Raw genomic sequence first — 56,910 nt, 5'->3', positions numbered from 1 at the left:
AAACAAATCCATTATAAAGGCATTTTATAATGTTTCTAGCCATAATATTGCTTTCATCTGAATCAGGAGAGAAATCTGCACAAATCATGCACTGTTTATTAGTCAAAACAGTTCAAAACCATTCTAAACAAATATTTGGGTGGGTTCTGATGTAAGAGGACAACAGGAGATGGACTTTGTCTCTGGAGGAAGCGTTATATAATGGATTATGGACTCATATTTTAGCCAGAAGTGACAAAAGTTTAAACGTCTTTAAGATGGATTTGTTTCTTACAAACACACAGCTTCTGGTTTTACAAGACATAAACTGATGAACTGGAGTGGTTTGGATCACTTGTGGATTAGTTGTGATGTTTTATCAGCTGTTTGGACTCATTCTGACGGCACCCATCCACTACTCTGTAAGCAAGTGACGCAATGCTACATTTCTCCAAATCTTATGAAGAAACAAACTCATTGACATCTTGTTTGGCCTGGTCAAATTTTCAGCTAATTTCCCTTTTTGTGTAAACTATATCTTTAATGTCCAAATAAAGCATGGATTACAACAAACCTTGACAAAATAAATAAATAACAAAATCTTCACCAATATATAGATGATATCTGATTTATAGCGTGGAACTAATTGCTGGTTTCTGATTGCTAGATGCTGCTGTCTTACTGTGGATGGATGTCACACAGTCACAACAGCCTTTTCACACCCACGAAAAGGATATGCACAACACAAACTTTTAAGTGTAGAACTTCTCGCCGTAGTTTGGTGTTCAGACCTGTTACAAATAAAAGAAAGTGTTAAAGAAAAATAGCAAAATAACTTTTAAATCCCAAGTCATTTTTGAAGCATTTTGACACAATGACACTTATCAACACCTGCCATGAGCAAAAAATCACTCAAAGTCTTTGCTTAAGATCTCAGCGTGCGTGTGGAGGAAAAGATTGGAGAGGGTTCACAAGACAAGAAGACAAGCCAAAAAACAAATATGGTGATATTACAGAAAACATGGACAAAAAACACAGTAGATTCCCCTTAGAATTCAGTGAAAGATCAAACGTTCCCTTTTGAACAATGTTAGACTGAAGAGAAGCACTATTAATAATATTCAAGCATATTTTTGTAAACCAAAACAGAAAAATTACAGAATACCCATCCTTATACAAATGTTTAACAGATGTAGGCCGTCACACATCAAAATTTGTCTTTTGTTCTTCTTTAAAGAATTTTCCTCTTCAATTAAACTGCTGTTGATCACAAAGAAAATTAATTGAACTAAAAAAAAAAAATCACATTTACAGTAATGCACTTTTAATGTAGTTTCAATGCACAGATGTTAGGCTTGCATTTTTGTTTATTTTATATTATAATATATTATTATATATATAATATATATATATATATATATATATATATATATAATATATTATTCCTCTACAGAAAAATTCAGCAAAGTGCATAAATCATTATTTTACTAATGGTGCAACTGTAAACTAATTTTATTTTCAGTAAAATGTAACTAATATTTTCCTGAAGATGCTTTGAAACAATCTATTTCTCTCACTCTCTCTCTCTATATATAGCTAACATAAAAATAAAGCAATTCATAAACAGTATTTTGCACAGTTGCATCGATTTCTAGTATGCTTACGCTTATAGTGCAGAAAATATTGTGATGCACTGTACTGTAAATGCAATATTGTAAATGCAACTTTTGATTTCACAAACTGATGTTGAAATTAGTGTCTTTTGAAAAAATAGCATGCTTTATTTTGTGTACATGAAAGGCAGTACGGAATATGGTGTATCAATACTGTAAAAAATACACTATAGTATTTAAATAATATAACATTATGAATGAAAAAGATAATATAATTTAATTTTTTTGTACACCATGAAGAAATATTTTTCAAATTGTAAATATAAAAAAATAACTCCATTCTCCCATGATCACTGAGATTTTATATTATTATTGTTTTATTAACATTTTGTATTAGTATTTATTTGAATCTTATTTTATTTTATTTCAGTTTATTTCCATGGTTTTAGTTTTAGTTAACTATAATAATCTTGTTTTGATATTCATTAAATTATGGCCATTATAAAATGAGACTGGAGACAGTCTCACTGTGTATGTGAGAGAGAGAAAGAGTGCAAGTGTGTGTGTTTGGCACTAGAGCAGGTGCGCTGGGATCTCCTGTGTCTACAGGAACAGCCTGAGGGCTGAGCGTGATGTCTTGATACAGCGATCACACACACACACACACACACACACGCTGTGCTTAAACAGGTGCTTTAACAGCCTTAACACTCCCCAAACGACGGTGTTAGAGCCCTGGGCCGTTAGCCGTTATCACACACATCGTAAAGACTGATTGTTAATCGCAGTAAGCTGAAGCGTGGAAACGTGGGCTATGATGCCACGCTCACACACACTCACAGGAAGTGACCAGTGATGGAGTGTGTGTTGTGTCTTAACAGCAGGGAACATCATTGATAAAAGACTGGAGTTATGCAGATGACTGGACAGGGTCCGACGACACACACACACACACACACACACACAGCGGAATCTGTTTCCAAGACCTGGTGAGCTACCTTCATAGCAGCATCTTAACTAAAGAAATGGTGACTGATTTGGAACAGGCCACAAGACAAACAGTGCTTCAAGCTATAAATGACTCTCTTATGAGCAAGGAAATACACAGCATACACAAATATTGCATGCAATGATTCATTTTAATAAGGTCAAACAAGTTTTTAGGCGATGTTTTTTCAAATTTCTCTTTAGTACTCTATTAAGGATAAATGTGATGCTGCCTTTGATTTTTAAGCCATCTTAGTATATTTAAAGGATAATTTCAGACTGGTTTGGTTTCATGTCTGGAGCGCGGCTACAGCCCAGTATTCAGATGGGACGAGTTTTCCCAGGTTAGAGACATTTGCATTTCACAGATGTACTTTGAGATTTTAATAATCTCACACCAATTTTTAAATCCAGTTTTTCTCTTGTGAAAAATACTCTATCTATATATCTGTCTGTCTGTCTGTCTATCTGTCTATCTGTCTTATCTGTCTATATGTCTATATGTCTATCTTATGGCTTAAAATGCTGCCTATGTCGGCAGCTCACAGGTTTGGAAGAGATCCACAGAAAGAAAGAGAAATGTAGTGATCACACCGCTGTCCTGTCACACGCAGTAATAATCCAACAGCTGTACACTAGACCCTTCCAGCAAGGGCAGAAGCTTCTGCATGTGTTACTACTTATGCCGAAAATGACACCAAACAGAAGAACAAGCTGATCGTGACAGATAGTGAGACGGGAAAAGGGGGCCGAAGAGAGTGAGACAGAGAGATGAATGGGTACGCTGTACTGATGGAGGCCTTCAGGACGGTTCTGCTCATCTGTCACATAGGAAGGATAAAAAGAACAACTGTTCCAGAGAGGAAGTGTCACTTGGCTCTGACTCCCTTCCTGCGACGCACGCTGCAGCAGCTGCTCTGATGTTCCCCGCACACGGATCACATCCCTGCCAGGAATCTTGAGGAAACTCCCCCTCTCACCTCCAGCGGTCACTTTATGTGATCGGTGACCCCATGGAGCATCAGCACACGAAAGATCCCCAACTGAACTCTTAATCACAGAAACACGGGGAGGGAGCTTCAGCACTATCTATTCAATCTATCGATCCATCCGATCATCATTCCATTTTATCCCTCTATTGTTCTATCCATCCATACTTCTTTTCAATCATCTATCTATCTATTCATTCATCCTCAATCCATCCATCCAACTGTTGCCTCTCCAGCATCCATCCATCCATCATCCCATCTATCGACCTTCCATCCATCCATACATCCATCATCCATCCATCATTCTATCCATCCATTCATCTATCTATCCATCCATCCACCATCCTTCCATCACTCTATCCCAGGGATCCTAAAAATTTGTCCTGGGATGACCAATGCACTGCAGAGTTTAGCTCCAGCCCTGATCAAACTCAGCTACTGTGATTTTCTATTGATCCTGAAGACATTGATTAACATACACAGGTCTGTTTGATTAGGGTTAGAGCTAAACTCCTGCAGGAAAATGGATATCGTGGGCCAGATTTGAGGATCCCTGCTTATCCATTCATCCCACAAATCCATCCATCCATCCATCCAACGATTGCCTCCCCACCCATCACTTTATATATCCATCCATCATTTCTATCATCTTTTCATTCCCATCCTTTGTTCTTTTCCTCATTATAATCTGTCTATCCATCCATTCCTCCATTCCTACATCCATCTGTCAATCATTTCTATCTATCAATCCATTCATCCACAATCCATCCATCCATCTATTGCATCTCCATCTATCCATCCCTCTAACATTCTATTCATCCATCCATCCATCCATCAATTCATCCATCTATCCCTCCATCCATCATCTATCTATCCATTCATTCATTCATTCATTCATTCATCCATCCCTCCATCCATTCATTCTTCCATCCATCCGTCCATCCATTCATCCAGTCTATCCTCCATCCATCCACCCACCCATCCATTCATCCACCCATCCAATCCATCCCATCCATTCAACCATCTATCCCTCCATCCATCCATTCATCCATTCATCCATCTATCCATCCACCCATCCATCCATCCATCCATCCATCCACCCATCCATCCATCCATCCATCCATCCATCCACCATCCATCCATCCATCCACCCATCCATCCACCCATCCATCCATCCATCCATCCACCCATCCATCCATCCATCCACCCATCCATCCATCCATCCATCCATCCACCCATCCATCCAGCCACCCATCCATCCATCCATCCATCCATCCACCCACCCATCCATCCCTCCATCCATCAGTGATTGGTGACCCAATGGAGCATCAGCACAAAATCATCCAGAACTGTACTCTATAACTGAGTTATTTCAGCACTGTAACTTTAGTCAAGCAGCAAATGTCATCTAACTAAACATTTTAAACATTTCCTCATTATAGAAAAAGATCAGTCATGAAGAGTAAACTTACAGTGATGCCAGTCATGTTAATGAGAGAGATGTTTGCTGTCTGTCATTAGTGGTGTGAAACAGAGAAAAACCTGTTTCTTCTTGCTCTGCTGAAAGACAAGATGCACCAATTACTTGACTTATCACTGGTGGCCAAACAACATAAAACTGATCATATTACATAATGTGCATGTCTTGAAAATAGTTACTATGGTAACAGCCTCAGTTAGACCCTAACGAGCGACGCCCCACAGTTCATGAGTTTAAGCTCCACCCACAGATGATGTCATAGTGTCTACTGAAATAATAACATTTACAAAATAGGACAACAGGAACAGCTTATTCCATCATAAAATTATTTCAGAATGACCAGTGTAACATAAAATCTTTCTGTTGTCATATATCATTTATCAACATCATAAACAGTTCAGATTTTTAGGTTGGTATAAAGCACAAGCCCCCCCCCATACACACAAATAAGTAAATACAAATTAAATTAAATTAAATTAAAGCTCATTATAAAAAAATAAAATGTCACAAAAAGAGTAAATGTATATCTAGACATTCAACATTATTCATAGCAGTTTAAAATAAAATAAAATATATTTCCAAGATTATGAGGTCATTATAAAAAATAAAATGCCAAAAGAGAGTAAATTTATATCAGTAAAAAAAAACTTTTCTGTGAACACAACTGACATTATAAATTCAAACCAATCCTAAGCTGGTGCTAGAATCAGTGTACGTTACTCCAGGATTCCTGAAGAACACGTGTTTGTACTGTAAGTCAAATGAGTTAACAACACAAACATGCTGTACACATCTTTCTGAAGAAGCGTGTGTGTTGGGGATCTGTGGTTAAAGAAAGTGTGAAATAGTCAGGGTCTGGGGAAAAGGCCACTAATCAATCATACAAGGACAAGCACACATTTATATCTCTCTGAGTAAGCAAAGACCAGCACACGCCAAACACAACCCTAGAGACACAATACTAAACAAATACAAAGACCCTTTAAACAATGCAAACACATGCACATAATTAAACACAACAACACACATTTATGCACGCTCCAACACACACTCACAAACACTGGAGTTTCTGAAAGGCACCTCTAAATGTTCACATCGATCGCTGAAATGCAAGGTCAACATGGCGATTACCCTCAGCCAAATTCAGCCAACTGGAAGAACTAGGTGTTTAAAGCGAGTACTGTTCATGGACTGTACAATGTCCAAGTCATCTTTGAAAAGATGAACAAACATCTATATACTGAATGTTAATTAACGTACTTGGACCAGTAGGCGACGACATGCAAACAAATGCTCAGAACACCTGAGGAACTGAGCAAGACACTACATGCAAAAGGGATTGGGATTTTGGGCTGTTTTACTTTCATAACATGTATTTTTATCAGACTAGTTGAAAGAAAACATCCAAAAATACACATTTAAGTGTTTATTTTATTAAATATTGTCTATTTGCCTCTGTAGATTTCAATTATAATACATATCTTTAAAAGTTTTTTCGTCCACTTCAGCAGCACCTACATTCACCAAACTTTACAGTTTTAGTCTGAAGGTTTTTATAAAGGGGTTTGTTCATATATAATTCACACTGATTTATCTATCATTTTATTCCTAAAAACATGGTGAAAATTATTTTTCTCTCTCTCTCTCTCTTCTGGCTGTTTCTGATTTATATGGTAATAAAAAAAGAGATATCCAAAATCCCTTCTGTATAAACCTTTACCTCTAACACCTCAACAAAATCCATGGTTTTATCAAGTGTTCAGATTAATGTTCTGGAAATGTATGCACATTAATTCATAATTAATTAATAATGCTCTCCTTTGCTTAATTAAATATAAATATTAGGAAACTTGCAATGCAAAACAATTGTCTTAATGAACTGTGATTAATCAAATAGTGAAGTATGGTGGCATCGATTTCAAATGTAAAAATAAACAAATAAATGAAAAAAATGTTCACCCTGTCTGTGATGTCTCTCCTTAAACATGACTTACGTTTTAATATATAAAATAACAATCAGAATTTCTAATCTAATATACAAAGATCTAGTTTATATGTTACAGCCGTTCTTCTCTGCCTCTTATTCTCTAGGCATTTCCCCAATTTTTTGCCTTCATCTCTCTCTTTTGCCCTCGGTCTGCTTTAGAAGAACAATGTATCCGTGGTGAATAAATTAGTTTTACTTTGCAGCCCCTCCCCCGGAGCCCTACATCCCATAATTATAAGTCTGTTTAGCATGGTAACCATGGCGATGCCAATGCTTCCCTGGCTCTCTCTTAAGTGTGACAGCATTGTCCAAGTCTTCTGCTGCCACACAATAATTATGTGTGTAAACAAACCAAAATGTAAGTTATTATTTCTTTAAAATCTTAAAAAGTAACCAAAATTTGTCATGCATAATTAACATTCACCAGATATACATTTACCAGTGCTTTTTAAGTATAATTGAGATAGTATTACATTTTACTATTACTATTTTTAATTAGTCTTTGCACTTTTATTTTAGTTAAAGGTTTAGTAAATTTACGGTCCTTTTTTAAAAAGTTTTTGTTGCTGTTTTTATATCTACATATTTTTCATTTGAGTTTTAGTTTGTTATTTTAGTACATAAAGTAAATGAAAACGAGAAATACAAAATATTTTATTTCAGTTAACATTTATTTCAAGAACAAATATTTTATGGTTTTATTTCAATGGACTGTAATAACTATAATAATATATTTTCTACAAATTTCCTACAAGGTTTTCTTATAGCAGGATGGATACAAAACTGTAGAAATATAAAGATGTCTATGACACGTCCTGAGTTAGACTGTCTAATCCATTCTTCAGCCTCTATGATAACAACCTCAATAAAGACGTCAAATCATAGACAAAACAGCTCATATTTCAGTATTGACTGTCTCTTGAGTTCACACGGGTCAGGAGCAAATCCTGACATCCCATTAAAATGAGACAAAACACTCAGTAAGATTATTAGCAGAGCTCCATCACGCCTCATAAATATTGACGTGAGAATCACACAGTTATTGTGTTTCAGAAAGAGAGGAGATCCGCTGCTCGGTTTGATGGGGTTGTCCTTGTGGATTAAACCATGCTAAAATGAACTGATGTAACAACACTGACTTTAATAGTGGTCCTTAAGGTTTAAACAGAAATAAGCCTCTTTATTACTTATTAATGCCTCTATTTGAAGGGTGCCTGTGTTTCAAATGGTTGAGTAGAAACAAATTTTGGTCAGAATTAAAATAAATAGACTAGGGCTGCATGATCAGGGAAACTAATCTAACTGTGATCTTTTCTGATAAAAATTGCGACTGCGATTTATAAAAAGCTCCAGGTTTGTTGTTTACAGAAGTGTTAGTATCCTTGAGATACCTAATACTATTTGGTAAATATTTTTAATTAGAATAAAATTCATTTGAATATGATTATTATAATAATTATTATCGTCATCATTTGTTTCACTGTAAATTAAAAAAATAGTTTTTGAAAATAAAGTAACATAATAAAACCTAGAAGAAACTAATAATAATTTTACAATAAAAAATAATAATAATAATACAATTTTATAATGCGTTTGTGAAAAAGAGTACAGTGGCACGGTTCACTCTCTTTGATTTTGATTTTAGTTTCATTTTGATTAATCTTGCAGCCCAAATATTGTTTCACTACTATTGTTCAAATGTAGGGTTAATGATTTAGACAAGCCCTTAACCCCAGGAATTAAACTGTTTTTGCTATGGACTTGACCCATCCAGAACATTACAGCAAATGCAACACACTGGCAGCCTGCCACAACATCCCAGCATTGTAGCTAGGAAAAGTCAAATCCCTTTCTTATTCTCTTGCACAAACATGCACTACACACTGCAGTATGAGGCCAGAATGTCAATGATGAGATATTTATATAATGCTGTGTCAATCCTGAGTCAACACTTCATCTGTGAATCTACATCTAGAGTCCTGAAGAAAGGAGCACTGCATGCATCTCAATTCTCTCTCTCTCTCTCTCTACGTGTATGTGTGTGTGTGTGTGTGTGGTGTTTTGTTTGAGTTGGGAATCCCGGAAGTTCAGGAAAGACATTGCAGGTCACGCACTAAAGCCCAAGACTCTTACGTGCATAAAATACTGTACTTTAGTCCTGCTGCATTAGAGTCTGATCTTGTGCTTTTTTGTCAATCTTCTAATGTGTGTGTGTGTGTGTGAGAGAGAGAGATGAACCGAGTCAGGCCACAGTGGGGTGTGTTCGTGAAGGGTATACCTTCATGAAGGTCTGCCAAGCAGGCCACACACACACACACACACACACAGCCAAACTTTTCACATTAATCATCAGCTTTCACTCTCTGCATTTAAGCAAAGCTGAATTAAATTGATTGAGGAAATACGTATTTATCAGGCTGCACAATTAAACACATTTCTAATTGTGCTTACAATTAGCCTAACTTGACAACTTCTGTAAATACTGTACGTGTGTTCGCTTACGAATGACATGATAAATGTATGTCAGTTCTTCAGTTACAGAAACGATGTTATAGACTCAATAAATTCACATAGCTTACACTGACATCTTCAACTGGCGGCCTTATAAAAATATTATGAAAGCTCTTAACTTTAAGACAAGTTTCTGTCTTTTCTCCACTAACTCCTTTTCTAGCTGGACTTTAAATATACTCACTCCACTCTAGGCCTCTCATATATGATTAGGATCTTTATCATGGCAAAAACTGTGAATGTTTGGATCTAAATGAACACAACGGCATGACTAAAGTGCCATTTCCCACTAAACTCATGAATGTATGAATTAGCCTGGCTTTTTTTTTTTTGTTGAGTGGATGAGTGTGTTGTGGGCATGTGAATGACGCCAAACGTATGGCCCCGAATCAGGCGGCTTCAGGCTGAACGGTGCATGTGTAAATGACTTCTGAAGCATCCTACCCTCAGCACACACAGATTTCCTTCTTTTCCTTCTCTTTTTGAGGCATCCAAACTTTTAAAGGCACGGTTCATCCAAAAAACCTGTCATCATTTATTCACCCTGATATCGTTCCAGAAGCACATGGCGTTTATCCTCCTGTGAAGCACAAAGGGGATGCAGAATGTCAAAGCAGTGTTTTCCCAAAATTTTTTAATGAACATTGCTTAATTAGACATTGCATATCCACCCATCTCAAGCCGCTCGTCATCATTGGATCAGTTTCTCGTTTTTAGGTCACAAGCAGTTCATGACCTATAAGTACGTCACGAGTTAGAAGGTTTCATAAGCCCTTGCCTGCCTTCACTGATTACAATCCCTAATCTATGGCTTATTAAGACATGATATGTCAACATTGTGACAGGTGCCAGTGGATTACGCACTTCCTCTGATTCATCCAGCAGACGTGCCAAACAGACGGTCAACCCGAGCAAAGTTCGGCAGACTGTGACGTCATGACAGAGAGGGGATAAGGGAGTTTCCATTTTCTCGTTTAATTGAAGATGGATAATCCTGTTTGCGCACTTCGGGTTGAATTATTCAGATGGGGATTAATTGGAATCATTTATAAATCACATTGCTTTCACTTTTAGAGCCATTAATGGCTTTTAATGTACAGATACACTTTTATAAATAGCTTTTTTAGAGGTTACAGAGAGGCTGGGTGTGTGTCAAGAGGGGGAAAGTCAAGTCAGCTCTGAGAGAGCAAGAGCAAAAGAGAGAGAGAAAGAGAGAGAGAGGGAGAGAGATGTGGAAATCTTTCCGTTGAGACGCAGCAAGGACAAACTATCGATCTGATCCACACTCCTGTCAACGCAAACCGTCCAGAGCACAGGATCACGCCAACTCTCTCTCTCTCTCTGTTCTGCTCTCTTTAACTTCACACATACTTTATAAATTCACATAACTGAAATAAAAGAACCACGTATCAATTTCCATAAAGAATTCTGCTCTGAGAAATCCAAGGGTGAATCTCACAAAACCTGTCCAAGAACATGTCCGGGTCAAATTTCCTCCCAAAAAACAAAACAAAAGTAAGAATATGGAATTATAATTTGCATTAAAAAAAATTGCTTATTTTAAGATCATTAAGATTTTTTACATGACCCATTAAGTACTGCTCTGACACACTTAATTACTTAATGCATATAAACAAAATAATAATAGAATTATTACTAGTATTTATATATTTAATTTAAGCCAATTTAATAAAAAAAATATATAAATCACTCCAATTTAATAAAAAATACATAATAATAATAATAATAAAGCATAATATTTCAGTATTTTTATGATATAATAAGAATCATTGAGAATAATGGGAATAATGAGAAAAACAAACATCCTTGTGCATAAATGAGAATCTTCATGCATTTTTTTGACTGAATATCATAGAAATAAATGAATAAACATCACTGTCTGTGGGTTTGAGTCAGTCTGGCCTTGTGTCTTCTATGAAGGGTTGAAGATGAACTGTCCCATTCTCCTTTAACCATTAATTTAAGTCTTTGCATTAACTCTAGTATACTAGACGACTGACTAATGGAAATTCTGTCATACTATATTCACATATTAGGACACACAGTGGTCCCAAAATATTATTTGGACACTTAAGCCACATAGGGGCAAACATTTTTGGCATAAAAAAACATCAAAGTGTCTGTATGTGTGTCTCAAATGCTGCACTAACTTCAACTATGTCATTGTTTTTGCTTGTTGATTTGGTGGTTTTTAGTCAGTCAACACAGGGAGAAGACCACAGGTGTAGTACATGACATTAACTAACAAACAAACCCAACCTGTCAGTTTTTTCTATGCAACAGAATACATACAGTTTATCATTTAAAAAAATAAAGTTTCAACTTTAATTTAACTTTGAAATTGATTATAATATTTTTTAGGCATCTTTCTAATGTCATTGCATTCAAAAGTGTACTTTTCGTGGAACAGAACTGAAAATGTTAATTCAAACTCTCAGACTGTAAAAGTGATCAGTACTTTTTTTGGTCTGAAGTTATTGCTATTACCTACCAACCCTGAGCACTGAACAGCAAATATTGCTGAGAGTTGCTCTATCAGCATTTCTGAATGAAAGTCCGAGGAAACTGAGAGAACCCATTCAATAAAAGAGGAAGAAAGCCACACGACAGAGGCTTCCCCGATCAGGGAGGTCTGGAGAGCATGAAAATGTGGATTCCCAAGTGCTTCAAGAGTGGGATGCTTCAGTTACATCCCGCCAAGAGCAAGAAGCCGGGCCAGCCTGACTCAAACCTGCAGATAGTGATTGAGAGTGATGGTTAAATGGATTAGAGAGAGAGGGAGGGAGAGGGAGAGAGAGGGGAGGGAGATTTGCCATGAAGCTTTCTGCCCTTGAACACACAGGGCAAATCTGATCCAGTAAAGTAGACAGCACGCGCACTACAAGTCCATATTCTCACTTTTGGATACTTCACACATACACACGCACCCTGCACCCAGCATCTCCTGGAGAAGTAGGGCACCGTCCTCCCCTGACAAACCGACGGAGTGTGCATTAAAAAGAGAGATATAAAGATAAAAAACAAACACGGAAGAACCGCATCCTCGCTGCGGGAGGCGATGTCGTTTCCACACGGACCCAAGTCGAGCGCGCGGTGAGTCCTTCTCAACTACTTCAGCGACCCGGATGAAACGAGCCTGTCAAGGCGTCTCACTTTTGATTCATGTTTGAAACGCCAAAAAGTAGTTTCTGCTCGAGTTCAAAGGCGAAATCAGCCCTCTTACCGTTAAACGCGAGAGCGTTGTTTTATCGCAGTTCCTCATCTTCAGTGGCGGGACGCGCGTGCGACACACCCCGTGCGTTTCCGTTCGCTCTGCAGAGAGAAGACCGATTTCAAACTGTTTTCTGACGCTAAACTACCACAGTTTTCAACTTTATCCACGGTTTTTGTGAGAGTACGGATGTTGGATTACCTTCAGGGTGTGTTTGAGGAGCATCGATGCTTGTTTCAGATGTTTTACAGTACAGTACGGAGGAGTATGATGTTATGTCAGCGAGTGGAACTTGTACGTTTTTACGTCAGGCAGAACGAAAATGTAATATTAAACCATTTTAATTACTTTTATATTCTCTATTAACCTTCGACATTACCAGATTGGTGTTAAACAGTTAATCATATCGGGAATGCTATTTAGACGTTAAGTAAACTAGTAAATTTAGTTAAATTTGACGTTAAAACTGATAGTTGATGTTGCCATGTTGACGATATTAAAATATTATAGTTTGAAACTGCATTACCTCATATAATGTTACATTTACCAACCTGCTAACTACTAAATAATTTAAAGTTCGTCATAACTGGCCTCTCAAAGCCGAAGAAATACAGTAAGATACATCTAAAGCACTAATGTCCACTCAACATTAAATGTTTATGGAAGATAACAAAAACTTTTTAAATGAAACCTAAATGTTATGCATTGTGCAGGGAATTCTTAAAACACCCATTTCCCAATAAATTATAGGCTATTGAAGACAGTTCACACATTTTATTTGCAAAACATTAAACGATCTTACAGTAGAAGTGTATGCAGTAAAGACTTGAAAATATGCTTTGTTTAGGCTACTGTAAAACAGGCATGTACTGGCCATCGGGACTACCGGGAGATTCCCGGTGGGCCGCGGTCTGGTTGGGCCGGTGCGTTATTTATTTTGTTTTTAAATCATTATTAATCGCAAATATATTCGTAAGTAGCCTATATTTTTGTACAGTCCAATTCCGGCCTTACGTGTCTCTCTCATGAAGCCGCAAGATGCTTTTTTGTGACGTTAGTCACAATAATTTATTTAAAACATTACAAAAAGCAGTATAAAGAACAGATAAAACGACGCTTGCGCATGATGCTGATGCGAGCTGCGAGACGTGAAGACGTCCTCAGGGCGGACTTGACAGCTGAGGTGAGACAGAAATGTAATGATACACGGAGGCTACTGCATTGTTTTGTTTCAAAAAGTTAGGATATTCCAGCTGTAATATGCCACCACTCACTGATCTATATAAATTGCATTTAAAATTCTCAGCTCTCAAGTTCTATTTTATTAAGAAATTCAGACAATACCGTTTTGGCGTCAGAAAATGTGACGTGACAGATCGCTTTAGCGCCTCAGTTCAAGTAAACCGATCATCTGTTACTTTCTGTTTTAAAGCAGTGTTGGGCAAGTTACTTTTAAAAAGTAATTAGTTACAGTTACTAGTTACTTCTTCCAAAAAGTAACTAAATTAGTAACTCAGTTACAAATTTTTAAAGTAACTAGTTACTTAAGAAAGTAACTATTGCGTTACTTTCAAGTAAAATTAAATTTTAAATGCTCAAACGTGACCCCACCTCTACCCCTCTTTAAAGGAACTTAAAATACATGTGCATGTTCAATTATTTATGATAAATCTGAATATTATAATGAAATGGACACTTAATACAATACATTATTAACAGAAACATGAAACATTGTACACACATCTAAAAAAAAAAAAGTTGCTGTGGGACAAAGTGAGACTAGCCTCCAATCAAATGGCATGTATGTAGATATTATGTTTATATAGTGGATCAATGCAAATAACACGATAGATTTTTGGGAACTTTTGATATTTCCTTTTATTGTTTCTTTAATTTCTTGAAGGAAAAAGTAATGTATATACTTCCATTTAGAGAAGGCTACTTTTGGATTATTTGGGCTCGTCGCCATACCTGTCTCTCGTTGACTGACTGGCTTGTGTTGTTCGTTGTGTGTCCTGTCCTGTCCGATGATGGGTCGTTCGCGAATGAGCGTTAGTGATGATGGATCGACTCGTTCGCGAATGAGCTTTTGATGAGTCGTTCGCGATTCGCGAATGAGCCGACTCTAAGAGCCGGCTTTTTTAGTTGAACTTCGGGTGCTGGCTCGCATATCTGAAGAGCCAACTCTATTTTTTTCAAATTTAGCCTATAGAAATTAAATAATTATGTAATAAAAATTGAAATATTATAGTCAAAGTCATTTAAAGAGCCGTTTGTGAGCCAAAGAGCCGGCTCTTTTCAGTGAGCTGAGTCAAAAGAGTCGAAATCCCATCACTACTATGCGTGCTTTCGAAAACCCGCCCAACTCTACCTCTGATTGGCTTACAATGAAATTTTACTCTACCTCAGCCAATCGTCAGCATTTATGCGCTTGTCTCGTGCTCTGCCCACTAACCAAGGAAGAACAGTAAAAAAAAGTATTTGCCTCTCGCTCAGAGATCTAGTTGGTCAGATGAAAAAAAAAAAACAGCTTCATCAGTTATAGTAACGCGCCGCATTTTTTGGCAGTAACGGTAACGGCGTTATTAAGATGAGAAGAGTAATCAATTAGATTACTCGTTACTGGAAAAAGTAATGCCGTTAGTAACGCCGTTATTTATAACGCCGTTATTCCCATCACTGGTTTAAAGATACAGTACATCTTACAGAAATGTATATATGCCTCAGAAATAATATCGATCAGTTATCAGTCAAAACAGCAGGAGAACAATTATTTCACAGAATGTTACATTTACCTCAAGAAAGCCATTTAAAGACCATAGCAGGTTAGTTGAGATTGAAAAATAGCCATAAGAAAGGAGTATTTTGCTAAATATGTGCACTACAGTACATATTTATTATATTTTCACCTAAAGTATTTTACATTTGATTATGCAATATCTGTACCTGAAAACGGTGCTATTTATGATAATTTTTTAACATTTTTATTACTGACTGTTCACTTGTCTTCATTAATGTTTGAACTTAATAGTTAGTGTTTATTGTGGTATTGAAATTACAATTGTGAAATGAGATTGCAGCTTATTTACAAAGAAAACAATAGCAATTTTATTTTTATCTTTTTATTTTTGGCAGGGCAAGAAAAGTTCTGAACCCTAGCATTGAGCTCTGCATTTGAATAAAGTGACGTGACATTCAGTCAAGTATGGTGACACATACTCAGAATTTGTGCTCTGCATTTAACCCATCCGAAGTGCACACACACAGAGCAGTGAGCACACACACACACACACACACACTGTGAACACACACCCGGAGAAGTGGGCAGCCATTTATGCTGTGGCTTTTTTAAAGGCCTTTGATTATGTTATTAAAAATGTAAAATAAATCACTACACAACGTTCTTTGTCTTAATTACTCTTTTATTTTATTGTAGATCAGTGGTCTTTATAAATCATGTTTACTGTAGATCAGTGGTCTTAATACTAGCCTACTATAAGCAGCCAACATGTCAGAGGTAATTTGCGTGAATTAATATAAAAAAAGTGTTATGTTGCAGCACATGAAATATAGTTACAGCAGAAAATGTGTACCCTAAGCATTAATATTTCTATTAGAATAATAAGAAGCACATAAATTAAGACCTTTAGATATTTAAAATAAAGCCTGATAAAATAATTTACATTTTCTTTGTTTATTATTTTAATCGTTTTTTCTTGGTTTTGATAGTAATACATTCTAATCAGTAATTTTACATCCAGATTAATGTATGTATAGACATGTAGTGTGCGTGTGTGCGTGTGTGCATGTGTGTGTGTGTGCGCGCATGTTTACATGCATGGTGGGCTGGTCTGGATGAAGTCCAGGGCTGATTTTTTGTCCCAGTCCAGCCCTGCTGTAAAATGACATACAAATATATTTTCTGATCTAAAAATACCTGATCTGATTTAAAAATGTTGTTATGTAGACGGATTGAGTCAGTCTATTTTTGCACATGGTTACTTTTACCTGATTTTTACAGGCATGCATTGCATTTGCAACCTTAGAAATGGATGTACTTTATGCGCGTATCTGCACATGTGAAACCATTCCTCAACCATTTCCCAATGGAAATTAAATGTGGTTCATTCAGGAAACTATACCATGCAATATTTAACATACAATCTCTGCATGGTAATATGTGCATGAGATATGTCGCACATCCCTTTTGCTTCTCTTATTCGAAGTCCTGTCTTATATAATTTCTGTGTGTGTGTGCATGTACCATGCATGTTCCTCACTCCAGACTCCTGTTGTATGCGAGATCAACCATCTGTCCGGACTGGTGGTTGTTCACAGGATGACATCCAACGTCTGTTTAGGGGGGGTTTGGCTAATTAGACCATCAGCAGAAAGCAGCGCTAGAAAAAAACAGGCTGACATCAAGTTAAACACTGAAATGTGTGGTGTTTGCTTTCAGGACCATGGACAGCAGCTGCTAAAGAGTGAAGGATGCAACCAAGCAGACATTTCTGAGCTTGGAAAAGAGTAAACCCACTTCATGTGACCTTCGGGAAATGAATATGCTCTGCAGTGACGCAGTCCAGGAGCTGCTATGGATGTAGGTCCAAGTAGAAGAATCAGTACCTTTGACCCAACAAATCAGGACAGTGTCCAGACACAAAGTAGTAAGACAGAAGTCAATACACAAAAAAATAAACTTGCATTAAAAGAATTGCCGTCAACCTCATAACAACAAAACACTTTCATGCACATTTTCTTTTTATGTATTTATGACCTTTTCCTTTTGGAGTAATGACTGTGGCGAAGTTATGGGACGTTTTAACCTGACCACCGGCGCTGCTGTTCCATGTTAACACTTCCCACCTCTGAACCCACGGTGGTCCCTTTCCCGTTTCTCCGGACCCTCAGAAATCCCCTTTTATTCACACGCCTGCCATGCGTGCACACGTGGGACTCCTCTACCTGCTGGTGCATGTGCTGGCAAGAGCAAGAGGGCAGTATGACTTGTGCAAGTCTCTCGTGAGCACGGACGAAGGCGCTGTGTGGGAGCATTACGCGTGCCAACCCAAAGCCCAGGCCATGAAGGAATACATGCGCATCCTCGTCGAGCCGCCAGGCGTCACCTGCGGGAACCCACCGGAGAGATTCTGCACTCTGGTGAGTCGTGTAGAAGAAATAACTACTTTTTTCAACATTGATGATAATAAAAATGTTTGTTGAGCAGAAAATCAGCATATTAGTATGATTTCTGAATGATCATGTGATGATGAAAACTGGAGTAATGATGTTGAAAATTCAGCTTTGCATCACAGAAAAATAATTAAATTTTAAAATATATTCAAATAGAAAAAAGTTATTTGAAATTGTAATAATATTTCATAATATTACAGCTTTTACTCTATTTTTGATCAAATACATGCAGCCTTGGTGAGCAGAAGAGACTTAAAAACATTAAAAAAAAACACCAACCCAAACATATGAAAGTTGGTGTTCTGAGAAATCAAAACACAGGCTCTGTAAAATATATTAGTCTTAAAATCAATATTAACCCCAAAAACATAAAATCGAAATAGTACATCCATCTTTTATCAACATGCTACTGTATGATCGAGGCCATATTAATTCCAATCTTGAATACTATTCAGGACAGTCAATATGAGAAATAGGGAAGTAGGGTGTGATAAAAATATACAGCATGCTAATTTCTGTTTCCCACAACCCGAAGTTTGAAGATGTGTCACATGGTCAGCAGGCTTGACAGTAATATGTTTCTTCCTGCATCCTTTTTTTCTGCTCATTAGCTAGACAAATACAATTAAGTGATGTAACATTTCCCACTAGCTGTAACTCATTTGCCTATAAGCTGGTAAGTGGGAGCTCATCAAATTAAAGGAATAGTTTCAATCACCAAAAATGAAAATTTGCTGACAGTTTACTCACCCACAGGTCATCCAAGATGTAGATGTGTTTGTTTGTTCACGAGAAGATATTTGGAAAATGTAGCATTTCATTATGGATCCTCTGCAGTGAATGGGTGCCATCAGAATGAGTCAAAACAGATGATAAAAACATCACTATAATCCACAAGTAATCCACACCACTGCAGTTAACATCTTGGAAAAGCCAAAAGCGGCATGTTTGTAAGAAACAAATCTATCATCAAGATGTTTTTAACTCAAAACCGTTGCTTCTAGTTAAAATATGAGTCCATGATCCATAATATTGCTTCGTCCAGTGAACTATTCCTTTAAGATTATTTGTTCATTTCATTAACTTATGCATTGAGTCTGCATCTTGCATCTGTTTTATAAAATAAACTAATACAGTATAATGATTATTGCTCAAAATTGCTTGACTATCGAATTATACTAACTTTATAGAATTTACAAAGTGTCAATTAGTACCTGAATGGGACAGACCTCAGGCAGATGCTTCCAGATTGTTCCTCGATTCATTTTTTGACCACTAGCCATTGGCTGGTGTAAACTAAGCAGGACTTGTTGAACGGTGCCAAATTTAGCCCATAATGGGGGCGGAGGTCTTGAAGCAGCGTTAATTTGAGCAGGATGTGCCGTGCAGGTCACCGACCACTGCAGAAAAATGCAGCTGAGGTCAGCAGGCGTAGAAAGCAGAAGGCCGAGGTGTTGTTTTTACCCATGTGGGTTTGTTGGCAGAGTCAGGCTCACAGGAACAGAGGCCTGGGAGGATGTCGAATTTCACTTCACTTATAGCAAGGGTCAGCAGGTTATTCTCAAGGACAAAGAGGTCACGCAGTGCAATATGGGTTTTATTAAGTGAGATTTGTGAGGATAACATACAGAATCAAAAGGTATTCCACCAGTTCTGTTACTAAAAGAGAGTGTGATTGGTGCTTGCCTGTGCAAATGTTATGCGGCTGTAAATGTGACAGGATGTTGTGGATGGTTGCTAAGGTGTCGCTAGGTGGTTTCTTTGTGTCTGGTGCAGGGTTATCTTAGTTAACTAAAACAAAAAACAACTTGACATAGAATGAATTCCTATTAACATTTAAAGGGGGGGGGGGGGGGGGGTGAAATGCAATCTCCTGTTAATCTTGAGTACCTATAGAGTAGTACTGTATCCTTCATATCTCCAAAAAGTCTTTAGTTTTATTATATTTATAAGAGAAAAATAGTCTGTGTGGATTTTTTTCTGAAAAACACAAGCGTCTGGAGGCGTGACGTGTGGGCGGAGCTAAAGAATCACGAGCGCGAGTAGACTTTTGCGTTGAGAGCGTTTGGTAATTGTGACTTTAAAGGGGGGTGAAATGCTATTTCATGCATACTGAGTTTTTTACACTGTTAAAGAGTTGGATTCCCATGCTAAACATAGACAAAGTTTCAAAAAATTCAGTTGTACGTTTGAAGGAGTATTTCTGTTCCAAAAATACTCCTTCCGGTTTGTCACAAGTTTCGGAAAGTTTTTTTCGAGTATGGCTCTGTGGGACGTTAGATGGAGCGGAATTTCCTTATATGGGTCCTGAGGGCACTTCTCCCGGAAGAGCGCGCGCTCCCGTATAGCAGAGCACTGAGAGCACAACAGACAATCACTGATCAGAGCGAGAGCGTCGCCAAATGTAACAAAAGAAGTGTGTTTTTGGTTGCCAGGGCAAGACAACCCTGCACAGATTACCAAAAAAACAGCATTATGGGACCAGTGGATGGAGTTTATTTTTTACAGTGCATCAACGGAGTTGTGCAAGTGTTTGTGTTTGTTCCCTGCATTTCGAAGATGCTTGTTTTACAAACAAGGCCCAGTTTGATGACGGATTTGCGTATCGTTTATTTCTTAAGGATGATGCAATCCCAACGAAAAAGGGCCACGATCGTGTGTTGGAACCGCATGCGGTGAGTAAAACTGCTTAAAATATCTCTGCCTTCTTGTTAGTGCGTCCGCCTTCCATGCCGGAGACCCGGGTTCGAGCCCCGCTCGGAGCGAGTTGTTGCTGCTGCTGCTCTCGTTCAGTTTCAGCCTCGGGATCTGATTCTGGATCATAAATATACGCTGAATCTGACTGTTAGCCATGGTTTGTTTTCGTTGGTTTTGTCCTCACTGTGTCACAGCTTCCAAACGCTCTCAACGCAAAAGCCTACTGGCGCTCGTGATTCTTTAGCTCCGCCCACACGTCACGCCTCTAGGCGCTCGTGTTTTTCCGGGAAAAATCGGTACAGACTATCTTTCTCTTATGAATATAATACAACTAAAGACTTTTTGGAGTTATGAAGGATGCAGTACTACTCTATAGGTACTCAAGATTAACAGGATATTGAGTGAAAACGAGCATTTCACCCCCCCTTTAATTTAAATTGATGTAACAACTAAAGAATAATAAAGAATTAAATCTACCAGTTCAAATAGTAGACATAAAAAATGCAACAAAATTACAATTAAATTAATAGAATTCTTTTATGTTTTTTTTTTTTATCAATGATTTACATTTAAATTTAGTCATTTAGCAGATGCTTTTATCCAAAGCGACTTACAGATGAGGACAGTGGAAGCAATCAAAAACAACAAAAAGAGCAATGATATATAAGTGCTATAACAAGTCTCAGTTACAGGTTAACAGTACACGTAGCATGGGATTTTAAATAATATAATAAATAAAAAAGAAAACAGATAGAATAAAAAAAATAGAGCAAGCTAGTGTTAGAGATCTTTACACACACACACACACACACACACATACAATTGCATAATAAATTAAAATAAAATAGAATACAAAAAGATTAGAAAGGTAGTTGGATTTTTTTTTAAAGAATAGTTTTTAAGGAGTTATGGTTGATGTGCCTAACTTGATGGTGAAATTGTGATGAAACGTTGAGTTGAAAGTGATGGTCCATACTCCAGGAAGAAATGTCTGTTAGACAAGCTGAGATGCGAAAAGCTCCAATAGGATCATCAGGATGGAATGAGAGGTATAGTTGAGTGTCATCAGCATAGCAGTGGTATGAAAAGCCATGTTTCTGAATGACAGAACCTAATGATGCCATGTAGACAGAGAAGAGAAGTGGTCCAAGAACTGAGCCCTGAGGCACCCCAGTAGTTAGATGTTGTGACTTGGGCACCTCACCTCTCCAAGATACTTTGAAGGACCTATCTGGTAGGTAAGACTCAAACCATTGAAGTGTGGTTCCTGAGATGCTTTTTGCCAGTAGGGTTGATAGGAGGATCTGGTGGTTAACTGTGTCAAAAGCAGCGGACAGATCAAGCAGGATAAGTAATGAAGATTGGGATTTTCTGCTCTTGCCAGTCTTAGAGCTTCAACAACTGAGAGCAAGGCCGTCTCAGTTGAATGTCCACTTTTGAAGCCAGATTAGTTGCTGTCAAGGAGGTTGTTGTGTGTGAGAAATGTAGAGACTTGTTCAAGTGTTTTTGCAATGAAAGGAAGAAGGGAAACTGGTCTGTAGTTCTCTAAAAGAGATGGGTTGAGGTTGAGTTTGAGTTTCTTAAGTAGTGGAGTTAGACAGGACGTGCCTGTCTAAATGATGAGGGAAAAACACCAGTGTGGAGGGATGTATTGATGATGTGAGTGAGTGCAGGTACAACTGCAGGAGACATGGCTTGAAGGAGATGAGATGGAATAGGATCAAACGGGCAAGTAGTAGGGTGATTAGAAAGGATTATTTATTTGTTAAATTAAATTAAACATAAAATAATTAAAGCAGTGTTTTAATGATATTAAAATAATTTTTATGTATAAATATAGATATGGCTTGGCTCCAAAGTAAGTCTGTGTTATTTTGTCACCTGTTTAATACTTGAGCGTAATGCTTCAAATCCAGTAAGAGCAACAGTAACAGTGATGCTTGACTTTGCAGAAGGAAAAAACAAGCAAAAGGTTGTGCAGGCTGAAGAGAACAAGAGCATAAATAAATACTAGTGTCAGGGGAAAAGAGGTAATACAACCCTGATTAAATTATCCAGACACTGCAATGTCGTGCACAAACACACATAAACTTTGTTCACTATGATTGTGCCTTTTCACTATGATGAAGCTGCTGATGGGACTGAAACACATACGGTTATTAGTCTCATAAGGGAGCCGTAAATGGACACAGCTCTCACACACTTAACAGTTAACGATCTGTTTAATGTAAGGCTAAGGGAGACCCATTTTCTCTCACTCGCTCTCACTCTCTCACACACATTTATACAAGCACAACTTAAAGGGATGGTTCACCCGAAAATCACAATTCTTTCATGATTTACTTAGACTTGACATGACAAATGGCATTCGGATTATATGTATGACTTTGGAAAAGAACATTTTGCAAAACATTTTTAGGTAAACTTTTCCTTTAATCATATTTGAGAAAATGTGTGTATTATTTATTTCTGGTTTAAGTAAGAATCTGAATTTTCAGAGTAACTTTGCATGCCACAATTCTGCCATAATTTACTTGCCATAAACACAAAAGCAGATGATTTGCAGAATGTTCACATTGTTCTTTTCCATGTAGTGAAAGTAAATGTGTACAAATTCTGCCAAGCTTAAAAAATAAGCAAGAAACACCAAAAAAGGTAATCATGCATACAATTTGAGTTTCATATTCCAATCATGTGAATTTGCAGTAGCATATGAGCGAGTAAAAGATGTCAGAATTGTGATTTTGGGTGAATTATACCTTTAAATTCTGTTTGTGCAACTGTGGGAATGTATTTGTCTTGGTTTAGGTAAGAATCAAAGTAACTTTAAATGTCATAATATTCTATCTAACTACCCCCCCCCCCTTCAGAAAATAAAAATCTCAATTCTGCCTTTCAGTTTTTTCAATGCACAAACAAAAACAGTGTTAACATTATGCAAATGATCTGCTTTTGTGGTTTATCCTAAGCAAATCATTACCTTTTTGCTGAATTATCTTTTTTTTTTTTTTTGGAACTATCCCTTTAAATCCTCCTAGATGGATTTGTTTGAATATTGTTGCATGCAAAGATACTCTAAAATACTGATTGTTATTTAAACCAAGACTGAAAAATCTAACACACATACACAAAGCCTTGAATTGTTGTGCCAGCTAATGGACTGGCCTCTGGAATGTTCCTCAGGTCATCCCAAGCTCTTTAATATTGATGGGGCCCTTAATGGTCCTGCAAGCAGACATCCACAGCGCGCCCGGACGTTTTCCTTTTCCATTCTAGACATGACGTGTTTGGACAGCCTGGCAAAGTCAGCACTTTTTACAACAGACGGGATCCTCCCTAGTATCTCTCCTTCCAAGAAAACGACTAAGGCAGATGACAGAGAAAAGTGGGGTGGAAACCGAGTACTGTTAACCGACAGCCAGGTTAAAATTACTGAGAGCATTACAAAATTGCAGCATCTTTGAAATACATAAAGTAAGTTTCAGCGCTCAAAACTTCATCGCCAGTCCAAATAGAGCGTCTATAAAAACTAAAATAGAAAATTGTCTTGTTTTTAACTTCCACAAAGTTCTGACTTCAGCTAGATGTCCACATTTACACATTAATGACCCTTATTCTGTGTTCAGAAACCAGGCCCACACACCCACAAGGAGGAAGTCTACAAGAAGAGTATTATTCCTAAACAGCAGTAATCTGTACAAAAATGTAATGTAAATAATATACTTAAAATGTTAAATAATAAATACATGCATACATACATTCAGATATTTATATGTATTTATATATGAAATAACACATACACAGGTTATATATACAAATAATGTATAAATAATTACAAATAATGACCTACTAAACGCCATCAAGTCAATTCCCAATGAATAAGTGTTTTCCACATTATATCCTATTTCACTTGGAAACATGTCACATTACAGAAGCAAAATGAGTTAAACAATGTTATTTCATGATGTGGTATTTAATAATCTCTCGCATCTCACAGCAGCTGCTCTTTTTCTAGTCTGTGTGTGTTACTGTGTGTTTTGTGTCCATTGCTCTGTTTGCCTGTGTGTGTGTGTGTGTGTGTGTGTGTGTGCCTGTCCCAGTTTGTGCATGTTTCTGCCCAGGGTACAAAATTAACTCTCACTGAGCTGCATATGTGAGTAAAAATGACCTACTCCTCAGTTGGCTGGTAACTAAAACTGCAACATAATGCATGTTAACATCTGTCAAGGCTCTAAACACTTACCAAAGTATTACATTTACCAGTGGAAAACATTTTAATGCTATGTGACACATACTGTATGTGCAAATTTTCTCACATTAAGCCACCAGGATTAAAATGTGGAACATGTCTGTTCACGTTTATGTGAGAGGGATGCTCATCCGGCATGTTTTGTAGAGTATATGATGCTGCAAATGAGACAATGACCTGCACCGTTTGTCAATATAATGCAAGGAAAACTCCTCTGTAATACACTCTTGAAAATAAATCTTCTTTATTGATTATATGTTTCCATTAAATGTATAATTGGTAAAAAAAATAAATAAATAAAAAAAAGGTAAAATTTGCTGAAAATGTACTCCCCCTCAGGCCATCCAAGATGTAGATGAGTCTTCTTTTTCATTGCATTTGGAGAAATGTAGCATTCCATCACTTGCTCACTAATGGATGCTCTGTGGTGAATGGGTGCCGTCAGAACGAGAGTCCAAACAGCTGATAAAAACATCACAATAATCCACTCCAGTCCATCAGATAACATCTTGTGAACCAAAACGCTGCATGTTTGTGAGAAACAAACTTTAAACCATTGCTTCTGGCTAAATTATTAATTCATAAGTCATAATAATATTTCCTTTAGTGAAAATGTCCATCTTCTTTTGACCTCTTACGTCAAAGTCCACCCACATATTTGATTAGAACAATTTAGGAAAGTTTGTAAACGGCACTTAATTTATTTATTTCTCTCTAGATTTAGACAACTTTTTCACTGGAGAAAGCGATATTATGGATAGAGTTTTTTTTATTATTATTATTATTTTAGTCGGAAGCAATGGTTTGAAGTTAAAAATTTTTTGATGGATTTGTTTCAAACGCGCAGCTTTTCACTACATAAAACATTAACTGGTGGACTGAAGTGATGTGGATTACTTGTGGATCATTATGTTGTTTTTATCAGCTGTTTGGACTCTCATTCTGACGGCACCCATTCACTGCAGAGGATCCATTACTAAACAAGTGATGTGATGCTAAAGAAATAAACTACATCTTGGATGGCTTAAGGGGGAATACATTTTCAGCAAATGTTCACTGTTCAGTTGTTGTACAAAAGGTTCCTTTATAGTGGTAAACGGTTCTTAAAATTATTAAAATATTCTTCATGCTAAGAAAAAACGAATGGTTCTCGTAAGAAATTCTTGTGAAATCAATGTGAATACACTCTCTTTTGAAAAACATGTTTTTTAAGAGTGTAGGTAAAAATATGTATTTTTAATAACAATAATGCAAAATATAGTAATATTTATCGCTAATTAATTTTCTTAGTTTACCCACCACTGGCAGATTTTTGTGACCCTGTTTCTTACTTGCTCATGTTGTCTGGAAAGAAAAAGCGAGAGAGATAAAGACAGAGTTCCCTAATGATGGGGGAATCACAGCTTAGTTCATCGGAGCAAACTCACACACCCAAAAAGCATGTGTTGTTCATGTGCACACCTCTCTTAAAGCACACAGCCACAGTGCACATGAAACAGTAAGACGTGTCGCTGTGTGAACACGTGTGTATGAAAGTAAAAAACCCTCATGCTACACAACAGTGCTCTCTGATTTAGAGGCACAAATGAGCCAGTGCTAAAAATAGAAATGAGAGTGAAAGAGAAGCGGGGAGTGAAGAAGAAAGAGGGGGAGGAAACAGGAAGAAGGGAGAAGAGATATGACAGAAGATAGAAAACAATGCCAGAATAGAATACTAACATTATTTTACCGAACATCCTGTATACTGCCTACTTTATAAAAATAGAAAGTAAAACAGTAGGAAATATCCCATTTCAAACAGTAACACGCTTTTAGTTGCATTCAATTTGTACTTGTAGTCAATTCATAAATAAAAACTGTACTTGCAGGTAATATTATATTAATTAAGTGTACTTAAAGAGATCTTGTTTATGTTTTACACTTAAAAAAAATGCACTTTGCTATAATGCCTAATACGTTTTTTACAATTAAAAATACATGTTTAAAGTACATTTTAAATACATATTTCTAAAGAATTTTTTGTATTGCTTTAAAGAAGTACATTTACTTAGGTGCTGACTAACATGCAAAGTATTTGATTATAACTATTATCTGATATTACATCTCAAATCTACTAAATTACAAAGGACAATAGAAGTAATTCTGAAATTACATTTAAAGGTGTTCTTCAGTCCTCCATAAGTAAGTAAAAATGCACTCTTAATATGTATATTAATATATTAAAAATATGTATATTGTCATTTAATTGTAAATAACATGCAGTTTAGTGTTTCACATTTAAGCATATATGTTATATCATTTCCATTATAAGTACTTTTTTTTAAAGGGCCCTTTTCTTCGTGATCCCATGTTTTAAACTTTAGTTAGTGTGTAATGTTGTTATTAGAGTATAAATAATATCTGTAAAATTCTAAAGCTCAAATTTCAATGCCAAGCGAGATATTTGCTTTAACAGAATTCGCCTACATCGAACGACCCGTTTGGACTACAGCCCTCTAGTTCCTGCAGTAATGACGTCACTAAAACAGTTTTTTGACTAACCTCCGCCCACATGAATACACAAAAAAGGGGGCGTGGTCTTGTTGCGCTCCGACGGAGAAGAGGAAGAGCTGCGTTTGTGTTTGTCGCCATGTCGTCGAAACGCCGTTATTTTCATCTCTGAGTCCAATCATCTTTGTTTGTGACAGTGAAAACAGCGCTATACAGATAAGTGAATTGTGTGAAAAATACAGTGTTTTTTTTACACGCGAAACATGAACACATGTTATATTATCCAACTGTAAACACAATCAAAGCTTCAAAAAAGCACGGAAAACGGGACCTTTAAAGGCAAGTGTGTTTTTTTCTTCTTTTTTTTAAGATGCAGTTACCAACTATTTTCTCCCGTTTAAATAATGTACTAAATCCCTGGAAATTGAAGGTCAAGTTGAGTGCACTGCATCTACTGTTGTATTGTTCTGTTCAATTTGGTAAAAGTAGTCATTTGGGTATTATATTGCACAGAGAAAATATGCTTACTGTGCACAGTATACATACTGCAGAAAGAGAGCACGCTGATATGAACAGAAACAAAGGGAACGAAGATGAGCTTGAGATGGACAGAGAAAGACAATAGACAGCTGGTGCCTAGAGTACTAGTTTAATAGGATGAATCTGTTGTTCTGCGTGTCTCGGCCTGATCTCACAGATGTCAACGCTCAGCTATAAAGTTTCATGCTACAAACGAAACAAGAAAGCAGAGAAAACACTTTGAAGAGTTCTGGAGATCTAGAATAAAGGAGATCATTATTAAATGCTTTCCTGGAATACTTGATACAGAAAATATGGAAATGTTTTCTATGCGATATATTTTCCATAAACCACTTCTGTATTCATTGTTCTAAATGAACAAAGTTTTAGAAAAAAACAGCTGAAGGGGCCCTATACACTGTAAAAAAAAAAAATTCAACAATTTTTAAACAAGAAAATACCATTTCAATCTTTTACTTCAAAATGTATTTGTGAAATTCAGTAGTTTCTACACCAAATTATTTCCACTGTACAGTGACTCTACCATGTGTAGTTACTGTAGATGCAACACAATGAAGTGTCTAAAACCTCTTAACCATGGTAAAAATCTCTGCCTTAAGTACAACACGGTTCAAAACAACATCTAAAATAAACATTTTCATTCATAGCTAAATGTATGATCCATAGCTTTCTTTGCATAATATTAGAAATACAGCAATATCACTATTCATCCTGTCATCCCTGAATATCATAATTTCTATACATATATGTAAAAAAAAAGACTGATTACATGCTAGGTTGTATGAGATTACCAGTACTGTTCATCTCAATACCCAGAACACTTACCTGAAAAACTTATAAAGAAAGTTTCCAAAGCTTTGACCTCAGTTTTTTCATTTCGAAAAAGACAAATGTGTTTGCAAGCGCTTTCCAGTGTGCCAGAACCTTTATTAAAGAACAGCCTTTTTAGTTTTTTTTTATTTTGTCATGAACTGTGGTTGCAGCTACTTTTTCTTTGGCTATATTTACACTTAATTATGACACACACCTGTACCGAAACACCAGGTGAGCGCCGCTGTTAGCAGTTCTGATTGCTTCTTCATTTCTTCATTTTAAATTAAATACAAAAATCCAAATATTTACTGCTTATACTTTCATACACACACACACAGCATATTGTTTAAACATAAAAAAAATACATACTTCACATTTAAACTTAATTAGAAATCCTAGTTAGCCGCATAACGTGGCAACATCTTAAGAAATCATATTTGTGCTCACAGCTTGTTCTAAATAGTAAGCAATAATAAGACATTCTGAGATTCCTTATTAGCTGCCTTATTAGTTCACATCCTGCACCCCTTTCATATTTGTTTAATAAATATTTTGATTATGCTTTCAGCCATCAATAAGACTGCAGTACAGTCAGCTCCATTTAACACATTTTATCTCCAAAAAGCACTGAAAATGCAAAAAAAAAAAAGGTCTGCAGATTCCATCTGGGGCTGCTATGATCCAATTCAGTCAGGATGCTGTCTTAGAAGGAAGCTGCCTATGTTGACTAAAGTCAGTGAGAACAGACCAAGCTTTGGAACAGACGTACACTTCCTAGTGTATTCCTTAGAGTGTATTCTTAGTGATGTTCTCGTAAACCGAATAGAGCTCACATTGTGTTCTCAGTTTCTTAAAGACCACTATAACTCTCTCACTCACACACACACACACACACACTTACAGGAAGAGGATCTAAAGGTATATACATCCACAGAGATGACAAAGAGAGAGATAGATTAACTCATTTTACGATACTGACAGGGCTCGAGACTCATTCTTCCCACTGGTCGCTCTTTTGTGACTAACTTTCTCAATTGGTAGCATGAGCAAATTTGTATTGTATTTTTTTGCTACAACATTACAGCTCATGGGATTAATCAAAGCATGCTGATGAACTTTTATCATAGTTTACAGTTATATGGAAACAAAATGGTTAACATTCAACCTGGTCTTTTTCCTCCTTTTTTCTCCTCTTTTGCTGTGTTACAAGGCGGACTTCGTAGGCTTTAGCTTTCAATTTTGGACAATGTTGTTATCACGTTTTACAAGAAAAGATAATTGGCTGATTTGCTTACATCTATACATATTTCACTTTTTAAGACTAAAAACAATGGATTTTTTGTTATTTTTAATTAAAAAGAACAATAACAATGAAACAGTCAGATGAAATTGACAAAGTAGCTTACAAAACATTTATTAACAAAAACAAAGAAGATTAGGCACGGCATACACCACATGCTGTATTTTATAACGACTAAGAAATTACAGAACGTTTAGCAAATACTTTAAAAAATAAATAAAAGAGAGCTTCCATAGCATAACGTGAGGTAATTTGGTCACAGTCTGGAGCCTGTGATACTGATGTTGTTCTTTAACTGATTGCATGGGATGCGGATGGCACTAGGTAAAGTTCCTGTTTAACGGTGGTGTAATGTCCCAGTTGGTTGGTTTAACAGGCTGCTATATGGACGCTGTGACAGGGATCTAGCTCCATGCTGATTGTTGTCGCAGAGACGGGATTCCAGCGTGGATAATTGCTCTAGGAGCTTAGTGATGTAGGCCACCTGCCGGAACAGTTGGCCGTGTATGTGTGTGCGTTTATATGGGGCAGGAGGATGGGATTCTTGGGAAAGCATAGGCATGCTAGTTTTGCATCTTTGCCACATGCATTATTGGACCAAGGTCATGGAAAAGACACAGTCAAACACTTGAAAAATTCATTGGTGAGAAGAGCTGATTCTGTGTTATAACATTCTCTTAAAAAAGAGACTCTGTCCCTTAAAAGTGTCTTGACAACAGAAACACAAACATGCATTCATGCATAGATACACGTGCACATGCCAGCACACATCTATGCATGCAATCACACGTATGCATATTTGCTATCAGTCAAATACATGCACACAAGCACCCAAATAACCCAAAACAATAGAGGCATGGGGAAACAAGCATGCAAACATCCAACACCCAATCCAAACAAGCATCCAAACACCCAAACAGACACATATAGATTAAATATACATGCATAAAAGCACACGTATGCACATTATCAAGCATGTTATTACTACATAAAAGTACACAGATACAAATATACACGTAAGCATACTGTACAGACATACTGAGGCATGCAAAACAAAAATGCAAGCAATCAAATTAATGCACACACACACACACATACAAGCATTGGCAATACATGCACAAATGCAAAGACATATAGAAGAAATATACATGCAAGTACAAGTACATATACACACAGATGCCACCACATTGCATGTACACTGGCAGGGTACATGTATCCTCAGACACACATCAACATCCTTGTTGATCCAGGAACAACATTACAATCAACCAATCAGAATTGAGATATAACTTATATCTCATATATAATATCTGTTTTAGGCTTACAACCAGAGTTAGGTGCTTCTACACCCTTATTAATCAGCAATCCTTTCCCACTGATTTTAGGAATAAATCAGGGGTAGGGAATGGGTTAAGTATATTTTTGGACAATAATGTTGATCCAGGATCATCAGAAGATTTTGATCCAGGAACATGTCTTACTTGGCAAAATCACGGCGACCAACACACAAATATAGATAAAATATACATGCACGCATGCAGACAAGCACTCATATGCACATATGCGAGCATGCTAAAACATGCACACAAGCACTCACATACAGTACAAGCATGCAAAAACAACAGCACAAGCATATACATACATACACAAGCATTACCAGTACATCCACGCAAGCATGCAAACACCAAAGCACACTCTAATTAATGAAATAGATATGCAAATACAAGTGCATGCAAGCACACACTTGCAGTGGGAACTCATCATTGACTTTTATTGTTTTTATAAAAATAGTACTACTTATAAATGAGCTAAAGATATTTTATACAGCACTCTAAAGCTAACACTCCCAGAAAACATTCTGTGTTTTTACATTTTACATTATTTAGCATGTTAATTAAGCCATTTTCCTCCTGGGAACTAGCTATTCAGGATGCATGTGATTTCAGGTTTTACTATCATTCTGGGGACATTTGGTCCCTACAATATAAACAAAAGCTAACCCCCACACACACTTCACACACACAAATAGTGCTGTAAATCGCACAATGCACAAAACACACGGTAAGCATGCTAATGCTCCACTAAGTGTGTCAGAGAGTTGGGTTTCAATGGATTTGGGGGTTGAAGGTTTCAGTGTATTCTCCTCTTTAATCCAACTATAGTTTAGCATATCGGGGGTCACAATGAGTTTGTGTTTGAATACATGCATGTATGTGTGCAGATGTTGCATTCAGGTCAGATGATGGCGTCTGTCTGCACTGAAGAAACAGACTGCTGTAAGAGTGCAACAGAATGAGGTTTCTCTCTAATAAAATTACGGAGAAAAGAGGAGAGAAGAAACAATGGATTAAAGGAGAGATAGACCGGTGCATCTTGAGGAAACAGCATTATGTTAAGCAGAAATGAGTGGCAGTGCAGAGGCCTGTAGGAACAGAGCGGTAATGTGATCTTGGGGAAGAGGGTAACTTTAAACCCCTGTTCTAGAGGGAGCTAATAGAGTCAGACCATCAGACAGAACAGAATTACTGTACTGTAGAATGTGTCTGAAAGGATTAAGATGTACATTCAGAGGAATAACTAGTCACTGAAGTTTCCGAACTGAATGAGGTCTGTGAATCAAACGCTTGAGTTTGGTTTGAAACACTTACTGGCAACTAATCAGCATAATGCATTATACAGTAGCTGACAGAAGTGCATCCAACGCTTTGGACATTACATAACTGGAATTATAGAAGCTGCTAGAGTGCTGAAATGAACTGCCAGCTCATTTATATTGCATAAAAAATGGCAAAGGCTGACAAAAATCAGCAGTTATGATCTGATTGGCTGTTACACAACTTCTAGGAGCAAAAGTGGACAGGAAAGTTGAGGTACGCAGCAAGAGCTTTCGAGGAACAACTGGTCACTGGACTTCCCAGAGTTTACAAGCTCTGCTGCATCAGATCTTTAAACATTTTTCAACAGGAAGTTATTAGCAGTGTCAGTCTGATTTGCTATAATAATAATAATATTGCATTTAATAACAGATAAATAGCTAAATGCATGCAAAGTTTGGGTTTATGAGATTTTTAAAAATGTTTTTGAAAGACGTCGCTATAAAAGCTGCATTTTTTGGATAGAAAAATACTGTAAAAACATGAATATTGTGATTTATTATAGCAATTTAAAATAACTTTTCTAATATGTTGATTCCTTAAACACTCAAGAAACATTTCCTATTATTATCAATGTTGAAAACCATTGTGCTCCTTAATATCTTTGTTGAAATTATAGTTTTTTTATTATTCTTTGCTAAATATCTATTTTAAAAGTAAAGCATTTATTTGAAATATTAGAATTTTTTAACTCTAATTATAATTGTTTTTACTTTCATTTTATATTTAATATTTACTAAATGCATACGTTAATATTTAATGTGTTGTTGCTGAATACAAGTATTGATTTAAAATATCTTACTGACATTAAACTTTGCATAAATATGAAGTAATAATAATTATAAGACGACGAATTATACCTATATAAATAGCTATATATATATATATTATATAGCTATTATTTGAAATTGTGCAGTGACATTTTTGTGATCTAGATTGATGTACATTAAAAAACTATTTCTAATTAAGTTACATGTCTCTAACTTGAGAATGAATGACTGTTAAAAGTTGAGCAATTATCCCAACTCACTTGAATACTTTCATTGTGTGTGTGCTATTCTCTGACTGGTACCAATTATCTGTTAACTAAATATTAAAGAAGTGAGAACAGATTTTTAGCTGATAACAAAAAGTGTGAATATTGACAAAAACAGGAGCTGATTATCGGTCCATCTGTAGTTTTAGGTTATACAGATGAGAAGTGTGGAGCCCAAGTCGCTTTATCACTTTACCACCCCTCTTTATTCTCTCTCTGTCATTCTCTTACATACACGCACTTTGTTTTATCTCCCCTTTAATTTATTTTTTATTCTCCGTGTGCCTGGCTTCATAAATCAGATGATGTATTTCCCAAGATGCACCGCGCTGTACAAGCTTCTCTTATGAGGCGTGTGTGTGATGTCTTTATTAAGCAGCATTTGTGTATGTCGCCGCTCCTGTGAGACGGAGAACAAAAGGAGGCGAGTGTTTATTTGTCTGTCGAGGTGTGAATCTGATATATCGGCACAGATCCTGAATACATGCTGAATAGACAGATTCAAAGCCGTCATGCCTGAACGCAGTCGTCTCTGCTAACTATAGTTAGATTATCATCGTCTGTGTGATTTTATAAAGCGAGCTGATGGAATTGACCCAGATTTTTAATGATGTGTGTGTGTGTGTGTGCGCAGCAGGAGTTTGTGCTCACAGATCAACAATCCCTGCAGTCTTTGCTTTTAATAAAAGCCCACAAGTTCTTCACTGTAGTTTTACCCTGACAAGCGCCCATGTGTGCATGTATGTGTGTGTGTGTGTGTGTGAGTTTACAATCTGTCTTCACTCACGTCCCCTTTCTTTTTTTGTTTCTGTTTGCATCTGTGCATCACACACACTTTCTACCTGCTTCTGTTTTTGTCAATCGATCAGTCACTGTTTCTATCTCTATCACATCTCCTGTCTTTGTGAAAAAGAAGTGCGCTTAATTGTGTTGAACGCGTGCTGAGCTTCAAAAAAGTGCATTTAAAGTAAAAGAAAAAGAGAAAAACTCTACTTGCAAATACTATAAAACTAAAGGGTTTGTTCACCCAAAAGTAAAAATTCTGTCATTAATTACTCACCCTAATATCGTTCCAAACCCATAAGGCCTTCCTTAATCTTTGAAACACAAATGAAGATATTTTTGATGAAATCCCTCAATAGACAGCAACACAACTGACACATTCAAGGCAGAAAGGTAGTAAGAACATCATTAAAATAGTCCATGTGACATCAGTGATTCAACCTTAATTTTAGGAAGCTAAGATAATACATTTTGTGCACAAAAAAAAACACAATTATTCTCTTCTGAGTCTGTTTTTGGTGGACTTTCACAAAAGTACCAAGACACATGCGTGTGCATTCGTCAGAATGTAAGCAAATTCTTTGCACACAAAAGTTATTTTCGTAGCTTCATAACATTACAGTCAAACCACTGATATCACATGGACTATTATAATAACATCTTCACATGTTTTGTGTATGGAGCCAAAAGAGTCTCAATAAAGATAAATACACACACTACATTCACATATGCACACATAGGATTCATACATGCACACACATGATTCATAAATATACACACAGGATACACAAATGCGCACAAAATTTACAAATGCACACACAAAATTTAAAAACACAGAAGATTCACAAATGCATACAAAATTCAGAAATGCACACAAAATTCAGAAATACACACACAATTCAGAAATGCAAACAACATTTACAAATGCACTCAAGATTCACAAATGCACAGGACAAGATTCAGACATGTACTTCTGATGCACACACACATATATCTTGATTTACAAACTGTGAATTTTGAGACTCCCCTGACTTCAAGATTCATTCATTTTGTGAATCTTTTGGGCTTTTTAAATTTTGTGTGTGCATTTGTAAATTTTGTGCGCATTTGTGTATCCTGTGTGTGTATTTATGAATTATGTGTGTGCATGTATGAATCCTGTGTGTGCATAGTGTGTGGATTTTTCTTTATTGAGACTGTTCTGGCTCCATATTTGTGGGCCTGGAAACATTTCAGTTACTGTACATTGCTGTCTATGGAGAGTCAGAAAGCTCTCGGATTTCATCAAAATATATTAATTTGTTTTCCCAAGATAAATGGAGGACTTTCGGGTTTGGAATTACATGAGAGTGAGTAATTAATAATACAAATTTTTGGTAAACTGTCGCTTAAAAGCCACTTTTTCCCTGCCATTGACGAGTTATGTCGTCTTTTAGAAGACACCGCTTAATAAATAAATGCAATCATCAGCAATAGACAGCATATAAATGAAAAGTGCATAATGTTTACAGACTAAAATGATGATCCAGGAAGTGGTATGGCTGTGCAAGCTTTGGAGGTGTTACTCAAAACTATACATTTTTACGAAACCTACCTATATTCAAGTGTTGATAACAAAAAAAAAAAAAAAAAAGAATGCATTAAGCTAGAATAAAACAGATTTTTTTGTTTAAAGGTGGAGGCTCAGATTATTTTTTTCAAATTCAAATATTCATACAGCAAAATATACTGGAGGCCATCAAATTTTAGTGAAAATCATAAAAAACGCTGGTGGTTGCTGGCAAGACAAGAGTTAAATGTACTTAAAGAGAGAATACTTTTTTGACTATTTCTTAACACTTAAGTATCCATGTACAGTATGCTGAAGTGTGTTTCTTTTTCACAAGGGTGTCTCTGTCTCTCTGTCTGCAGGAGAATCCATACCTCTGCAGTGATGAATGTGACGCGTCTAACCCTGACCTGGCTCACCCGCCGCAGCTGATGCAGGACCGCGAGCGCAGCGGCCTCATCACCTACTGGCAGACGGTCACATGGCGGCGGTATCCCGAGCCTCTTCAGGCCAACATCACCTTGTCCTGGAACAAAACCCTCGAACTCACCGACGACATTCAGATCACCTTCGAATACGGCCGTCCCACCGTCATGGTGCTGGAGAAGTCACTCAATTTTGGCCGCACGTGGCAGCCCTACCAGTATTACGCCGATGACTGCTGGGATGCGTTCAACATTGCGCCGAGACGAGCGCGCGATCTGACCGCGGCCAACGTCACGCACGTCATCTGCACAGAGCAATACTCACGCTGGGTCGGGTCCAAGAACGAGAAGGTGGTGCGCTTTGAGGTGCGTTCCCGCTTCGCCATCTTCGCCGGCCCGAGGCTGCTGAACATGGAAGGCCTGTACACGCGGATGGAGAGCATGAAGGGTTTACGAGATTTCTTCACGTTCACCAATCTCAGGCTCCGCCTCCTCAGACCCGCTCTCGGAGGAACGTACGTCCAGAGAGAAAACCTGATGAAATACTTCTACGCCATTTCTAACGTGGAGGTGCTGGCCAGGTGAGAACACACAAACAACTGAAGAGAAATACCAGTGTTAAAGGATTAGTTCATGTCGTTCCAAAACTTGTAAGACCATCTTCAGAACACATGTTAAGATTTTTTTGATGCAATCTGAGAGCTCTGACCCTTTATAGACAGCAACACAACTGTAATGTTCCTAGGTCCAGAAACTTAGCAGGGCATCGATAAAACTGTCCATGTGACATCACGGTTTCAATTGTCATTTTACGATGATGCAAGAATGCTTCTTTTGCACAAAGAAAACAAAAATGATGACTTTATTCTACAAGTCTTCTCCTCTTCATCCCATCTGCAGCAGCACGCCTCTATTACGGAGACAGTATCATTACAGTTGTGTTGTTGTCTATGAAGGGACAGAGAGCTCTCGGATTGCATCAAAATATCTTAATTTGTGTTCCGAAGATGAACAAAGGTCTTACGGGTTTATAACAACATGAGAGTGAGTAATTAATGACAGAATTTTCATTAGTAGGTAAAATACCCTTTAAATGTTAAAACACAGCAACACAGACTCAGCCAATGGCGTGAGTTTGGGGGCGGGACTATCTGTTTGACTGACCAATGCTAGATGGGTTGGAGGCTGGGGATTTTCTTTTTTAGCATTACATACTTCACTTTTAAATTAACGTTTTGTTTTTAAAGGGAACTAAGCAATATTTGAAAAATGCTTTTGACCACAGGGTTGGGCTGAGTCCCAAAACACATTTGCCTAGTAATGACAGAGAGATTTTGAGCGCACAGGATTGATATTAGCAGATCGACTATATATAGAGAGAGAGATGGCAGATAAAAAAAGAGGAAAATATCACAAGAATAAAACATTAGAAAAGTGGTTACAATCAGGCAAGAGGTAGGACCCATGTAAATATCAGTGCAGCTTTCCAGAGGTGGCGAGAACTCAAGGAGTGGGAAGGCTTGGAAGCGGACGCCAAGATTGCATTGTTTTTTTCTTCTTGATAGGTAAGTTACAATGATTTTGCTTGGTTTCACAAGACTTATTTGTGTTGGATTTTGTCTGAATATGCTTGTGTCATCTTCACTTGTTTCCGCGACTGTCGTTGACATGGTTGTGTACGTACATGTTTGGGAAAAGATATCAAAACAGAAGCGAGGTCCTGATGGGGCGTGTTTGTTTTGGTGCTTTCAGATATCAACACTGTTTGATTAATTCGCTTAGTGCACCTTTAATGTTTTTGCAGTTACAAACTTAAAATAGTAACTCGAAAAAGTAAATGAATTTATGAATATTCTGAATTCTGAATATTGATATTCTGAATTTAAAATTGTAATTCTTATTCAGATAACTTTGTTAGAAAGGTATGTAAAGGATTGCAATCAACCAAAAATTATTCCGCTGTTAAATTTAAGTACACAATTAGATAAAACACAATTAAGGTCAACCAATTACCAAGCAATGCTTAATTAAGTTTGGTTTACTTTATTTTATATATATATTAAAAATGACTATTCCTGTCACATCCACACATGAAATGATTATTGTTTGTTAACTTACTCGGTATTAGATGATGACTAATCTACCCCATGCTATCATTGAGCTGAGTTAAGCGACTCTACTGAGTCAGGCCAGTTATTATCCATAAAGCATTTGGAGCAACTCATCTAATCAGATTGTGTTGTGTATTATTATAGGGCAAACAGATGCTTGTTAATACAGGGCATGTTATCATAACCAATAACTATTAAAACTATCAGGAGGCGAACAAATGATCTGCAATAATGCTTGAGTCATTACTGGTACATATATCGACTGTCGTAATGATATAAATGAGACACTGGGGACTATCACAGGTTTGGGCTGTAATTGCAGTGAGTGACAATTTGTTAACAATAAACAAACCTGTCTTATATCCAACCATGACATGATGGCTACTGTGTTAAAGGAATAGTTTACATTTATGATTAAATTCTGTCTTAATATTTACACATAATATTTGTTTCTATCCATACAGATTTTGCCAATTAACTTTTGGCCTGAAAAATAAATAAATAATAAATAATAAATAATATATTAATATACTATAAAACATTATACTTTCTCTCTCACTCTAAATAATATGTAAATAAAAAATATATAAAAATATCTTACCATATCTTCTGACTAAAGTTAAATAGATTAACTAAAATTAAAACATAAAAAACATATTTCAATAAAATAAAATTAATTAATTAATATAAATAATACATTAATATACTATAAAACATTATACTTTCTCTCTCGCTCTAAATAATATGTAAATAAAAAATAAAATAAGAACGTCTAACCATATCTTCTGACTAAAGTTAACTAGATTAACTAAAATTAAAACATAAAAAACATATTTCAATAAAATAAATTACATTTATATTAAATAAAATCTTAAGAAATAACAACGACCCTAACACTTTCAACATTTATTGTTTTTGTTGAAGTACTATAATAGCTAAAAACTTACAAATTTGACATATTAGACGAAACAAAACATATTAGACATTTAAAAATGAGAAAAACATACAACAAAATAAAAAAAAATCTAATGAATGAAAACAGAAAATATTTAAATAAAAGCAAATGAAAATGAATACATAAATGGTATCTCAACTGGAAAATTGTAGAAATACGTCCTCTACGTCTGATGTCTGATAGGAAACCACACCAAACACAGACAACAGTGAACATTAATGAAAGTAGAAAGCGAGAACATGTTTCAGATCACAGCGCACAAAGCGATGCCTATGGGCCGCCCAGATCACATCGCACATCTTCTCCTGTTTCCTGCACTGATGTTGGGCTAAAATCTGAGGACTGGATTTAATTATGCTAAAATGTGGAAATCAAAACTTAGAGTACCGGCTCTTTCCATAAAGAACGGTATGTCCTTTTGGACTTTTAAAGCATTAGAAGCAATGAAATCTCATGTCAAATCACATTGTAATGCACTTTATATGATTGATAAGCTACCATATACCATAAATTGAGTGTAGCATGACACATAGCTCATTTTAAAAAAATTAAAGTATTAAATCATCTTTTAAATGCAGATTCTGGCCTGTCCAGTCATAGTTGTAATTTACATATTTGATTGTATAAACATATAATAATATACAAAATTAATGTTCATCAATAACTACCAACAGAAAAAAAAGTTAATGTATTGAAAATAAATATGATTAAATAATGATGAAAATTATAGTTTTATTCATTAAAATATGAATTAATAATTATTGTCATTATAATATTATTTGCATTATTGTTAACGCTGTAATCAAGTTGTTTTTGTGATAAATATATAAATAAATAAAGTTAAGAATTTTTTTGTCAGTAATGTTCCTTTTAAAAGAAAATATTTAATTTTTTTAAACAATAAAATGTAACTAAAATTTTTAATAATTTAGGACAAAATGTATATCATGTTCATAAAATGTGACAACTACAATCTTATTGTGTCAGGTATTCATATTAGCCCAAATCTTTATTAAGTGAACATGAAAGCGTCTGTCTGTGGTGTTAGATCTATATTACAGTCTCAGTAAATATGATGAGCACATGAACGTGTTTATTGTAAGATTTATGGATTGTCATTTGTTCTCTCAGAGAGGATTAAGACATTTGTATTAAGATACACTTCACTGCACTTGACTTTCACTCACACTATCAAGCACAACACACACAGACACACACACAGAGACACAGACACACACACACACACACACACATTCTTTGCTGTAAAGTCCAGTAGTTTCTTTATGGACAGCTGCTGAGGTTGCAAACTGCAGTGATGAATCTGACATACATTTAGTTGCATTTAAAGACACACACACACACACACTTTACACAAAGTATGAAGTATAATCCTGACATGTACAGTTCTACATGACAGTGAATGATGACGTGTGTGTGTCATTGTTGAGATATTTTCATTAGTATTTAGTGATAAATAGAGGCATTTAAACACACCGATGCACGTACACACACACACACACACACACACACACACACACCCTTGGTAACACAATCTGATGATCAATAAGTTATTCTTAGGCTGAGACTGGGTACGATACGGCTCTCTATCGATCACAACAAGTGTGTGTGTGTGTGTGTGTGTGTTTTTTCTTAAGCAGACTGTAGTATATGTGTGTGTTTATGTTATATAAGCCAGAACAGTTTTTTCCTCAAGGTTTTCCATGTTGGTCTTGTGCTAATTTAATCATTTACAAAAAAAAATAAAAAAATAAAATAAATTGATAATTCCGTCATTTACTCACCCTTATGTACAGGGAATGTTTCAAAAATCCTGGTCTTTTCTATGTAATAGTTTATTATTATTATTATTAGCAATGTTTCCCAAATTATTGGGAGGATAGATGGATATATTTTGTTGTTGTTGTTGTTATAATATGCAGAAAACACATTTTGTTAAATAATAATAGTATAAATTAATAAAATGATAGCATTATATATAATTATATTAATATAAACAATATCAAATAATATTGTTTTTAAATATTATTACTTATTACACAAATAATAATAGTTATTATTATTATTATATTTAATTTTTTATTTCAGTGAACAATTTTATTTCTAGGTGGCTGCCAAGTACAACAATAACTACAACTAAATAATCAAATAAACTACTGCATTAAAATGAAGACCAAAAAAGTTGGACACTGTACAAATTGTGAATAAAAACAGAATGCAATGATGTGGAAGTTTCAAATTTCAGTATTTTATTCAGAATACAACATTGATGACATATGAAATGTTTAAACTGAGAGAAAGTGTAATTTTAAGGGAAAAATAAGTTGATTTTAAATTTCATGGCATCAACACATCTCAAAAAGTTGGGACAAGGCCATGTTTACCACTGTGTGGCACCTCTTCTTCTTTTTATAACGGTCTGCAAACGTCTGGGGACTGAGGAGACAAGGTGCTCAAGTTTAGGAATAGTAATGTTGTCCCGTTATTGTCTAATAGAGGCTTCTAGTTGCTCAACTGTCTTAGGTCTTCTTTGTCACATCTTCCTCTTTATGATGCACCAAATATTTTCTATGGGTGAAAGATCTGGACTGCAGGCTGGCCATTTCAGTACCCGGATCCTTCTTCTACTCTACTCATGATGTTATAACTGATGTAGTATGTGGTCTGGCATTGTCATGCTGGAAAATGCAAGGTCTTCCCTGAAAGAGACGATGTCTGGATGGGAGCATATGTTGTTCTAGAACTTGGATACACCTTTCGGCATTGATGGTGCCTTTCCAGATGTGTAAGCTGCCCATGCCACACACACTCATAAAACCCCATACCACGTTGGATTGTGTTCACCGACAGTGTTTTCTGGAAGTATTCCTGAGCCCATGTTGTGATTTCCATTTCAGTAGCATTCCTGTATGTGATGCAGTGCCGTCTAAGGGCCGAAGATCACGGCATCCAGTATGGTTTTCCAGTCTTGACCCTTACACACAGAGATTGTTCCAGATTCTCTGTATCTTTGGATGATGTTATGCACCGTAGATGATGATAACTTCAAACTCTTTGCAATTTTTCTCTGAGAAACTCCTTTCTGATATTGCTCCACTATTTTTCGCCGCAGCGTTGGGGGAATTGGTGATCCTCTGCCCATCTTGACTTCTAAAAGACACTGGCACTCTGATAGGCTCTCTTTATACCCAATCATGTTCCCAATCGACCTAATAAGATTCAAATTGGTCCTCTAGCTGTTTCTTATATGTACATTTAACTTTTCCAGCCTCTTATTGCTACCTGTCCCAACTTATTTGGAACGTGTAGCTTTCATGAAATCCAAAATGAGACAATATTTAACATAACATTTCAAAATGTGTCACTTTCAACATTTGATGTTATTTATATTCTATTGTTAATTAAATATAAGTTTATGAGATTTGTAAATTATTCCATTCCTTGTTTACTCACAATTTATACAGTGTCCCAACAGTATCAGTGATCCTAAATTTACACTGTTTATGACCTATAAAATCACCAGGTTCTGTACCTCACTATACCTGCAGATGTTAATACACAATAGCTAAAAGTACAGTCAGCTGGTTATCACACATTTAACCAGATCAGGTATCTAGTATCAGCCTGAAGGGAATTCTTCTGCACTAATGAGCAGCTGACTCTACTTTATTCTGCTTGTTACACGGATGCTTACCAAACACATAGATGAATGCACATGAAATATTGATTTGAGTTGTAATTATTATTTTATGGAAGACCAACAAACATGTGGAACGATATGAGACAAAACTACCACAGCTACATTACGGTTAAGTAAAAATGTAACAAATATGTAATTTATTGAATATAATAAGCAAAAATTGTCATTGAATGGCAATACTGTATGTAATAAATAACACTATGTTTAAAAAAATAAAATAAATATATAGTGCATGCATCTAGGGGAAAAAATAGTTTACAGCTAATTAACAATATTATAGTAATTGAATGTTATGGATAATATTGCGTGACATTGTTTAAAAGCTGTTTTATTGACGATTTTCTGCAGTTGCAACACACCATCAGAATAGCAATAATTAAGTACAAATGTTTTAGTAAAAAAACCATTCTGTCAAATCTGAAAATTTATTTTTATAGCTGAATATTTGTGGCTTTTCGTGTGGATTGCTAAAAATGATGTAATAGGATCAAGATCAAGCAGATTATTCAATTGCTGTAGTTCTTTTTACATTAATTAACACTGTTGAATCAAGAGCACCTAAATATTTCAAGAGTCAACACCTGATGCAGATATATATATATATATATCTATACATACGTGTAAGAGCGGCTGTGACAGCTACAGGTCGCCAATGAATAATCTGTGCTCTAAAAGCTCAGGAGGGCTGACTGGTGTCAGTACATGAGAGATCACACACACACACACACACACTCACGTCGCAGCTGCTACAGGCATAACACGGTGTGACTTTGTGAAAAGCCAGGATGTCTGTCTCTGTGAGTTATAACTATAGCTGGGTGCCGTCCTCCCCCTGAAGGGCGTAAGAAGAGAGAGTGTGTGGAGATAGTGTTAACTGTGTGTGGTCGACCCCTAGAGAGACTGCATTAAAGAATTCTCACAGGAAGTGCGGCGGCTAAAAGAGCGAGACCGCAGCAGATTCCACCGGACAGGGATTGATAAGAGTTGAGAAGGAACTCAGAAATCAGAACTTTACAAAGACTGCAGCAAACAAACTGTCAGATGCATTACGGCACATCCAGGTCACACTTTAGCCCAAAATCACTATAAGAAAATATATTTTGCAGAAAAAAAATGAAGTGTATTTTTAATAACATTACAATTACAACATTGAACATTTCCCCAAAACTGTGTCAGTCAAACAGCATCATTCAGTGCAGGTCAAGTCTACTTCAGGTAGTGAAACAGCTGAGCTGCGACTCCCCTGGGTCTCCTGATTTTATTGTATGCCTCCTAATTTTCTTAACATTTAGCAAACTGGAAGATTTTTTTTTTGTTGATTGCGTTTATTTAATTGTGCAGCATTTGCAATGCAAAAATTACATAAGCACATTTCAGAATTATATGGAATATAAAGCAGGTACAATTTTAAATATGCATACCAGGATTATTAAAAACAAAGTTAACTGAAATAAAACACTAACTGAAATAATATTATATGGAAACATTTCTCATTTTCATTTAATCTGACGTAGTGCAAAAGAATATCAAAAACTAAAACTGTAATAAAAATGTATCTAAAAATATATACAAAAAAGGAAAAACAATACATTAGATTTTTTTTACTAAAATAAAAATGTAATTTACTGAAATAGCACAAACTAAAACTAATAAAATGAAATAAAAATATATAGACAAAAAATAAAAATAAAATAAAATTCAAATTGAAAGTACAAAAATTAATAAAAATAGATAAAAGTAAATTTAAAAAAAGAAAAAAGTTATACAAACAAAAATAAATAAGTTACAAAAATGTATTAAATTACTAAGTATTTAACTAAAATATAAAAAATCAAAATCAAATGAATAATAAAACTAAAACTATAAATAAAAACAGAACTAGAACTAAAACTAAAAATACAGACAAAATAATGATTATAAACAAAAAAATTATATATATATAAATATTATTAAAAACTATAATAGTGTCTGAATGATACTAAAGTAACACAGATGCATACGCTGAAATCCTGCACTACTGTTATATTCCCAGCCCATCACTGGACTACACTAGTTAATGTCTCCTAACTTCAGAGAGCTTGTAGTATGTTTAAATCAGTAATAGTTCAGAGAGAGAGAGAGAGAGAGCAGCACTTCCTCACGTCTTCAAAGCTGCATCAAAGGAGAAAAGAAGTGCGAGCGAGAGGGAAAGACGATGCAGGAGAGAGGCGTCAGTGCAGAGTGATTTATGCTCCCACATCGACGGCTGATTTGATAATCAGTGTGTTCTTCCTCCACCGCCTCCCAACTCACTGTCAGCACTTTTCTCAAATCTTTTCCTCATCCATCGCTTCTCCTCCCTGTGTCTTTTTTAATGCAGTTATTTTCCTGAGGAGAATTTCAATTTTTAAATGAACAAACAAAGTAAAACAAACAAACAAGTTTTAAGTCCCATGTCTCTCATTTTCCATCTCTACATCACCGTATGCCTCCTTCTCTTTAGCAATCCCCGTATTTACTCTCTTTATTTCTCAAGAGAACCACTTAGAGAGAGAGAGAGAGAGAGAGAGGGAGGGAGGTGTGAGGATGTCCTTGGAAAGAGTCTGTTTTCACAGATGCTGAAACATTGGCATACTCCGAGCTTTCACACTCTTCAGCAGCATATTTCTGAAGTGCTGCACTACACACACTGTTACTATAAACACTCACTCTATATATCGCAAACGTGCAAAATTCACAATAATACACCTGGATCACATTCAGTTTACGTGTGTGAATTTGAACTGAACTGGCAATGCTACACGTGAAGCTGAAATAGAATTTGAACTGACTAAACTAATAAAAATCACCATAGGTAATGCTTCCTGGATGCATTAAATACAATGATAAATAAACTAAATATAAAAGCATACAATATATGCACTAAATTCAAAATTATATTGATAATGTTTCAAAATGATATCTATCGATCCATTGTTCGATGTCCCTTTTATCCTTTGTGCTATCCATTCATCTATCCATCCACCCATCCATTTTAGGCATACTTTTATGCATCCATCATTATCTATGCATCCTTTTATCCATTGTTTCACCATCCAATCCATCCATCATTGTTCTATTCATCCTTTTATCCATTGTTTCACCATCCATCCATCCATCCATCATTGATCTATTCATCCATTTATCCATTGTTTCACCATCCATCCATCCATCATTGTTCTATGCATCCTTTTATCCATTGTTTCACCATCCATCCATCCATCATTGTTCTATGCATCCTTTTATCCATTGTTTCACCATCCATCCATCCATCATTGTTCTATGCATCCTTTTATCCATTGTTTCACCATCCATCCATCCATCATTGTTCTATGCATCCTTTTATCCATTGTTTCACCATCCATCCATCCATCCATCATTGTTCTATTCATCCTTTTATCCATTGTTTCACCATCCATCCATCCATCATTGTTCTATGCATCCTTTTATCCATTGTTTCACCATCCATCCATCCATCATTGTTCTATGCATCCTTTTATCCATTGTTTCACCATCCATCCATCCATCCATCATTGTTCTATTCATCCTTTTATCCATTGTTTCACCATCCATCCATCCATCATTGTTCTTTGCATCCTTTTACCCATTGTTTCACCATCCATCCATCCATTATTGTTCTATTCATCCATTTATCCATTGTTTCACCATCCATCCATCCATTATTGTTCTATTCATCCATTTATCCATTGTTTCACCATCCATCCATCCATCATTGTTCTATTCATCCATTTATCCATTGTTTCACCATCCATACATCCATCATTGTTCTATGCATCCTTTTATCCATTGTTTCACCATCCATCCATCCATCATTGTTCTATTCATCCTTTTATCCATTGTTTCACCATCCATCCATCCATCCATCCATCCATCCATCATTGTTCTATGCATCCTTTAATCCATTGTTTCACCATCCATCCATCCATCCATCATTGTTCTATTCATCCATTTATCCATTGTTTCACCATCCATCCATCCATCATTGTTCTATGCATCCTTTTATCCATTGTTTCACCATCCATCCATCCATCCATCATTGTTCTATTCATCCATTTATCCATTGTTTCACCATCTATCCATCCATCATTGTTCTATTCATCCATTTATCCATTGTTTCACCATCCATCCATCCATCAATGTTCTATGCATCCTTTTATCCATTGTTTCACCATCCATCCATCCATCCATCATTGTTCTATTCATCCATTTATCCAGTTTCACCATCCATCCATCCATCATTGTTCTGTTCATCCTTTTATCCATTGTTTCACCATCCATCCATCGCTATTTGCATTCTTTTTTTCTCCATCATTTCATTTTTTCCATTCATCCATCCATCCACCCACCCACCCATCCTTCATTCTGTGCACCATTTTATCCATCATTTCATTCATTCATCCACCCATCCTTAACTTTATTCATTGTTAATCCATCATTTCATCCATCCATCGTTCTATGTAACAAAACAAAAAGATTACATTTTAACAAAATTAAATATAAATGCAAAATATATATATAAAAACAAATTCATACTATTATCATTCGATGTATCTCTTTATCCATTGTTTTACCCGACCATCCATGAGGCCTTTTTAAGGACTTTTAAAAGCTCTATCAAACTAACATTCAAAGTTTGTTAAGACAAACCAGCTTTTTATGAAAACAATTAGTTACATACATTTCACTGGATTTTAATGCATTTTAAATTCTACATTGAAATGTATATTGCAATTCCACATCATGCTTACAGAATTAAATTCTCAATTCGGTTTTGAACCTATATCGGAGCAGGTTTGCGAATCATTTGAGGCAGTTCGGGAGTTCAAAGCGGGTTCGCGAATCATTTGAGTCAGTTTGGGGATAGCGAATCATTTGAGTCAGTTCGGGAGTTCAAAGCGGGTTCGCGAATCATTTGAGTCAGTTTGGGGATAGCGAATCATTTGAGTCAGTTTGGGAGTTCAAAGCGGGTTCGCGAATCATTTGAGTCAGTTTGGGAGTTCGGAGCGGGTTCACGAATCATTTGAATCAGTTCGGGAGTTCGTAGCGGGATCGCGAATCATTTGAGTCAGTTATGGGGATCGCGAATCATTTGAGTCAGTTTGGGAGTTCGGAGCGGGATCGCGAATCATTTGAGTCAGTTATGGGGATCGCGAATCATTTGAGTCAGTTTGGGAGTTCGGAGCGGGATCGCGAATCATTTGAGTCAGTTATGGGGATCGCGAATCATTTGAGTCAGTTTGGGAGTTCAAAGCGGGTTCGCGAATCATTTGAGTCAGTTCGAGAGTTCGTAGCGGCTTCCAGGATCATCTGAGTCAGTTTCGCGGGATCGCGAATCATTTGAATCAGTTCGGGAGTTCGTAGCGGCTTCCAGGATCATCTGAGTCAGTTCGGGAGTTCGTAGCGGGATCGCGAATCATTTGAGTCAGTTATGGGGATCTCGAATCATTTGAGTCAGTTTGGGAGTTCAAAGCGGCATCGCGAATCATTTGAATCAATTCGTGAGTTCGGAGCGGGTTCGCGACTCATTTGAGTCAGTTCGTGAGTTCAAAGCGGGTTCGTGAATCATTTGAGTCAGTTTGGGGATCGCAAATCATTTGAATCAGTTTGGGAGTTCGGAGCAGGATCACGAATCACGAAAGATTCGCGCTCTTAAATTTTCAAATTGGCCATAACCTTTAATTCGTTGCTGCCAACTGGGGTGGCAGCAGGGGTGGCAAAGGTTTCTTTTAGGGTGGCATTTGTTACATTGTTACATTGAAGAAAGGAAATAGTGACATTTTTGACTAAAATGATCAGATTTTCATTGAAACAAACACTTCTTAAGCAGCGGATGGCCAAAAATACAGAAGAAAACCTCACCAACTAAACCTTCTGCATTTCTCCGCTTCACCTCCCTCCATCTCGCTCGCAGTCTTTGCGTGTTGAAGAAGCTTTGAGGAGACTCTCTTTGTGTGTGTAAAAGGCCGTGCATTCTCTGTTTGTAATCTATTTTCCCCTACACGCACTTAAAAACCTAGTTTCTGTTCTGAATCTAGCTTGGATCGCTGGTGTACACACACACACACACGAGTTCACATTTTCTGCAGCAGTCTATGTAAATTATTCACTTTCTGCTGTGCAGTGAGACGCCCCACTGAAACCACACGCTGCGACATGCAGAACACACACAGAAAAATGCTACCTGCTATAGTATGCACAAACACACATGCAGCAAATATAGCATTACCTGTTACACGTAAAACGATAAAAAGAAGAACATTCTTGACCTTTAACACACACACATAGAGTTGTGTTGGGTTGAAGGTCATCTCTAAAAGCTCTGTCTGAACTCCTCTGGGGTCGGTGCATGACAAATGACCTTGAGACCTTATGCTTTTACCACTGCATTATGGGTATTGACTGGGTCTTGGGTGTAAGTAAGTCTAACACACATACATACAAAATGTAGTCAAGCGGAAACTCTACTCACTTGTAGCCATAGCAGTAGTTAAATTACGGACAATGTAGCCTTTATAAAGTTAGCTAAAGTAATAATCAAATGCTGTTTACAGACTACTTTTTTATTTTATAACATAACATATCTAGGAGTAAAAACAGATATTTTGAGAGTAAAAGTTAGGAGATACTAGATTTTATTGCAAAATTTTATTTCAGATGGTGCAGCAGGTTAAATAGTAAATGGAGAGTAGGAAAATACATTTTTGATAAAAGGTTAAAGCAACAGTTTTTCTTTTTCCAATAATGCAGACCAATGACTTTTTCACAATGAACCAAAAAAGATTTGAGAAGTATAGAATTTATTTAGTTTTTATTTTTAAATACACTGTTCAAAAGTTTGGGGTCAGGCCAAGATTTTAATTTTTGATTTTTTTGAAGGAAATTAATCACTTTATTTAGCTCGGATGCATTAAATGCATGAAAAGGGACAGAAAATACATGTATAATGTTACACAAGATTTCTATTTGTAGAAAAATATGAAAAAGCACAACTGTTTTGAACACTGATAATAATAAAACAAAGTTTTTTTTGAGCCACAAATCAGTATATCAGAATGATTTCTGAAGGATCTCGTAACACTGAAGACTTGAGGAATGATGCTGAAAATACAGCTTTGATGACAGGAATAAATAAAAATAGATTACAAAAGAAACACTTATTTTGAAACTGTAATAATATTTCACAATACTACTATTTTTACCGTATTTCTTGATTTAATAAATGCAGCCTTGGTGAGCAGAAAAGACTTCTTTCATTAACAGTTGTGTATACAGTATATGCAGTATTTTGTTATTCCTGAAACGCTTTGCAAGTATCTGAATGCAGATGCTACACATGCTCAATTTTTTACGTTGTTGCTTTCTGAAACACAACAAAAGCACTGCATAAGCATTTGCATAAACTGTCTTCGGCATTCAGTTTCCCTTTCACTTCAACTACTGACACTGCGGAGCAACAATTCGAGCAGAATCCACAATTAGTTACAGTCAACGTGTTCAGAGCAGTAACCTGAATAACAAAAGCTTAATAACAGGAACCTCTATGTGTCACCGGCACACTGACACAACATCACACGTCATATGAACAGTACACACTACTGGAAAATGCAGTTAAGCGAGCGAGCAACTGGCCTGAATGGGAAAAATGTGTGGAATGACAGAAGAAAGGATGGGAATGAGTGTGGCTGGAGTTTGGATGAGTGGGAGTTGAAGGAATCGCGGAGGGAATACCACTCTAACTGAAGCGTGACTGAAGAGCAAACCAGACCGAGAAGAAGAGAGAGAGAGTAGAGTGTGAAAAGCAGCAGCAACACTAAAAATGATAGATCGATTTTATTTTGTGGATTTTTGAAAGTGGAACGAAACAAAAAGTAACGGCTGAATCAAAACACTGTGACTATGATTAAGATTTCATAAAAACACAACAACCTAATAAAACTTAAACTAAAATTTAAATGGAAACATAATTAAAGCTAATTAAAAATATTAATAATTAAATTAAATTAAATTAAATTAAATTAAATTAAATTAAATGTATGCATTTAGCAGACGCTTTTATCCAAAGCAACTTACAGTGCATTCAGGCTATCAATTTTTACCTATCCATGTGTTCCCAGGGAATCGAACCCCCAACCTTCCCCAACCCCCAGAGCAATGCTCTACCACTTGAGCAAGAGGAACACATACTATAACAGTATATACATAATACTAAAATAAATAATAATAATACAACTGAAAACTGAACAACTGAAAAAAAAAAGATTAATTATACAATAAAGCTGAGAAAGCCACAGAGTCTTTGTATTTAGTCAGTTTGAGCCGTTCACAGCATGTGCATTGATCTCATCCTTCAGACAAATACATTCACAATCCCATTACTGAAGACACAGACAGAAACAGACACTCACGCTGAATGGCATATCACAAAATATTATTCTGAAGCTAATTATGATTCATATGTACTGTAGACGAATCTGAAGTCAAACCCTTTAAGTTAAGGACATTTATATGATCTATGAAGCTATGAATCTTCAGAGTAGGATTTAAATTTATTTTCTACCAGAACAGACAACAACAAAAGGGTCAGTTTACTTCATTAGATTGCTCTTACTGCTCTTTATATACCTCCATCTCTCTCTGCTCTCAGAGGGAATTAATGACTCGGAATGAGTTGTGTGTGAGTGTGAAACGTCTCTCTATCATCTAATGAACAGAAGAGAAAAATCAGACAAATCAGAGAATGAGAGAGCATTCCCAGTCTCACTGTGGATTCATGTTTGTTTGTTTGTTTGATTTGCTCATCATAAAACCACTCACATAATCCATAACTCACAGAGAGACTGAGAGAAAGACAATCAGAATGACAGCGATGCTTCCAAATCGATTCAAAAACTGTGTGATGTCATCGCAAAGCCTTTAAAATTCTACAAAGATAGTTCTTTAGAAAACCATCTAAGAAACCAGAATCTAATCCAAAAAAAAGAACCTATAGTGAAACATCACAAATTAATAATCCCATGAACCATAGAGCAACTCAAGAACCATAACCCTTTTTTAAAAATAATAATGTATCTATGATCTAAGGACTGAGAACCTTTATTTTTACCGTTTTACCAAATGTTAATTAGACATGGGCTTAAATTTATTTATCAGGAATTGACTGTGAAAAGTGAACATTACATACCAGAATCGAGTCAGATCTGAATGCAGTCTCGAGTCGTAGATGGGATGAAAATGTTGTTCTGGGAATCAGGCCAGAATTATTTAACAGGACTCCTATGGTCATGGAAAACAAATGCAATGGAATTTTAACATTGTGATTTCCAAAAAAAAAAAAAAAACAATCATGAAAAATAATCAAATATTCAAAAGGCATGGGAATTTGTATAGTGAATTAACTTTTTTCAGTTACACTCTGTTATAAAATATTCAGTCAGCTAGAAAGTGCAATCTGTGAGTTCAGTCTGTAATGATTTTTACAAATCCTTATCCAGTAATCACAAAGAGCCAAAAACATGGAAAAGTAATGGGAATTCATTAAAAAACTCTAAATTGCTAAGACTTACAAACTTATAAAGTCACAATTGTCAGATAAAAATTCAACATTTTTTCTATAGATCTTAGATGTTTTTCTAAACAACTAGAGAATAAAAATGTTCTCTGTAAAGCTTTGAAAAGGTTCAAATGTATCGCAGTAGGCTAAGTTGCAGATATTCATATTGCACATTGACACACAAGGTATAAATGATAAATCATAGACCACTTCACACTCCAGACTGCCAGACAGCTCAACCTAGACCACTTTAGTACACACTAAACCCCATCTTAGAAGAGCGATGGTGTCAGAGAACGAGGTTAAAGGAGATGGAAGGAAGGAGAAAGAGGGGGGATGTTCACAGGCTGTGGAAAAGATAAAGCGAGAAAAAAAAGAGTGTGTGAGAGAGATAGATGTGGGTTGGCTCAAAGTACAGGACGATGGTGTGAATATTTGATGCTGATGGATCCATGTTCACTCCAGCGGAACTAACTGGATTGAAGCTCGACAGTAACCACACACACACACCACACACACACACACTGTGCTGCTCAGGTGGAAGAGTCTCATTTAGGATCAGGGCCATTTGGTCTTACATAAACGCTCATTTCTGCTTTACTGGGCCCAATCTACAGCAGCACACCTGTGTTCATTGCTCTTGATGCATTTCCACCTGCCAACACACACTCACACACACCTGTAATTTATATCTCTGAAGACATCAAGCTTTACTGCTCTTCATACCTTGTTCATTCATTTCCTGATGACTTTGCCACTTTAAATCATAAAAAAAGCAAATTGTCATTAATGTCCCAAATATTTCTGGTCTGCCCTTTTTCCTCAAAAGTAACAATGTTTTGGAAAGTAATTAAGATTAAAATTCACATGCACATTAACAATCAAATTCATTTTAACATTGATCAGTGTTGTTATAGCGCATTCAAAATAAAATATGAAATATAAAAAAATGGTTTTAGTTCATTTAAATAATTGAAGTTGCCTTGCCAACTTATTGAAGTTAAATCAAATGAAAAATTGAAGTACAAAAATGACTAAATTTGAAAAAGATTGATAAAAATTTATTGAAATATAAAAAATAAAAAATAATAGCACGTAAAATGACTAAAATGTAAACTAAATTATTTTATGTATTTGAAATTAAAGTTGAAATAAAATGAAAATATAAAATGAAAAACTTTTAAATTAAAAAAATCTAAATTTATATATATATATATATATATATATATATATATATATATATATATATATATATATATATATATATATATATATACAAATATTTAAATATATATATATTTTTTTATTAAATCGCATTAAATAAATAGTTTTAATTACAAACGGAAATTAGAAATGTTGCCTGGGCAACTAACTTAAATAAAAAAAAAGCTGAAGTATTCAAATTGCTAAATTATAATAATAAAGCTAAAAATAAACTTTAAAATATGAAAAAGATGACAAAATCACTTAACATAATTACAAAAAAAAATCTAAAATGTAAAATAAAACTGAAAATGTAAAAAATAAACACTAATTCTAAATATTAATAAACACTATCATATTATATCCAATGATACTAAATAACACTGACGTTAATATTAACATTCAAATTGATGTTCAAAATAATTCACTTCAAAATTTCAGTTCTCTATCAGAAACACATGAGATCATCAGGTCTGTGTTACAGTCCTGCTAAACGTTTCTTCTCTTTCTGTCTTTTAGGTGTTAAATGCCAATCTCCATGCGTCTCAGTGTTTGTATGTTGGACGGCAAACTTACAGTGTCAATGTGAACACAACACGACCGGACAGGACTGCCAGCGCTGCAAGAAAGGATTCAAAGCCAAGACCTGGAAATCAGGATCATATTTACCAACTCACCAACGGATCCCCCAACACATGTGAGGTCAAATACCAGTGCCAAACACAACAGAAATACACATAAACCACACACACACTCTTCAAAGAATAGAAAATAACCCTAATTGTAGGTATAAAATGGTTGCTATTATGAATGCAACATCATTCTAAATCAATCGCACCAGGTCTCCAGTGAGCAAATATCAGCTCCTCATGAATCAGATCAATCCATTTAATCATTTTCTACTCCACAATTGAAACAGAATTAATTATCTCTAAAAACATCCCGCACTACAGGAGTCTCACATCTAAGCCCCGTCACACTGAAATCTCCTCATTATTTTCTGGGTTCAGAATTCCTCGACCGGAATTCCTCTTGAGCTTCAGAGATCTTTACACTCCGACACACACACACACACACACACACACCACAGAGAAAGCAGAACGGGCGGTTATTCCAGCAGCCTGATCTGATTTATCCCTGAAAATCTGACAAAACGATCAGGAGGGGGAAAAAAGGTAGATGAGGGCAGAGAGACAGAAGGAGAAACAGAGAATGAAAATGAACACAAAGTAATTTTTCTTCCCTTCTGTACAGTATCCAAAGGGAGATTTTTTGGAACACAACATCCCTCCATTTTTACCAGCAGCATCATGATTAAAATAATAATCTAGGGCATCAGCACACAACACACACCACACACACACGGGTGATCCAGCAGACTGCAGATCTCAACTCTCTTCACTTACACACCCGAGCGCTGCAGAGCCTTTTAGACTTCACAGACCTGTCAGCTCACAGTAAGATCAAGACTGCTGGTGTGGCGGCCCAATTCCCAGAGAACAGAGAGGAGAGCAGCGCAGACGCACACCGCCGTTCCAGCCTACAAAATGTTCCCAAACACACACACACACACACGCACAGGTTTCCTCTGTGGAGAAAACGGCCCAAATCTGCACTAATCACTGTCTGAACAGGAAACACCAGATCTGTTCTGAAACCTAGTGAGCTGCCTACCTAGACTTCATTCCTCTGCTTCCTTTGGTCAGAGACACTAGGATGCCTCGATGCATTCAACTAGCACAGCAAGATTATTTTCTTTTTAATATATGCATATATTTATTTACTATATGCTGATTCAAGTCAACGTGAAATTAAAACGGACTGTCCTTATTTTTCAAGGAATGTTGCTGTGTTTATTATAAATCAGTGTGTTTCACTGATTCTTAAATTTACTGCCTTCATTTGGCCAGATTATTTTGGCCAGAATACCAAAAAAGCATTGCAGCGAGCACAGTGAAGAATCTGATTAAAAATGCTGTTTTTATTATTCGCATGGAATATTGCTGTATTTATTGTAAATAAATGTTTTGATATTTCTTGATTATGCTGGCTTTATTTTGCAAAAACAACTGTTTGATTATTTTATAATTCTCTAAAAATATGCATGTATTTAATATATAGTAATATAATATATGCTTAGAGTCAGCATTACATTAAATCTGAATTACAATTAATGCATCTCATGTGTATGACACTATTATGCTGCCTACCAAATTTTTGGCAAAATGCATTAGAACAAGCACAATGAAAAAAAAAATCTGATTAAAATTGTTCTATTTTTGTTTTTATAACCTAAAATATTTCATAAATTAACTATTTAGTGTATAATATTTAAAATATTTCAATTAAAAAAAATATCTACACTGTGTTTGCACTTTGATATTAATATGTTAATCTTGGATGTTTTTTTTTTGTTGTTTTTTTTACGTCCACCAGTAATGTTTTTGATATAGAATGTTCCAAATCAGTCACTGTTGATGTTCCATTTCAGTTAGGATGCTCCCTTAAAAGGCAGCTGTCTATGTAGAAAGCACTCACTAGGTTTTGGAACCAAGCCCTGACTCACACTCTCTCTCTCTCTCTCTCTCTCTCTTTCAGGTTCTCAGGCGTTGGCTGGTTCTTTCTTCTGGTTCCAGTAAGTAACGAAACCCTCAACAAACGAGAGGATGGGTCTTTCATCCTCTCTCTGATATGTCAGTCATCCCTCGCTCTCTCTTTCTTCATTGTCTCTGTGCTCCATCCCTCGTTATGTCTTCTTCATTTTTCATGGGGCCGCCCGTCCTGTGGCTTTCATCATCGGCTAACCGCTGAAACTAGCCGCAATTCA

General features: G+C 36.1%; 1 pseudogene; it reads left to right on the top strand.

The window, feature by feature from the left end:
* Positions 1-12,332: 12,332 nt before the first annotated feature.
* On the top strand, positions 12,333-54,780 carry LOC113071811 (netrin-G2-like; annotated as a pseudogene).
* Positions 54,781-56,910: the final 2,130 nt, after the last annotated feature.

This window comes from Carassius auratus, unplaced genomic scaffold, assembly GCF_003368295.1.
Source record: "Carassius auratus strain Wakin unplaced genomic scaffold, ASM336829v1 scaf_tig00008180, whole genome shotgun sequence".
NCBI classification, from domain to species: domain Eukaryota; kingdom Metazoa; phylum Chordata; class Actinopteri; order Cypriniformes; family Cyprinidae; genus Carassius; species Carassius auratus.
Note: the sequence above shows the minus strand (reverse complement) of the source record. Positions and strands in the feature narration are given on the sequence as shown.